At 41.8% G+C, this 72089-nt stretch overlaps 2 protein-coding genes across 3 annotated transcripts; both read left to right on the plus strand.

The window, feature by feature from the left end:
- Positions 1-1894: 1894 nt before the first annotated feature.
- Positions 1895-50480, plus strand: LOC310991175 (dual specificity testis-specific protein kinase 1). Of its 2 annotated transcripts, none has more exons than XM_083978789.1 (9): positions 1895-2138; positions 28695-28888; positions 29337-29458; positions 34775-34823; positions 35226-35375; positions 40699-40872; positions 43574-43657; positions 44815-44901; positions 48535-50480. In XM_083978789.1, the coding sequence occupies exons 2-9, from the start codon at positions 28709-28711 to the stop codon at positions 48640-48642; spliced, it is 954 nt and encodes a 317-aa protein (XP_083834915.1). In that variant the 5' UTR covers positions 1895-2138; positions 28695-28708; the 3' UTR covers positions 48643-50480. The 2 variants fall into 2 exon arrangements, with proteins under 2 accessions (XP_083834915.1, XP_083834914.1); XM_083978788.1 differs by lacking the exon at positions 1895-2138 and adding an exon at positions 3913-3980.
- A 10610-nt stretch (positions 50481-61090) lies between these two features.
- Positions 61091-62491, plus strand: LOC310991067 (nuclear factor 7, brain-like; the record flags this gene model as incomplete). The annotated part of the gene is made up of 1 exon (XM_083978637.1): positions 61091-62491. One exon carries the CDS (start codon positions 61091-61093, stop codon positions 62489-62491), a length of 1401 nt encoding a protein of 466 aa, XP_083834763.1.
- Positions 62492-72089: the final 9598 nt, after the last annotated feature.

Genomic DNA, 72089 nt, shown 5'->3' on the forward strand with positions numbered 1-72089 from the left:
AGTGTCCATTTGTCTTTTATTTGTGTGCCTTCTGTTCCAGTCTATTCATTTCCCACACTGACTGAGTGGGAGTTTTTTTTTTCTGTGCCAGAGCTCCACATTGTTGAAAACACTCCCACCTCTGTGCTGTGCTTCATCTAGATACTTCTGATCAGCACAAACAGCTATCAGAAGAGACTGTACTTCATTTCAAATGCTCATTATACACTAATGTTTGCACTATTACAAAGACAGAATGCTGTTATTGTGAGTTCACTCCTTAAGTGGAAGCCTAGATGGCTTCTGAGGGGGGCTCAGAAAAAGCCATATGAATAAATGAATACAGAAACATCCGTCTGCTTTTACATATAAATTCAATTTGTGACTCCAGTCATGTTTTTATCATAATTTTGAAATATAGATGATTTAACTAATACATATTGAAAATTGCATGTCATTTTTTGTTATTTATAGATTATTCATTATGTTATCATTTGGTCTTTTAATAATTATTTTTCTATTGCATCTCAAATATATGGAAGAGGATTAGGGCCACTTAAAAAAAGTAAGAAAAAAAAAGCGACTACTGACTTTTTTTTCTCAGAGTACTGAGTTTAAAGTCAAGTTCTCAGAAAAAAGTCAGAATTCTGACTTTAACATTTTGGCAAATTCACCTATTGCCATAATCCCAATAGTCATAGGTCCATTACCTTTAATGCAGTAGCTACATGTTGTTATGAGATCCGTGGAGCTGAGACACGAGCTGCTCAGGAGGTGAACGGTACAGGTCCCCTGTCCCTCATCAAACTCATCAAATACACAATCCAACAACTCCAAAACACTCTTGTGGACAAGTTGTGACCTGCACATTCACCACGCTATGAAATAGTATGTAACATTATGACAAATGGAGCAAATACTCAGAACTACTTTCTTGAGAAAACGGGAGTAGCTGCACTAAATGTGCACTTTTGAAATCGCTCCGCCCAGCAGCCATGTCTGAAATGTAGTTCCTGCTGCCTTTGCCTCAAAAACAACTCTGTCTCGTAATGTTACATTATTATTTCATAGCGTGGTGAATGTTCAGGTCACAACTTGTCCATGAGAGTGTTTTGGAGTTGTTGGATTGTGTATTTGATGACTTTTGAGGGACAGGCGAGTCGACCTGTACCATTCACCTCCATTGTATTCACTGAGCAGCTTGCATCTCTGCCCTGCTGATCTCAAAACAACCTGCACTGATAATTAAAGATAATGAACCTATGACCATAGGGATGTGGTTCCCAACCTTGTTTGGCTTGTTTTGACATCACAGATTACTGGCGACCCCCAATCAAGATGCGCCAGCTCAGATATTTTTATATGCTGCATTTTGTTTGAAATTGATTTATATTAGAAAATGTATAGAATACAGTTGTTTAAGAGTGTGTGTGGTGTTTTTAATCATAATTTTTAAAAGAAAAGTAAGTAATTAAAAAAATATATTTTTAACAGTATTTTGTTTTTATTTATTTTTTTATCAATAGACATTTCAGGCGACCCCATGTGTGGTCCTGACCCCAAGGTTGAAAAACACTGGATTATGGCAATAAATTGAAAACGTTGAAAAATCCCTATATAGTCAGAATTATGAGGAAAAAGTCGGATTTCTGAGTTTAAAGTCAGAAGTCAATGTTTTATTTACATTTCTACGACACTTGTGATCCTCCATACACCTTGAACGCGAGGCACCAGCTTTGACCAGCTGCTGCTGCCGCCGCCGCCGCCGCCGCTCAGCCCCCCGCGGCCCCCTTCTCCTCCTCGTGGGTGGAGTTTAACTCACCGACGAGCTCGTGAAGCTGGTTTCTAAGACAACCCATAAAACATGCATTTGCATTTGCGAGGCTTGTTTCAATCACCACCACTGCCGCGCCACCACCGCTGCCACCACATCCACAGACACACACAGACACACAGAGACACACAGACACAGCGAGCTGCAGGAAACTCAACGCAGCGCCGTTTGCAGCGAGACGCGACGAGAGTGTTGAAACGCACACACAGGACTTCCTTCCACACAACAACAACAAACTGGAGCGGATCTATGATGAGTGACACTTCATCAAGAATCTCAAAGTGAGCTGTCTGTTTGCCCACAGCGACGCTGGGACTGAACCTATGTAAGTAGACTGTTGTTGGTCTTTGTGATCCTCTGTGTGTGTCAGTTTAAAGCTGAAGGTAAATGTCTTTAAATCATCAATATGCTTCAATAATCACTACTTACTTAATTAATTAGTGATCTAGATAGCTAACAGAGTCATACATATTACAGAAGGCAGGGTGAGTTTATTGTGAGTCATTGCAGTGGTTCTCAACCCAACCCACACTTGAAGGGGTCTCAGTCCTGATGGGTTCTGATCTGGTTCCGTTCTGAGATCTCAGGTCTAGTGGATTCCTCATCAGATCATTCAGTGTCACAGTCTGTGGATCATAAGAAAGTGAGGAGGTAGGCTACAGTCTGAGGAAAATAAGAATAACTTTATCTACAGTGAAAATGTATAAATAAGAGCTGAGTAAAACCAGGAGGTGTGGTCTTCAACGCAATCAGTGGCCAGGGTGTGTGTGTGTGTGTGTGAGAGTGATGTATGAAGTAGAAAACAAGTTGACAATATGAACACAAGCAGAGAGGGGAAAACACTGGGTCCATGAGCTTCCAGCTAAAGATGATGTAGAGCAGGACTTTGTCCTCAGGGTACCAAAAGAATGAACTACCTAGAAACTAAAGCGTAAAGCGAGCATTTAGGTAATATTCTCTGTTTTTTTTTTTTACCTTTCTCTGATGCTCAGGCAGCAGCAAAGGAACAAAGAGACTGATGCCGTACACAGATATAGAATAATTCACACTGGCAGACTGGTCTGAAGTTCCAAAGTCAATGAAACAAAAGCAAAACATAACACTTGTGGGTTATTTGATCATGATATCAGAGGGAGGGCTCGCCTACTGTTACAGTTTACCTTCAGATAAGGTTAAGTGCCATTAAAAAATGGGAGGGATTTAATTGGCTTTAATGTGTTATCAGAATAAATATTTAATCTTACATTATATCTACATACGTTCCACTGGCATCTGCAGTGACGGTGGAGCTGCTCACTCTGAGCTTCACTCACCTGTTGGTGATGTCCAGGAGGCTGCTGGTCTACAATCTATGGAGGAAACCAAGCAACAGGGGAAATGAAAGAAGACAGCATGACAAAAAATAAATTAGAGAACCACACCATCAGCTCAGCAGAATGTCAGCTCAGGTTAAGTCACTGTTATTTTTATAGTTCCAAATAAAAACAGAAATGATCACTTTTCATATAGAGCAGGTTCCAAATTCCCTTTAAACAGGTAGAAGGCTTGAAAAGCGTGAGTGAGGGTGATTATAATAGGACATAGTTACAATAATAATAGGCAGCTACTGACTTCTAAATATTGTAAATATAAAGTGATGTCCTTTGTGTCACAAAACACGTTTAGTTTCACTACTTCTCTTGTTAAAATGAAACGATTCTAAATGTACTGTCCACTAACAGATCTGATCTGTGGCTCTACTGAGTGTTTAGTTGTGGAGGGATTCAGAACCGGAGTCAGATTTGAACCGAAAGCTCTCAAGCCCCAGAATAAGAGACAGAGGATTTGGAAAATGTGTTCACTTTGCTTCTTAAACCTGTCGTGAGGGTTTTATGTTGGGAACCACTGTGTTAAAGAGCTAACTAATTCAATACAGTAGAGCAGGTGAAAGCTATCTCACAACCCAGTGTCTTTTCCAAAGCATTAACTCTGTCCACATTAACACTGTCTAAATGTCTGCCATGCTAGTTTGCAGTGTTGCTTGCTCCACAGTGGGTGTGTTGTTCTGTGTCTGTGTGTTTATCTGCTGTCGCATGTATGTGGTTCCTCCTCAGTGTCTGCACAGAGACCTGTTGCGTTTGTCCCATCACCCACAGGATGCACATGAATAGCTTATTAAACCAATGGAGTAAGTACTGAGAGATTCACATACTTTTTTTTTCATCTCTTCCTCATAGTGTTTACAGTAGGCTACTTTGTAAATGCAGATGTTTCCTACGACGGAGTATTAGGGCCACATTGACAAATAAAAAAATCACAAACTTGGTAAATTAACGACTTTATTCTCGTAGTGTTATGACTTTTCTCGTAGGAAATGTACGACTTTATTCTCGTAAATTTACGACTTCATTCTTGTAATGTTATGACTTTTTTCTCGTAGGAAATGTACGACTTTATTCTCGTAAATTTACGACTTTATTCTCGTAGTGTTATGACTTTTCTCGTAGGAAATGTACGACTTTATTCTCGTAAATTTACGACTTTTTTCTCGTAGGAAATGTACAACTTTATTCTCATAAATTTACGACTTCATTCTTGTAATGTTATGACTTTTTTCTCGTAGGAAATGTACGACTTTATTCTCGTAAATTTACGACTTTATTCTCGTAGTGTTATGACTTTTCTCGTAGGAAATGTACGACTTTATTCTCGTAAATTTACGACTTTTTTCTCGTAGGAAATGTACAACTTTATTCTCGTAAATTTACGACTTTATTCTCGTAATGTTATGACTTTTTTCCCGTAGGAAATGTACGACTTTATTCTCATAAATGTACGACTTTATTCTTTATTCTTGTAAATGTATGACTTTATTCTGTGTTTTCTTTTTTTTTCTCAATGTAGCCCTAATACTCCGTCGTAATTTCCTGACAGCAGAAGTGATTTGAATGATTTGTCTGTTTGTGGACTGACACATAACTCCACTGAGAAACCACAGCTTGTTTTGTCAGTTGACCTGATGTATACATGTGTGCAGTGCTGCGCTGCTTTCCCGTCCATGTCTTAATATCCTTCACAACAATAACGTGTCCGATCTCCTCACAATGCTGCGTTTCAGTTCCTCTGTAGACTTGACTTTCTTCAGATTCAAACGCTCACACTTTCTCTTCACCTCTCTGTCTCTGTTTCTTCTCGTCCCCTCCCGGCTCGTTATAGGCTGCCAGGTAACAGGCAGCAGCAGATTACTGGCAGAATACAGTCAGCCATATGCCGAGCGTGACAGGAAATGTGCGAGGGCGACATGCAACAGGGGCCCTGGGGTTGGGTGTCAGGGTTAGCTCCACTAACTAACTGAAACTGGCACTTTAGAGGTGTCACAGTAGAAACTGAATCTGACAAACGAGCTGAATACTATTTATTTTCTTTCATTCCCCAAGTTATTGTCTCATCAATATATTTTTACACTTTGGATGATTCACTTTTTTAAGGCAAAAACTTTTTTTTCTCGTGCACTTATCAATTTTGAGATTTTGGGACATTTTCATTTGTCTTCTTTCATACTAGAGGAAAGAAATGGTAGAAAATCCACATTGAGGTTTTTATTTTACTTCATTTTGTCTTCTATCGTCAGTAGATTTCTCCTAAATTCACCAAAAGTTAACAGCTACTGTGACATACTGTGCTGTGCCTGTTGTCTGACCCATGTCATGTCAGGTATCATTGTAAAGCTCTCTCTCTCCTGAACAATGATGTAGGCTCCAAAAATTGCAATTTCTCACGTATCAACAACAACTCATAAAAGTACGATTGACAATTTATGGAATTTTACAGTACAAGTCTTTAAAGGCCGTTTTCTCAAATGAGTTTTTCAGCAGCACTTACAGACACCAAACCTTCCAGTTACTATATTCCTATATATTCTGAAGGTTTCTACAGAGGGGTTTGTTGATATATCATTCAAAGCCTGATTTATACAACATTTTATCCCTAAAAACTTGATTTTTCGATTTTTTAGGGCTGGTGACAGTATTTTCTCATTTACAGAGTGATAAAAAGAGATATCCACAATCCCCTTGGTAAAAACCTCTGACCTTATTATGTCAACAAAATAAAACAAGAGTTTTGAAAGTAGCTTTATCCATTGTTCAGATTTCTGTTCTGGAAATGTATGCAAATTATCACATATTTAATTTAATTCGTTTACATATTTAAACATTTGGCAAAAAATAATTGTCTTAATGTAAGTAATTTCAGTTTAATGGTGATTACTGTTAGTTAAAATGTTTACCCTATTTACCTGTAGTGTCTAACCTAAGTGTATTCATATGATACTATTTCATAATCATCTAATGAACACTTTGGGCTCCAAAATGTGAAATAGAGGCAATAGATGAGAGCAGTTCTCTCTCTCTCTGAACTGCAGGGATTGTTCCTTCTCACTGTGTAATACAGCCAGGGATCATATTCTGCTGATGGCAGTCCAACACAAACACCCACATATGACATTGATCTCAAGAAGCACATGTAAACGGAGGACTGTCTTTTGGTGACCTCTGCCTTATGTGTCTATGATGTAAAATACTAAGTAATGTAAATAACCTGAAAATGCTCTTGCATTGTAACAAGCTCTGGCTCAAGGTCTAATTTACCAACTCTTTATTTACCGTCAGTGTTACTGTACACAGCACATGCCTGGGAGGCTTGGTTACTTAGCTACAGGGCTCTGTGGCTGTGTAGGCTGCAGCAGGCCTCTGAAAACAGTTTTTAGCGAGCCATCTGTGTCGTCTATCTCTGCCCCTCATCGAGGACTGGGGAATATTGGATCCTTTAAAAAGAAAAAAAAACGACAGAAGTTTGGAAGTCATTTTAATTTTAGCTTCTATAATTTTGGTCTCTACCTTTAAGTCTGTGCATTCCTCTTCAGGTTGGTAATGTTACTTCAGGCAGAACAACATGGGTGTGAAGGTCTGAGCTCACAGAGTTCTGACAGGTTTACAGCACGGTCAGGTTTCATGAGCAGAGCTTTATAGAAGAATCACACAGTGTGACTGGAACCAATCCAGTGTCAGAATACAACACAACACTTAACACACAGTTACAGCACATGACTTTACATGGATTAGCTGCACAGGTGTATTTAACAGCTGTCATCCCATTAACTATTTTGTTTTTCATTTATCTAAGAAAACAATGCCACGTGCAATCAAATAACCAACAGACAATCCGCCCCCCTCTCACACACACCTGAGGCTGCGCTCTGGCTATCAACAGGCTCAGGTTACTCTGGCTTTTCTTCTCCAGCTGAAACCTTGTTCAGGCCAATGTACTGTAATAAGCAACAACAGCAGAGCCAAGAATTTTATGTTTAATGTGTAATGTTTACAACTATCCAATCAATCTGAATTTACAGGGAACATAAGACAATAAGAAAAATTAGTAGACTTTTCCTTTGAAAATCTACATCACCTTACAAACTATGCAATTGAATCCATTTTGGAAGGTTACCTTTATTTTGAAATCAGTCCTTACACGCTCTTACAAAACAATGCTGGGGATAGCTCCACTGTACCTATTTTTTTAAGTGCAGCATATACACAATCATCGATCTAATAGATCTAATATATATTATATGTCTTGTTGCTACATGGTGCACTTTTGCCCAAGACGAATTTCCCCTTTTGGGGACAATAAAGTTTATCTAATCTAATCTAATAGATCTAATAGATCTAATAGATCCATAACGAAGTGGAGGCTTGACCACAGTGGTTAAATGTTACTAAGGTGGGAGATTTTGAAATCTTGTTTAGTCAAAAAAAAAACATTATTCTAAAAAACAGGAAAAATATTACTCTGAAAAACAGGAAAGTAAATTACTCAACAACAAAAAAAGACTCTGAAAAAACGCTTTTTTTTATTATGAACTGAAGCAGTGCTCCATGAAGCACAAACACCTCTTATTGAGTGTTGACTTGTCCATACTTTGAGTTTTAAACTGAGTCTGGGTTAAGTTAAATATCCTCATTTTACCTATGTAGAAGGGAGTTAGGAGAAAGGGAGATGTGGAGATGCAATAGAGATATATTACAGTGTTTGCACATTGAGTTTGACCTCCAGCGCTGTGTCTGCAGCCCACTCGTCCATCCCTACAAGCGACATGTTGTTTTCAAGCAGGAATTTTCTAAGCCGAAAGAAATTTAGAGCCAATTCTCTGCCAATGTTTCCACAGTGTTTGGACGGTGCAGTCAGTGGCATTCTGTTGTGGGTTTAGATTTGCACTGTTTGTTTGGATGCCATGCATTGACTCTCCAGTTCCCAGATGGCCATGCACGCATTTGGAAACAAAGAAATCGCAATGATTTACGTTGCCTGTTTTAAAAAAAATGGGCACATGGCACCATCGCCAAGGCTGCTGATGGGTTTAAGACCGTCAGTGTTTCCAAACGTGTGCAAAAAAAGCTGCTGCTGAGGTCATTTTTGGATACTTTTTCAAATGTTTCTGCCTGTGGGCTGGAAACAGCCAGAGTCAAAAGCATATTATTTTTGGGTTTTTCTGTACAAACATCCATCCATGCAATATCTCAGCAACACCTCAATAAAATGTTGCTCAAGGCTTCACGTGGCAATATGACAAGATTTCACACAAATGGATCATATTCTGTATGACTCTGGGCAAACAGAGATGAGACTGTGTTTATAGTGATCCAAATGAGCAGCAAAAAGGAAGAACATGTAACATAACCCCCTCCTTTTCCTCACCACCAACCTACGACTACCCTTTTTTAAATTCCCGAGACAATAGAACCCCACTCCCGGGAATCCTGGGAAATCACGAAAAAAAGAGGAGGATGCATTATACTGCTTTTAGGTTTACTACATGCTTATATATATTAATAAATTAAACTGAATTTACATTTCTTCACATAAAATGTTTTATTTCTTCATAGGAGGAAGAAAACAAGTGTGTCACACACTTTCCTGCACATTAATCAAACCGCGACACTTGGAAACAAAGTAACTGTAACAAAAGAGCCGTGGACCTCGGCTCATCAGAGCATCTTGACAGCCATCACATTAACAGTCTAACATTACTCCAAACTCACTTTTATAAAGTAGCAGACAGTACAAACAATTTTAGACCACTGCTTTAATAACAAAAACAAATTGGCCTTGCATTTTTTTTTTTTTTAATTTTAACAAATTATTGTGCTTTATGGTTCAATCCTAAATACTCACAGATTCCAAAATTTACTTTTGGAGTGGATATTAAGTTCTTCAATTGTTTGTTTTGCACAGACGTGAACAAGAAAATTACATTCCTCATGGTTTATTGATGTATTAGGTTGGTATTATGGTCTAGGTTAGTAGAATTGGAAAATACCCCCACCAAAAAAAAAAAATCCTGGGAAGCTTTTTTCCTACCTTAAAGCCCCAATATGTAACTTATTTGGCTTTTTATTAGCAAAAATCAAATATGTCTTTCATGAATACGTATTTCACTGAAGTCGAATCACACCCGCATACAAATGAAAGCTTTCTCGTACCTTAGAATGAGTTTTTACAAGTCGTTACAAATACATAAGTGGGCGACGCACCGAACCGAGGCGGCCATGTTGCATCGCCATTTTTTACGTAGGTAACCACGGAAACTCAGCGGAGCTGTCGGCCCGGGGAGAAAGTTTTCCAGGTAGCGCCTGTTAAAACTGTCACCACAGTGTAGTGTGAGGAAGGACGGAGGCACTGATGTTGCATTCAGGTGCAGTCAGGCAGACGGCCGTCGGCAAACCAACCGGATGTCATTTTACTCTACGAGAGAAAGATGGTAAAACGTGGGTCAGGTAAACAATATGACATCACCATGACAACATATTCACGCCTGTATTGTTTTACCACTTTTTTACATAGACACTTGTTTATCCTGTTACATGCAGCGTCTGTTGTCTGTCTGACGTCTGCCTGATTTCACGTGAATGCAACATCAAGAATACGTTCTGATATGCAACCGCTAGATGGGGGGAATTCCTACATATTATACCTTTAAATTGACTGACCATTTCCTGGGATTCATGAAAAACTAGGTCTTGTGAAGCAACAGGACCGACTACCATCTTTAAATGCTGGTCCCGCTCCATAGCACAGCACTTGAACAGATCACTTAAGTCAGCGTGTTGGTAACTGTTTCATCCTCTTCCCTGGTACTTGGAGCTGGAGCTGCAGCAGTAACCACATGACCACTTCCCTATGGTATTAGGTGGTGTACCACAGGGCGGAGGACATTGCAGTTACGACCGTAATAACAGCTTTGTGTTGTATCAGAGTGTTTCCATCTTCATGATGGTTATCACGTAAACAGTTACTATCTCTTCTCCAAATGTTCTCAGATGTTCCAGTGTAAAGAGGCAAAGAAAAGGAGTGCAACTGTTAGTGTTCGCTCACGTGGCTAAAAAAACAAATCGGAGTAACCTGAGCTTCAACAAGGTAAATGAAGACGCAGTGTGTGAGGTCAGCAGCGTGGAGGAAATGTATTATGTATCATTTTCGGAGTGACAAGGGATTGTTCTGAGGAAAGAGTTCCAAGCAAACAAACTTGTACGAGCTGGTTAAGTAGGTTGTCACTGAGCCAAATCTGACAAATGCCAACATGCATTAAAAATATGTAATAGCATAAATTTGCACTGATATACCCTTTTCAAGAAGCACTGGCAATGAGTTCAGGAAACACATAGGCGTCAGATATTTTAATAGCTGCTTTTTTCCCTGTCCGGAAGTTTTTCCTGAGTGGATGTGAGGGTTAAGGGCAGAGGATGTTGTTATGATGCCATGTAAAGCCCTTTGAGACAAACTGTTTAGTATAAATGGGCGATACAAATAAAATTGCCTTCCCTTTTAGTCCACTTCCAGGATATTTGTCTGGTTTTAAACTAATATTATTCTCAAATAAAAGCCGTGTCTCAAATAGACGCCTGCCCCCTTATACTGGCCGATCTAGCTGCATGTTTGAGTGAATAAAAGTCTCAATCAGAAGCCCAGGAAACCTCTCAAAGCCCTCTAGATCGCCCGTTTGAGCAGTTACTTAATTTGTGCACACAATAGTTGGGCAGCGCTGCTTAAATCACTCCGTCCTTTCCCCTTTTAGTCACTTTTTTTAGTTAACTTTAGTCAACACATTGTCAGTTCACTCAGATTCTCCACAATTCAGCATACAGAAACAAACTCCCTGTGAAGTCCCAATAGCATTCCATCGGTACAGATTAAACTTTGTCTAAATAAATGCGTGCTCCGGCTCTTTCCTTGGGTCGGTTGGTAGAAGTGGCCCCGTGGGGCCCACAAAAAAACCCAGTGGTCTAATCTTTGTATGACTGATTTATTCTGAAGACCCTGGCTAATACTCAAAGTAATGCTGCATTAGCATCAAAACAAAGTAGGCAAAATAAAAAATGATAAAACAGATGTAGTCTAAGAAATAAAACTGGAAAAGTCAGGGGGTAGGGGCCCACTTTAGTATTCTTTAAGGGGGGCCAGAATTCCTAGTAATGGCCCTGGTGGCACCAAAGGCTAGAGCACAAGTGTTGTTAAATTGAATTAATTATTAGTTTAATTTATTTCAAACCAGACCACAATGGACACAATTCAACAAGAACAAGAACAACCAGACAAAACAACCAATAAACACTAACATATCAATACAGCAACAGTTAGAAAAGAACAATATCTGGCTTGAAAAAGGGATGGATTAAGCATAGCTTTTAAATGTCCATCCCCGTTGAATGAAATCTTTATCCGTAACATGTAAAATAGAATAAGTAAACAACAAAAAGAACAATGAAAGCAAGTAGCTGCACTTTGCAGACTTTTGTTCACATGTCCGAAAAGGACTTTGGATGTAATATTCTTACAACCAATTTGATAGTGTTTTCCCATCTTTGCAAAAGATTTATGTGAAAGCAATTAAAAGCCTCTCCCATATAGACGCTGTCTCAAATAGAAGCTGGTTCAGTTTGGCAGTTGAAGCGGATAAAAGCCTGGGCGTTTGAGAATTTAGGATATTTGAATAATGGGTTGGAATGACTTTCCTGTGGCTGCCTGTTACAGCAGGCCCTATAGTGGTTCTCTGGTTAATGCAGCAGCTAGCTTCCTTACTGACAGCATACACTTCATCCACATACAGTACACTAAGTCAGTCATGGCGAGCGCTGATTGCATTACATGTGCTGCTGGGTCATGCTTCCTTCATCATCTGAGGGGAAGTTTTGCTTCCTGACCTTTAAATCACAGAACATTAACCTGTCTGGAGTAGTGAGGAAGCACAGGGGTGATCGTACCATTACCATCATTAGGCTGCCATTCATTGGATACTGTTGAGTAGACCAGGTCAATGTTGCATTAGTTAGAAGTGGATCCAGAGTCATTGATCTGCAGTGGTGTTTCCCATGCATCCCTGCACATATAGCAGTACACAGCTTCAGGCGCATACCGCCGTGCGTGAGGAGGACTGCTATTTTTAAAGCTGTCGCCCGAATTAGTAACGCAGTAAGATCTCTGGATGACATCAGCACCCAGGTCTAATATACCAAATGGCTTGACCTGTTTTATGTTGCGTGTCACTGATATGTCGCCCGTTGAAGCTGTTGCCACGTGCACCTCCCAGTTGTTAACGCACTTCCTGAAGACACGCTGACTGAAGCAGCTCTAGGGGTTTTTAACCGGGGTCCTACTGGAGCGTCTAGCTGGCACAATGTCTTCTACACAACATGTGGATTTAAAGGGACATTGTGTACCTTCTCCTGTTATCTATTCGTCTGTGAAAAGTCACCGCGGTAACGCAGTGAGGAGGAATGGAGCATTACACTGATGCTGCATTCACCTGCAGTCGGGCAGACGGCCGTCGGTAACAAACCAGATGTCATTTTAGTCACAGAAGTGGAGAGAAAGCCGGTAAAACGTGGGTCAGGTAAACAATACGACATCGCCATGACAACATATTGTCACGTGTATTGTTTTACATGCAGCGGCTGTCGTCCGTCTGCCGAATTTCACGTGAATGCAGCATGAAAAATACGATTGAGTTGCTTGTGATATACAACCGCAACGCTAGATGGCAGTAATTCTTACGGCCGTCGGTAACAAACCAGATGTCGTTTTAGTCACAGAAGTCGAGAGAAAGCCGGTAAAACGTGGGTCAGGTAAACAATACCACATCGCCATGACAACATATTGTCACATGTATTGTTTTGCCTCGTGCTGACGGACCACTTGTTTACATAGAGGCTTGTTTATGCCGTTACGTGCAGCGGCTGTGTGAGTTGCTTGTGATATACAACCGCAACGCTAGATAGGAGTAATTCCTACACAATGTACATTTAAACACATCAATAATCTATTTATGATGAATTGATTGACTATACACATACAGTACATGTTGATGGTCAGTCTCACAGTTTTATGATCATGAAGTCCATCATCAACAATAAGAAATAAATAGAGCTCATTTACAAAAGTAAGTTGCTGTTGTGTTCTAAGCAAACAAACACAGGGTTTTGTCTTCCTCTAAACTAACTCACAATGACCAATACTTGAATGCATCAATTATCTGTTCTAAAGAGTTGTAGTTGTTGTTGTTCTACCAGCCTCTGTCACTCACAGCTCTATTGACACAAAATAGACTCTTAAGAGGACTTTCACACCTACCTTTAAACCTTTAACAGGAAGTTCCGGTGGTTAGCCCACACACAAAGAAAAAATAGTAAAGATGGCAGCACATGGGGAGAAGAGGAGACAAAGTGTCTGATACAAATATGGACCGAGGACAGTATAAAAAGTCTGACTAAAGCTGCAGTCGTCTTCTACTTTCGTGCCAAGGACGTTCATCCGAATCTGAACTACATGAAAATATGGAACATGCTCAAACGTCACTGTCACTTTAATTGGCACGCCCTCAATTATGAAGAACGTTAATCCTTAATAAAATCTAAACACAAACTTCAACCTCCCTTACAGTCATCACAATTAGTCAAACAGACCAAATCTGCATGTTCACAAGTTTATTCTTGCTGTAAAGTTGGACACATTACAATGGGAGTCTATGGGGACTGACTCACTCCTAGGTTAGTGCCACTGGTTTCACAGGGATCCGATAAAATTAACTCAAGTGAATCAGTTTACAACAACTTTGAGTTGCTTTGAATAGCAAAGCATCACATTCAGTTGTGTGAGAGGAACCACTCCTCCACTGTCTTTTTTTCTTCTTCATTACACTGACTTGGAGTAGCACCTTGAATTTCATCATGTTGATGCATTGTGTGTAGATGGAAAGGCTTATTGTAATAGACACTTCATCCTTCATATTGATGCTTTAATGAAAGTAGGCTATAAATTCCAAGACTTTCATTTGTGCTGATGAGCATGAGGACCCACACAAACCTCACAGCTCATTATTGTCTTGCCCTAACCAAAGTAAACTGCATTCTCTTCCTAAGGAATTCATCTGACCGGCTACATAGTTGATCTGTCTAATCTTATAACTTGTGTGATTATAAATGATTAAAAGCTTGAGTTTTGTTTTGTTATAGGACGCGGCTGTGGTGATTTTGAAAGTAGCAATGATCATTGGCCTGTTCATTGCTGTTCTTTGCCTTTCCCTTGTCGGGCAGAAATATAAATGTGTAAATTTGTAATAGTTCCTGTTCTGCAGCAGAGGCATAACTTATCATTGTTGCATCCATTACCAACTGTGGCTGATGGCGGCGGTGGGCAGCCACAGCTAAGTGTGTTATGTAGCCCTTATTGATCTTACGTTAGCCCATCCAGCCTGAAACACTGATCCGTGCCCGCCGTCCCTACCTTTAAAAACCCGCAGACGAAAGCAGAGCACCGACGTGAGCGTCACCTCGCTTAGCGAAATCCATGAAGCAATTAACAGCTACTGTGGCTTGGCACAGGCCGGATTTAGGGCTCAGCTTTAATGCATGCGGCTGCAGCCAAAAATGTCAGGCCTGGAGGGCTGTTAATGGTAGATTATTGCTCCGCTGTGGAGCAATAGACAATGTTGACCACAATACTTTATGCCTGAAGTCACTGCGCCTCAGAGGATGCTGAGTTTTTACACAAAATCTTAATCCTACATTAAATTGGCATTAGTTAAAGGTCCAGTGTGTAAAAAGTGGCATGGTTTATTGTTCAAATCTGACAATAAAGCCTATAATTATTATTTTATATACATATCGCAAGGGTCTTGCTTTAGACGGCCAGCCAGAGAGCATGTTTCGTGAGTTTCAAAGAAGAAGGTGGAGGGAAAGAAGAAACAGCAGAGAGTTAGGCTGTGTCCAAAATCACTCACTCATTCCCCACTCCCTACTCACTATATAGTGAATTCAATATAGTGGACTATAGTGGACTCACTGGTCAAATGAAAAACACTTTTGGACACTACTCCACCGCTCAGTTAATTACGTATTACGTCGCGTAATTAAACCGTCCCGACCACGATCGTAACGGCCGGCCGGTGTAGGTACCAAAATGAAAAGAGGAGTAGGTAAAGCAATATAAGCATCAATATATATTTAAGCATCAAAGATGTTCAATCAAACCCACATAGTTTGAAACAACATTCAAAACACACACAGCCATTGTCACAACTAGCATATAAAGTCTGCTTGCTTAATGCTAATGTATAATGTAAAACCCCATAGACGGGCTAATATAAATTAGCATCGCTATTGCCATTTTGCGGTAATAAAGCTGCTAAAAGCTGTTTTAATTCTAGCTTTAGCGCTGTTAACACGTCACCATTTAATTCAGAGTCTGTGGTCAGGTTATAACGCTTGTTAGGAAATTTGTTCCAATGTTTGTTTTGGGAGTCTGTGGAAGCCGCGATTGGACAATTCTGGCTTTTTTTTACATTTATTTGGTAGCCTACCTACACCGGTCACTCTGGGCCGGTTACGGCGATCCGTGACCACAATGCATGTTGGGATATCTTGCTCCTGTTAGTGACCATCCGATGTTCACTACATTTCGCGGTGAATTGTGGGATAGATTCAGTGCACTATATAGGCCTAGTGAACATTAATAATCACTAAACATTTGGACACCACTACAAAAGGGCGTGGTCACTATATAGTGCACTATATAGTGAGTAGGGGGTGATTTCGGACACAGCCTTAGTAGTTAGTCGGTAGAGACGCCATTCAAGTTTTTTGTCCTCGGAGGCCACCGTTACTTTGCCGACCAGAGGTTTGAGTGCGAGTGAGTGAGCACTGCAAAATAGAATCTGAACGCTGGATGTTACAATTTTACACACTGGACCTTTAATTTCCAGTCTTTCCATACATAATGCAACACAACAATACAAAGTGTCTATATCTGTGTGTGTGTTTGCATGTCCTTGTGATAGTGTGAACTGGAGTGAGTCACCACCTTGACATCACCTGAAGGGAACTTTTAGAACAGCTCAGAAGTCCTTGGTTTTAAGTGCATAAACACACACACATACACACACTTACACCCTCTGCTTTGAGCTAATATCACATGTCTCTACGATCTTTTTAAAATTCCTCAGAGAATCCTCGTGTCTAGAAACGCAGCTGTGGGGGAAAATCTCGCTTTGGTGCGAAGTGATTTTTCTTCAGTGAAAAAGTTCATGGGCTGACATTCCTTATCAGCCGAGTGGACGTCAGCGCTGCGATGACCGGCCCTGATACTCCTGTTGACGCTCCGCTTGGTCAGACGGAGGTCAGACTCACAGTGGGTTGTGATAAGCGGCCTTCACTCCGAGACATGCGGTACTTCCTGCGTGTCGCCTGTAGAACTTTGTATACCCTATGTGTGAACACATGGAGGTTGAGCTGGTGAAGGTTTCTCGGCAGAGCTGACAACACAGCAGCCAAGAACAGCAGTCAAAGTGGGAAATGCGGTGTTGAGGACAGAAATGGAGGGTGAGAAAGACGAGACACAAACTGCTCCGTGTCAGCAGCAAGAGTGAAAAGGGAAGTCAACAATTCTGTCAGTGCAGTGACATTACTCTGCCTGATCTTTATGACATCTGAAATGCAGACAGAAGACTAATTGTGACTTATTTTTGATGTTTTTAAGGGGAACTAATGCAAAATTTGTACCTTAATTGAACAACTTCAGAGTAATTGTGGTTAAATGACTAGTTCCAGGGAGAATGGAGGCTCTCTGCCTTCCATCTAGCGTCTCTTGGGCTGAAAACCAACCTTGAAAGATCAGAGCCTCCGACCCGGTGTCCCAGCTCTTTTCTCGCCAGAAACATACAGTGCGTTTACATGCACAGCTAAGTTAAGCTATGCTCATACAGTAGCTCGACTTGAGCGTCGCGTCGGAGTTCTGTCCTTTTCAGTTTACATGCAACCTCCTTAACATAGGTGGTGATATCGTAGTTTCAGTGGATTAATACTGACCCCTTTCAGGTTGACTTTTTGGTCACCTATAGTAAAAAACAGGATATAAATAACGGAGAGCTCTCATCTACAGTTTGGGCGGAAAGTGTCGGGCCATGGGCTTCCTTTTTACTGTTTGACGCATCACTGTTTTTTTTGTTGTTGTTGTTTTTGGCCGGGTTCGGGGCCGGCTTCTATGCTACACTTTGTGCCATCTCTACTGTTGTGAAGCATGCGCACATGCATTGTCCACTTTCAGTCAGATTAAGGCGAATACATGCAGAAAACTGGTTTCCAATTGCATTATCTGGGTGTTTCAGTCAGATCTGAAGTCTGGTATTAGTCAGACTAACGTGTTTACATGCACTTCAGTTGTCCAGTTACTGTATAGTCGGATTAAGGCCGTAATTCGTTTTTTTTCAACTACGTATTGATAGGCTGCTTTAAGGCACTACGACACAAACACACCCTGTAATCTGTAGTCCAACATTTTGGCAAATTCGTGTATTGCCATAATCCCTATAGTCTTATAGGTTCATTATCTGTAATTGTCGGTACAAGCTGTTTTTAGATCGGCTTTGGAGGTGAATGATACTTTCGCCTTTCTCTCATCAAACTCATCAAATACACAATCCGACAACTCCAAAATGCTCTGGTGGACAAGTTGTGACCTGCACATTCACCACGCTATGAGATAATAATGCAACATTAAGAGACAGAGTTGTTTTTGAGGCAAATGCAGCCGGAACTACATTCCAGACACGGTTGCTGGGCGGAGTGATTTCAAAAATGCAAGTAGTTCAGAGTATTTGCTTAATGTGTCGTAATGTTACGTAATTATACATGAAGGTGTTACGTTAGCTGAGCAGCTTGTGTCTCTGCCCCGCCGATCAAAAAATAGCTTGCACCAACAATTAAAGGAAATGAACTATAGGGATAATTGCAATAGGCAAATTTGCCAAAATGTTGAACTATCCCTTTAACTTTATACTCACCTCGGCAGACATTGCTCAATGGATTGCCTTCTGGACGGCTTGACTGAAAACAAATGCACGTGGCTGGGTGTGGGGGGTGGGGGTTACAACTGGACCTGTAGGGGGACCTCTGTGGAGAAAAAGGCGACCAGAACAGAGAAAAAGTGACCACACCTGAAGTAGTTCCCCTTTAAGTCCCTGATATGTTATTTCCCAGTATTGTGCATGGTCATAAAATACAGGAAACATGATGTTTCTTCATGCTCTCAAAGTGTAAAAAGTTTGTGAGCCTGCTGTTTGTGCAGCGCAGACAGAAAGGAAGGAGCAGTGAAGACCTCTGACAGCAGAGAGTAGACGGCAGGGAGACAGGCTGAGTGACAGCCAGATGATAGGGCTGCACTGTAAGCGTTTCTCTCCCCGACAGCGTTGGAGCTGAAAGTGCAGCGATTGTTTAGTCCGGAGCCGAATGAACAAAAGCGGCCTGAATAGCCGGGGTTGATTCCCCCCCGGTTTGATTGACGAAACCCTGCCAATTGTGTTTGCGTGTCAGCGTGTGCTTTCCACCAGTGTCATTGTAAAGGCGAGAGAGGCTGTTGTCATGGAAAAAACAAACTCTGACCTTCAGTGTTGTCACACCGCTCCTCTGTGGCTGGAATTAGGTCAGGACTACCCCCCCTGTGAGGGACAGAGAGCGTGCTTTGCTGTGGTTACTGGAGTTTTTCACGACACTGCCCTTTAAGTCACAACTGCAGACAATGAAATAAATGCTATTTGAACAGAATCTCTGTGTAACCCTGGAACAGAGTTTTGGAAATGCCCTCGGTCTGGATGATGAAGTACTAGTGTGACTAACCTTGTTGTTGTCTCTTTACACTCTCTCTACAGATGTCATTGCTGTTTCTTGTCAGTAGTTTTATCTGAGACAAATCAGTTTCACAGTCCAGGCACTCTGCTTCCTGTTTACACCAGTTCACACACAGTCAGTGTATGTGAATGGTCACGTATGTAAGTGCTTTCAGGTGTGTTAATCTGGACTGAGGTTGTGTCTGGTAACGAGCTACGATGGTCGTTGAGATGGAAACGATTTTAGTTTTGAGAAGGTGCTCAGATTAGCAGCGAAGGGAACGTCCAGCTTGGTTCTGGAGCTGTGTTGCTTGAAATTATTTTTCAAAAGTCCTACTTAAAGCAGAAGTAAGCGATCCGGTCGTTTTGGCTAACTTCTTGTCAGCCGATGGAGTTAGCAGTCCCCGCGCTCGTCCCTACGTCACCACATTCACGCGCATACCTTGGCTGCACACACAGAGAGGACCGCCCCTTTATGCCGTTCTCTCTCCTCATTGGATAAAGGTTGTAGGATACAAGGAAAGTTTTCTCCTCGGCTTACAGCAGAGCAGAGTGACTGACAGACCTGTGTTTCGGACCAAATACTCTATATAAGTGATTGCTGTCGGAAGATATACTGTCACTATTTAAGACTTATATTAACACAAATATTCCGCTTACTTCTGCTTTAAGTACTAATTGTTGTTTTTAAAATCACAACATAGTCACAAAAGTTTGTGGTTATCCAGATCACAGTGCATGGGTTTTCTGACATGTAGGCTAACAAACAGGGCATCATAGATACTGGCACAGCAAAATGGTAAATGGTCCGTATTTATATAGCGCTTTACTATACCTGTAACGATAGCCAAAGCGCTTTACAGTACATCACATTCACCCATTCACACACACATTCATACACTGATGGTGGAAGCTGCCATGCAAGGCGCTAACCACGACTCATCATCCGGCCGCAGATTAGCATCAGGTTAACTTCCGCAGATTAGCATCAGGTTAACTTCCGCAGATTAGCATCAGGTTAATTTCCAGACATTAAATAATTTCTCAATTTTGCCAGGTTTAAAAAAAGATGTACTCTTTAGCAGACATAATGTACCTGATTTCCTCTAAATGTAATAGTTTCCCCAGCTCCCTTAGCCACATTTCAAATGTCGGAGCCTTTTCACATTTCCAAGATTGTAAAATTAGTTTGAGGGAAATAGCCCTATAGCATTATGTCTACTTTTCATCAATCACCACCTCAAACAGCACAGTTAGATGGCCGGTTAAAAGCCTTTGTGAAAAACTTAGACAAGGAGACCCTGAATGATTGTAGCTTATGACACAATAACAGTAGATCTGATACAGAGTTATAGTTCCAGCTGAAAAAATCATTTAGTTAAAAAACAAAAACTAAATAAAAACTTCAATGAACAATGCAAAACTAACTAAGACTAAACTGGTAGTTAAATGTATGGTAATAAGGACTGATAGGAACATTTGTGGGATATAACTAAAAGAGACTAAGACTAAAAGAAAAGAAAACTAGTCCATTTATAAAAACTAAACTAAAAAAGCTTAATCATGTGTTGAACTAACTAAAGCTAAACTGAAAAACAACCTGTTTCGTAGCTTATGCTGGTAATTAGAATGCACCTACATTAAGTCCTTTGAACACAAACAGCTTACTTGACGACTGTATGTGTTTTCTCTTACCGTCCCTCTTGTTCAATGCTCCTGCCTCTATTTTCAGCCTCACATTATTCACTGTCTTTGTTTCACTCTGTAAAGTGGAGGCACTTTCCCTCATCTATGCAGCTAATAAGTGGGAGAGTGAAATTAGACCTTTTGTGAGCATCTCTTTCATCCAGCGTTTGCTTAATGCATAAATTGGCCTTTTGGTTGTTATTGTCCTTTTGTGTTGATCAGTTTAACATCAGTGTGCAGTGAAATTATTACAGGCGCTGTTGGGCTGAGACTGTACCTGTATAGATTAAAGTAATATAATACAGATATGAACCGGAGTGTGTTGGAAGTTAGTGCCTGTAAGGTTAGGAGCTGCAGGAGCTTAAACTGAGCGAATGAAAGTCAATCACATTAATACGTCATGTTCTAGTTCAGTTAGCCCCTCATCGGATTAAATTTGAAATATTTTTCTCACAGTGTTGCACCTCATTGTCTCATCAATTTAAAAGGTCAGTACTTTAAAATTACATAAAAATGCACAAGTGGTTGTTTGCCTCCTCCAGTCAGACTAATTTCAGATACATCCCTGTTTATCCACAATAAATAGTTGCAAGAAAAAGTATGTGAACCCTCTGTGGCCCAATCAGAGCCCAGACCTGAATCCAATAGGGATGCTATGGAATGACCTCCAGAGAGCCATTCACACCAGACATCCTATAATAACATAGCTGAGCTGAAGCAGTTCTGTCAGGACAAATTGTCCAGAATTCATCCTGAGTGTTGTGCAGTTCTGGGGCCGTATTCCTAAAGATTCTTAGTGCAAGGAGTTGCTCCTAGTGGCCAAATTCTAAGAAAATTCTTAGAATCATGATGTTTTCTTAGAATTTCTCCTAAAAGTTAAGAGTAGATCCTAGTAAAGATAAAAGCTATTCCTAAAGAATCCTAGCTCTTAAGAGAGCTCCTAAGGTGGGATCTGTTAAGAGTAGGGAAGAGGACTTTTAAGTGGCTTAGGAGTTCCCTAAGCAGAGGACAAAATGGTGGACAGAAGAGGCAAGAGAGATATTCTCCAAACACTGGATGACAGTGAATTAATGAAACGCTACAGATTGTTCCTGTTCCTCTGTCCAGTTGGATTTCCTTGTTCTTTTCTTCTCCATTGCTGTTCACTGGTTTGTGGTAGATTTCAAAGCCAACCAACACTGCTTCTTATAGGCCGGTCAGCAATCACAGACACTGATTAAAGCTGAGCCATTTTACCCTTGTTAATACCAAATTGAGTTGGAAAGTTGAAAGTGCAAAAATTACCAGCATGGTAATTAATATAAGCAAATAAATCTAAGTTTCACTATGTGAATACTGTGCAAGTTTTCACACATTTTGTAGGATAATTTTAAAGTATAGCTTACTATTCATTTAACAGATATTTTCTTTTATGTGAAATAATTTTTACAATTACACAGTCTTCATAAGATTGGATTTTATGGTTAAATTTATCGATTTGAGGGTCCATCCTTTGCCCATTATCACCAAAAGTATATTTTTTTATCTAGCTTTTTTTTTTTGTATATTTTTTGGGCATTTTGGCCTTTAATTGACAGAACAGTTGAGAAAGAGACAGGAAATGGGAGGCAGAAAGACATGCAGGATAGGACTGCTCCACAAGGGATTCGAACCGGGGCCACCTGCAGTGAGGACTATAGCCTCAACACATGGGGCGGGTGCTCTTTATCTAACTTTTAGGATCAACCAATCACAGCGTTTGAAATGATGACTCATACCTAGCAACGGGGGTCAACCACGCCTCCTCACTAAGATAGGAGTCTCTGTCCATTCCTTGCTCAGAGTTCTCTGAGAGTGTTGTGGAATCATTCCTAAGCTAAGACTCCTTGCTAGGAAATTTTAGGTTAAGTTAGGAGCTCTCTGAGAGGATTCTTAGAATCTTTAGGAATACGGGCCTGCAGCTACAGGAAACGTTTGGTTGAGGTTATTAAATCCAAGGGTTCACTTACTTTTTCCACCTGCACTGTGAATGTTTAATAGATATTCAATAAAGACATGACATATTATAATTGTTTGTGTGGTATTAGGTTAAGTACATTGTGTTTGTTTATACTTGTGACTTAGATGTAGATCAGGGGCCGTATTCACAAAGAATCTTAAGGTTAAAAGTAGCTCCTAAGGGCCGAATTTAGGAGCAACTCCTAAAAAAAGTGGGCGTGTCAGTCTTAAATTTAGGACTCCTAGTTTTTTAAAATAAGAGTAATTCACAAAGTATTTTATGCCTAAAAGTAGCTCCTAAGTCTGGGAGAGCTTAAAAGTCCTCGTGAGGACTCCTAACTCAGTAAGACCTATTCACAAAGAATCGGAAATGGCTGCAGCCAGGCAAATGTATGGAGGACTGTGAATTGCTGCAGAGGGGGGAGCTGGAGCACCTGCCCCTTTGCCCTTTGATGCCCAACGTGCCTTTTTGTCGGTGTTTTTTTTTTTTTTTTTTTTTTGGGGGGGGGGGGGTCATCTACAACATTTTCGAAATAAAACGGGAGTAGTGACGGTGACGGACTGTCCAATATAGGCGTCACAACGGTCGGACCGAGGTAACTGCGACCGCTGCGATGCAGTCATGCTGATGTGAGCCAAAAATATTTTTAAAAGGTTGGTGGGTGCGCTAGACACATATGTCTGTTAGTAGTAATAGCTCACGTGATAAGGCAGCTCCTCCAGTATCCTAAACGTATTGTCAGTCTGGGTTCAAATCCTGCTATAGGCCACAAATGTGGGTAATGCATTTTCTTTTCTCATCATTATTATGATCACTATATAATATTAGGGCTGTCAACGAATGTGAAAATTCATATTAAAATGTGGGAAGAAAAAAAACCAGCGGCTGCTTTGCGAGTGGACGCACTGACCCTCATTGCATTTGCACAGCGTCAGGAGAAAGTGAGACGCGACAAAAACTGTAGCAGAAAGATGCAGATGGCAGAGAGAAAGACAGAAAGTTCAGAGCCCAACTTGGCAGCAGAGAGATTGTTTTGGACTCGAAGCAATCTAAAAAACCCCGTCGCACCTGACGGCAGAAAAAAAAAAAAAAAAGTGGAGCGGAGGGGCGGCGGCGGCGCGTAGGAGGAGGAGGAGGAGGAGGGGGGGCGCCGCCGGCACTCAACAACTAATCACCGCGTTGAGCGCCTCGAATTCGTGCACGAGAATTGACGTAATCCATAGCAACGGGGCGTCACCAGGGGCGTCACTCTTAGTTTGCTCTTAGTGATTTATCCTTAGTAAGAGTAGGTCTCAGCGGCTTTGTGAATAGCTTTTAAGAAAAAACTCCTACGTAAAAACTTTTAGTGAGAGTTAGGAGCACTCCTAGCGGTAAGATAAAAGGCTAAAAGTAGCCCCTAAGGGCCAAATTTAGGAGCAACTCCTAAAAAAAGTGGGCGTGTCAGTCTTAAATTTAGGACTCCTAGTTTTTTAAAATAAGAGTAATTCACAAAGTATTTTAGGCTTAAAAGTAGCTCCTAAGTCTGGGAGAGCTTAAAAGTCCTCAGTAAGACCTATTCACAAAGAATCGGAAATGGCTGCAGCCAGGCAAATGCATGGAGGACTGCGAATTGCTGCAGAGGGGGGAGCTGGAGCACCTGCCCCTTTGCCCTTTGATGCCCAACGTGCCTTTTTGTCGGTGTTTTTTTTTTTTTTTTTTTGGGGGGGGGGGGGGGGGTCATCTACAACATTTTCGCAATAAAACGGGAGTAGTGACGGTGACGGACTGTCCAATATAGGCGTCACAACGGTCGGACCGAGGTAACTGCGACCGCTGCGATGCAGTCATGCTGATGTGAGCCAAAAATATTTTTAAAAAGTTGGTGGGTGAGCTAGACACATATGTCTGTTAGTAGTAATAGCTCACGTGATAAGGCAGCTCCTCCAGTATCCTAAACGTATTGTCAGTCTGGGTTCAAATCCTGCTATAGGCCACAAATGTGGGTAATGCATTTTCTTTTCTCATCATTATTATGATCACTATATAATATTAGGGCTGTCAACGAATGTGAAAATTAATATTAAAATGTGGGAAGAAAAAAAACCAGCGGCTGCTTTGCGAGTGGACGCACTGACCCTCATTGCATTTGCACAGCGTCAGGAGAAAGTGAGACGCGACAAAAACTGTAGCAGAAAGATGCAGATGGCAGAGAGAAAGACAGAAAGTTCAGAGCCCAACTTGGCAGCAGAGAGATTGTTTTGGACTCGAAGCAATCTAAAAAACCCCGTCGCACCTGACGGCAGAAAAAAAAAAAAAAAAGTGGAGCGGAGGGGCGGCGGCGGCGCGTAGGAGGAGGAGGAGGAGGAGGGAGGAGGGGGGGCGCCGCCGGCACTCAACAACCAATCACCGTGTTGAGCGCCTCGAATTCGTGCACGAGAATTGACGTAATCCATAGCAACGGGGCGTCACCAGGGGCGTCACTCTTAGTTTGCTCTTAGTGATTTATCCTTAGTAAGAGTAGGTCTCAGCGGCTTTGTGAATAGCTTTTAAGAAAAAACTCCTACGTAAAAACTTTTAGTGAGAGTTAGGAGCACTCCTAGCGGTAAGATAAAAGGCTAAAAGTAGCCCCTAAGGGCCAAATTTAGGAGCAACTCCTAAAAAAAGTGGGCGTGTCAGTCTTAAATTTAGGACTCCTAGTTTTTTAAAATAAGAGTAATTCACAAAGTATTTTAGGCTTAAAATTAGCTCCTAAGTCTGGGAGAGCTTAAAAGTCCTCAGTAAGACCTATTCACAAAGAATCGGAAATGGCTGCAGCCAGGCAAATGCATGGAGGACTGCGAATTGCTGCAGAGGGGGGTGCTGGAGCACCTGCCCCTTTGCTCATTGATGCCCAAAGTGCCTTTTTGTTGGTGTTTTTTTTTTTTTTGTTATCTACAACATTTTCGCTATAAAATGGGAGTAGTGACGGTGACGGACTGTCCAATATAGGCGTCACAACGGTCGGACCGAGGTAACTGCGACCGCTGCGATGCAGTCATGCTGATGTGAGCCAAAAACATTTTTAAAAAGTTGGTGGGTGCGCTAGACACTTACATCTAATAGTAGGCCTAGTAATAGCTCGTGTGATAGGGCAACTCCTCCAGTAAACTAAACTTGTTGTCAGTCTGGGTTTGAATCCTGCTATAGGCCACAAATGTGGGTAATGCATTTTCTTTTCTCATCATTATTATGATCACCATATAATATTAGGGCTGTCAACGAATGTTAAAATTAATATTCAAATGTGGGAAGAAAAAAAAACCAGCGGTTGCTTTGCGAGTGTGCGCACTGACCCTCATAGGAGTTGCAGTTGCACAGCGTCACTCACTGCTGAAAGTGAAAGTGAGACGCGACAAAAACTGTAGCAGAAAGATGCAGATGGCAGAGAGAAAGACAGAAAGTTCAGAGCCCAACTTGGCAGCAGAGAGAGTGGTTTGGACTTGAAGCAATCTAAAAAGCCCCGTCGGACATGACGGAAAAAAAAAACAAAAAAAACAAAAAACCGTGGAGCGGAGCGAGCCGACGGCACTCAACAACTAATCACCATGTTGAGCGCCTCGAATTCGTGCACGAGAATTGACGTAATCCATAGCAACGGGGCGTCACCAGGGGCGTCACTCTTAGTTTGCTCTTAGTGATTTATCCTTAGTAAGAGGTCTCAGCGGCTTTGTGAATAGCTTTTAAGAAAAAACTCCTACGTAAAAACTTTTAGCGCGAGTTAGGAGCACTCCTAGTGGTAAGATAAAATGCTTTGTGAATACGGCCCCTGATCACATTAAATGGCCATGTAATGCAGAAGAAGAAAATACAAAGGGTTCACATACTGTACTTTTTCTTGCTACTGTAGATTAAACATTTGTGTAGCCAATCTGTGCGGTCACTCTGACCTTGACGTTGGGCCACCAAACTTAAATCAGTGTGTCCTTCAGTCCAAGTGAACATTGGTTCTTGAGATGTCATGTTGACAAGGCCAAAACAGTAGTGTGTGTGTGTGTGAGGTCACCATGACATTTGACCTTTGCTTACCAAAATATAACCACTTCATTATTTAGTCTAAGTGGACATTTGTAGAGGGTCTGACAAGCCATCACTGAGATACTGGATTCAGAAGGCTGAGATGAATCAGTTCACCCTAGAGACCATGTGGAAGTTTGTGTCTGTCACCAGTGTACAGGCATGACAACCAGGTTTAAACTAAATGAATCTGAGCACAGGGTGATACTAGAATATAAGAGGTTCGTGTCTTATACATGGCTGTGATCTGCAGGGGCTCTGGAAGCACCAAGAGGGAGAGACAGGAGGTCAAAAGGTCCAGCTCTGTCCTGGACTGCCCTCTGGACTCCATCTGTGGGTGTGGGTGAAAAGAGGACACTGAAGAGCCTTTATTGTGCAAACCCTCAGTGTTGCGACATAAACAGCATGTTAACAAGACAAGATATACAGTAAGATGATAAGGCATTAATGGCATTGTCAAAACAATATTGCCAATATATTGCAGTTGCATTGCACACTACATTGCACTTTTTAAAATCTATTGCACAGTCCCATTGTATTGCAGGCGTCTCACATATTACAGAGTCTATTCAGTTATTTCAATTATTGCTCAGCTCCTCGATGGCAGGGGGGAGAAACTGTTTAGAAGCCTAGAAGTGAAGAGCATCAAGCATCTGTACGGCCTTCCAGAGGGCAACAGGGTAAAGAGTTGATCTCCAGGGCCCAGTTGTTTAAAAGGTTTAATATGGATCAAAATTATCTGGATGTTGAAATCCCTTTTTTTGCTATCCAGGATCACATAATCCGTCTTACTTTTATCCCAGTTGTTCAAAGCAAAGTTAGATTGGATCAGTCAGATCCAATCCGGATAATGATTGCTATGGGACTGTGTATCAGACTGAAGGCTGATTGGTCTTTAAACGGGTATGCAGCAGCATGGGCTCACTCAAAGTGTAATTATTTCAAAACGGGTTGTATGTATTGTTTTCTGTGCTCTTTGTTGTTTCTTCAGTGTCTTTTAAGATACGATTAAAAAAAAAAAAAAAAGCAAATATACAGTACATTAGTGAAATTGTGAATATTTCCCCATGTGTTTCAAATTCAAACTTCAAATTTCACCACGCTATGAGATAATAATGGAATGTTACGAGACAGAGTTGTTTTCTAGGCAAATAGACTGCTAGCCGAAAAATGACAGGAATGCGCATCAGCGGTTTTGCATAAATTTACCTCAAAAACAACTCTGTCTGGTAACGTTCTGTTATTATCTCATAGCGTGGTTGTCAACGAGAGTGTTTTGGAGTTGTTGGATTGTGTATTTGATGAGTTTGATGAGGGAAACCAAGAAATCCCATTAGCCTCCGTAGCATAGCTCTGAGCAGCTCGCGGCTCTGCTCCGCTGTTCTAAAAACAGCTTGCACTGACAATTAAAGGTAACAAACCTACTGCAAAGACTATATGGATTATGGCAATGGGCCAATTTGCCAAAATGTTGAACTATCCCTTTAATGTAAATTTGTCCACTAAAGGGATGAATAAAGTTGTATCCCTCTGTTTCAATACATATTTTCAGTCTCCCTGCTGCAACACTAATACAGGTTTAATATCTATCCACCTTTTTCCGAACGTCAAAAACATAAGCCGGTTTTGCTTTTCCGGTGGAATTTTATGTTTATGTTTCCATGGTTTCGGTAGTCGCTGTAGATTTTTTTTCTTTTTTTTAAAAATGAAAATCTGTAAAACGCATGGATCATCACACCAGCTTCTAACAATGGATATCACACAAATTGACATCTGCGTTAAAAGCCAGCGTTAGATCCATGCGTTTACCATAACTGTGACAACGACTGAAAACCATGGAAACGTAAACGTACAATTCCAACGGAAATGCAAAACCGGCTTCCAGTTTTGACCATATGACGTTCGGAAACTTGTGGATACGTTGATATACTGTAGAATACTTTATCTTTCCCTTCGAGTTAATAACATTATGTTCATGATGTGTCCCTTCCCAGTGGACATCTCCAGGATGTGTGATGTGGACGTGTCCTCGGAGCCTGCCAGCCCAACCCTGTACGGCGAGTCTTCAGACAAGTACTACCATGTGGACCGCTGGCAGAAGCTGCGCACCGCCGTCCGCAAGCTGGAGTTCTGGGAAAACTTCACCGCCGAGCTGATCGGAAGCGGCTTTTTCTCCAAAGTCTATAAGGTATCCCCACCGTCCTCTCTGCTCTTTGCCCCGTCGCCAGCCCACACGTGACTGCTGTCAAAGCTTCCTTTGTTCCGGCCGCTAATTGGGACATTCTTGCCATTCTGTGATTGGCCCACCAGCTTTGGAAAACCATGGGGGCGCGATACTCATCCCCAGCTGAGACCTTACATAACTCCTAATGTGAAGCCAGTGGTGCAGGAAGAGCTGATTTTCACACATTTAGGCTTTGTGTGTGATGAAATGAGCTAGAAAGAGGCCACGGGATGGATGTGTAACCGGGGAAATCAAGAGTGTGGATGTGTGTGAATGGAGTGAGATTGAGTTACTCTCTGAATCCATGACCATGATGTCAATACTTATGTCAAAACTTATTAACTGAATAAATCAATGATAGAATAGAACCCTCAGAATTGAACCGCTCTCACTACCTTTGCTTGTTCTCCAGGTGATGCACAGCACCAGTCGGAAGGTGATGGTGGTGAAGATCTACAAAAACGACGTGGACCAGGACAGCATCGTACGAGAGATCAGCCTGCTGCAAAAACTCTCCCACCCCAACATCGTCAGGTAACACTAAGGATGCTCCATACCACTTTTTTTTGACCAAATACGAGTACTCACTCTTGATTACTCACCGATACCAAGTACAGATACCACTAGTACTTTTGATATATACAGTATATTTATACATACAGTATATACATACAAAATTCCAATTAACACAATGACATAATTTTGAACAAAGACTTTTTATTCTTTGTGAACAAAAGCAGCACAGTCAATCTGCAATAGAGTTTTAGTATTTGCAGTTAGAATTTCTTAAAGTAGTGGCAGCAGGACCAACCCCCATAAGGCCGGTATCAGCCTGATCCCGATACCTGGTATCGGTGCTCGCCCATCCCTAGTTAACACTCTGCTCATGCCCCGCCCCTTTCTGAACACCTTGTGGTTCGTCTAATGGGTTCAATGCTCTGAGCAGATCTTTTTTTTTTTTTTATATATATATATTTTTTGGGGCTTTTTTGCGAGAGGCTAGGCGAGAGAGAGACAGGAAATGGGAGGCAGAGAGGGGGATGACACGCAGGATAGGGCCGCTCAGCGCGGGATTCGAACCGGGGCTGTCTGCTGTGAGGACTATAGCCTCAACACATGCTCTACCAACTGAGCTAAACACCGCCCCTCTGAGCAGATCTTTAAAAAGACCTAGCACACATCACACTCCTCCTCAACTAGTTCAACTCATCAATCTGCAGTGTGGTCGCAGTATTAATGGCTCCCACACAGAGCAGTATAATGGACATGGCATTATAAAGTAGCCAGTAGCCAGGGTTTTCCATTTGATTTTTTTTATAATGTGGAAATGAGTAGAAACCAAAGGCTGAGTTTGTAAAATACACTGGGTTTATCTACATGGTTATGTGGATGAAAGCAATGAAAGCAGAACCCTAAAACCCAGACAGAAAGAGAAAAACACTGAAAGGTTCTGTAAGTAACAGTAAGTAATTGGACATAATGTTTGTACTTAATTGTTAATAGATAAAAAAAAAAAAAAAACATCTGCTTTACATCATAAAATGTTCAAAAGTTTAAGATAGAAAAAGAGCAAAAGAATAAAAGGGGTAAGAATTATTGTAGTTCAGGCATTTTACTTGACTCCTTTGAGCTTGATTTGCTACAGTATATGAGGAAGGTAGCCTACTGGGGTGTGTGGCCATGCAAGTCTGAAAAGGTGAGAGCCAGTATTTTAATATTGAGATAATTTGATTGGGAGAAAGTGGAAGGAAGAAGTTCTAACAGCAGAGTCACAAAATAACTGGAGTTTATAGTTTTGCACATATTGAAGAAAAAAAAAGAGAAGAAGAGAAAAAAAAACTAAACTAAAACCTTTTACAGGAACTGATTCCAAAAACCCCAACAGCTTCCCAGTAGTATTTCAGGGACTGTATTTAGTTTGGTGTCTGTTACATGACTGAGGCTCAGAGCTCGGCAGCTCCGGTCAGCACAAATCAAATGAGACCTTGGTGCTATTTACCACAGGCCCTGCCTTTACAGCACTTACATAAGGGACATAATGTTTGCCTAAGCAATCTTAGCCATATAGCAAGGTCGTAGCATTGAGTGTGTCAGAGTGTAGCTTTTTGTGTCTGCTGAGGTCACACTGTTAGAACCTGGTACGCACCACACAAAAGCAAACACACTGTGTAAATGGTGTTTGTTGAAGCCTTTGTTCCCAGTGAGGTTTTTTTATTTCATCTTAAAGGGACAGTATGGGACTTTATTGGCTTTTTATTGACAAAAATCAAATATCGCTTTCATAAATACGTATTTCACTGAAGTGGAATCGCGCCCGCATACAAACGAGCGCTTTCTCGTACCTTAGAATGAGATGTTACAAGTCGTTACAAACATACAGGGGGGGGGTTCACCGAACCTTCTCTGCCATGTTGAATCGCCATGTTTTACGTTCAGTGTCACCGTGGCTGTAAGTAACCTCAAACTCGGGCCGCCGGAGCTTCTCGGCTCGGGGAGAAAGTTTTCCAGACAGCGCCTGTTAAAACTGTCACCACCGTGTAGCTAGTGTGAGGAAGGACGGAGGCACTGGTGTTGCCTTCAGGTGCAGTCAGACACCTGAATGACGCCGTGAGTGACGCCGTCGGCAAACCAACTGGATGTTATTTTACTCGACGAGAGAAAGCCGGTAAAACGTGGGTCAGGTAAACAATACGACATCACCATGACAACATATTGTCACGCCTGTATTGTTTTGCCTCGTGCTGGCGGACCGTTTGTTTACATAGAGGCTTGTTTATCCTGATACATGCAGCGTGTGTTGTTTTTCTGACTTCTGCCCGAGTTTACGTAAACGCAACAGCAAGAATACGTGCCGACATGCAACCGCACCGCTAGATGGGGGTAAATCTCACATACTGTCCCTTTAAGATATTGCATATTGAAACTACAATTAATTTACAAATGCCTATACGTTTTGATGTGTGTAATTTATCCTAATCCTATACTACAGTGTGTGTTGAGTCATGGTGACCGTATAGTGGTTTACCTCAGTGAATCTTCAAGCAGCCTGAACACATAGGGCCGGATTTACTAAGATCCCAGATAGCGGGCGCTATATTGTTTGCGCCCGCTATAATATTGCGAGTTTGGTTAGTGTACGCAAAACAGGTGATCTACTAAGAGTAACCCGCTAAATGACAACACGTGCAAACCGCAATATGTAAATGAGGGTTTTGCGCGTGGTAATCGTTTCCGCCATGGAGAGAGTGGACAGAGAGCTGGACGGACGAAGGGACAGAATGACATTTGATCCGATGCATAATGACAGCATGTGTGTTCATCTCTCTCGCGCTCTGTTTAGATAAATAAACACAAATCGCTACAGGGCCCAACTCGTCATATAGTGACGAACAGGCAGCCGCTGCAGCGACAATCACGCACCTATACTATGTGTGTGTGCCGCCCATGATCCAGTGGATTAATAGAGAGCTCAGGTGGGACACACGGATCTAAACGCTCTGACCACTGACCAGAGGGATCAAAGACGGGTGAAGGCAGCGGTGACGTGTCTCAGTCCGGGACCGGGACTGAGAGACGGAGCTGAGCAGCCAGGTACTGGAGAGGAGAGGAGAGGAGAGGAGCGCACTGCTGGACAGACGTGCCCCGTGCGTAACGGCGCGTAAATGACTTTTAACACGGCTGAAAAACTGTTACAGAATTACCCAGACGTGAGGAAATGCAGAGATGTAAGATCATGGCGCTCTGACAGGTATCAAACCAATAAACGCATACGTTGTATCAGTTAGTACATGGTTTTCAGACGTGGTGAATAAAGACGCAAAAACAGCCACCGCGATCTCTTCCTGGTTTGGTAAATCACATTGCCCTCGCTAAATAAATTGATTTGCATCTACTCCTCCCAGTATTCTGCACGTTCTGGCTGAAACGCCCATATTTACATATTCATCAAGGCAAACATGCTAAATGGATCGCACGTGCTATTCTGCCCGTGTGAGAGACGCAATCCTCGGTGCGTCCGGTTAGTAGATCAGGTTCCACATGTGTTTGCGCGTGCAATCACGTTTGCACACGTTTTAATACACGCAAACCTTTAGTAAATCCGGCCCATAGCCTAAAACTTCTACAAGTCTCTAATTGCATATTACCAGCAGGACAGTGTGTTTTATCCAGTTTGAGTGAGTGTGTGTTATGATGGTAAAACACACTGTGTTTCTGTAGTGGGATGGACCACAGTGTTTTTGCGGAGAGCATGATGTCAAGGAGCGAGCAGTAAGGCTCAGGAACACAGGGTGTTCGAAGCTAAGGAAGTGTTCAAAATGAACAAGATTTCCTTTTTTTTTTTTTTTTTTTTTTTACAAAATACAAAAAAAGAAACCAGGTAGTGCACAGAGGCAAATGGGGGGTTGGAAAAAAAGTATTTATTCAATTTTGCAAGTTAAACAGAATATGAACAGAGATTTCAAAATAACTGTCCATACATGCAGCAAAGCTAGAGTTCTTAATTGATTCAAAATAATTGAATCTCAAAGAAAAGGCAGCCTCCCCTCTGGCACCTCCAAGTTGGCCTTCTCCACTTCCTGTCCTGCCACAGTAAGAGGTCATCTTGAATGGCATCACTTCCTGTTTGGAACTGGGGAGAGCTGGCCAGAATCATGCAAAAGGAAGAAAACAAAGGGAGCTTTAATTCAACAAAGAAATGTAAAGAACGATAAAAAATATATGTGTGTATGTGAAAAGAAGTGGTGGCCACCACATCACAACTGGGAACATTCACAAAACTTATCAGGTGTGTAGTTGGGGTCAGGCTAACTTTGACCGATGAGTTCTGATTTACCATGTGATAATGAAGTAGACTATGGAGTTCTCATTGGTCAGAATGTCAGCATGTTGTTTGTATGAACCAATCACAACACAGTCTCTAGTTTACTTATTGTCAACAAACTCCATATAAAAATACCAGAACCAAGAGAGAAAGCCTTCATGTCTAACTTTGTATTAGCATCTAGAGTCTGATGTAGCGTTTTCCTCTGTGCCACAGAGCTCCATTGTTAAAACAGTGAGCTGCACTGTTGCACTGGCTGACATGTTCTTTCATCACCATCAACACTCACTCTGTAGTTGATTTCCACTCAATCCCACATTCACCATCCTGTTGCCAGAGATTCTCACAAGAGCATTCAACATGGATTAATTCACCACTGGAAATATTCTTCAACAAAATACACTATTTCCTCACAGTTTGAGCAATGTTCCATAGAACAGTTGGTCTTTGTTGTTTTAAATAAATAACTGAGACTATGTAAGAAATTAAAAAGGATGTTTGGTAACACTTTATTTGACGCCTATCTCTATAACACATTATAACACATTATAACAATACTTATAATGGGTTATATCACTGTATAACTATAGTTATAAACACTCTTAATTATCATAAGTCAATAATCATAACACATTATAGAGCATTATAACTCTATTATAATACTTGACCTTATAAGCCATTATAAAATGTTCAATGATGTGTTATGCTTATTGTTATAAAGTCTTATGATCATTTCTGAGTGTTTATAATGATAGTTATACACGTCTATAAGCCAATTATAACACATTATAACTATATTTGTAATGCATTATCGATGTGGACATTGTCAGCGAGTTACTAACAACTATAATGTATTACAATACCTGACCTTATAAGTCATGATAAAATACTTTATAGTGTGTTATGATTATTGTTATAAAGCAATTCAAATAAGAACAAAAAAATTTAGAATTCATTAAAATATAAACAATTTTTGGGGAAACCCAACTGCAATAATCATATGACACATGTATCTTCTCTTTCTCTAGATATCTGGGCATCTGTGTTAAAGAAGACAAACTCTATCCCATCTTAGAGGTGAGTTCTTTTCTTGTTTTGCTCAAGTCTTTGTTACAGTGTTCACAAGTTCACAGGCTGGCTTCGTTCCACCACAGATTACATTGATGTGAGCTGATACTGAAAATGAAACACTGAGCCGGTTGAGTCAGGTGTTAATTATGTAACTGGGCCCAGGTTCAGTAGTATTTGCTCTTAGATTTCAGATCTTATCCTGAATGTAATAAGTAATAAACACAAATGATCACACCTCACACCTGAATCAGCTTTGTGTTACTGTAATATACAGGACTTTCTATAGTGAGCTACCTTTATTGTACAGTATATACTTTACACATAACAAACCCCTTACTCCAACTCTGCTGTTCAAATTGGAATGAGGCTTTTATTTTGACGGAGTGGATGACCCTGTGTTTCCTTCAGTATGTGAACGGTGGCTGTCTGGAGGAGCTTCTGGCCAGGAAAGATGTTCCTCTGTGCTGGAGAGAAAAGGTGGACCTGGCCTGTGACATCAGCAGAGGGATGATCTACCTGCACTACAAGAACATTTACCACAGAGACCTCAACTCCAAGGTAACAGCAGCCTCCTGTGTCAGTCCACTGGGCTCATTAAAGTTGCATCTCTCTCTTCTCATCACTCACTACAAGAGCTACACTCCCCCAGTGTGCTGCCACAGAGGAGACACTGCAGTTCATACGGCCCCCACAGGGACACACTGAGAACTTGAAAACGTTCCGGTACCTTGAAGTGTCCCGTCAGAGCCTGGGCACTCGGGATTTGAAACGTTTGTAACTTGAAAGGAGGCAACTCCTAAACAACATCAGACACTGTAGAACAGGATGGGGTGGAGGTGGTGGGTCATATCTCACTTTGTGGGTGGTGGATTCTATTTGTATTTACAGAACTAGTAGATATGTGGAAATCTGCTCTAGCCCACTGCATGTAGCAGAGCAGCGGTAGGTGAACTAGTTTCATTTCATTTCATTTATTGTTTATTTGACAAGGACAGTGCACATTAATGAACAATTTGTGATGCGCACATCACGTCATGTAAATATGCCGGATTTAGCTCAAAGCTCATTTCCATCCGTAGTCCTCACATTTAAAGATGGACAGACATACCATACAAAAAGATAACAGTAGGAAGCTACCTGCATAAGTATGAAAAAACATAGTATTAGCAGCAGTTACAACAATAAGAAAACAGATAGCAACCTGCATACATATAAGAGAGGACAGAGTACTAGCAGCATTAGTAAAAGATAAGAAATAAGAAAACAGATAACAATGCCATGCAGCGATGCCATGCAGCGCTGCATGGCATTGTTATCTGCATAAATATAAGAAAAAACAGAATATTAGCAGTAGATTCACAATAAAATTACAACAAGATAAGATAAGATAAGATAAGATACGGAAGAAATAAGGGCTACAGTAGTACTGCATTAAAGTGCTAGTCAATATTTCATTCATGGGTGCAGATTTGGTGAGACAGTAACCATTCTTTAAGCTGTTTTTTGAATGCATTAAAAGTAGGACTGTCTCTAATCGGGGTTGGGAGACTATTCCAACATGTTGCTTACCTGTCTCTGATCTACACCAGGAAAAACAGCTAAACAGACTGAGCTCACACTCTGATAGCACAGCTGATCAACCATGTGGTGAAAGAGAGAGCGAGCAGATCTCTGGCCTGAGTTCCTCCCAAGACAGATTTGTTCCCCACAATAGTAATTTGTGGTTGGTTTGTAGTCTCTTTAACTACCAAATTCTTTGGCGTTGTCCCATAGGAAAAACAGATGAGTGCCAGGGACAAAATAAGGAAAAGGCAAAGCATGGGTGTGATGGTTAACATCAGTATGTTTACAGTAGCCTATGTTGATCGTCTCAAATTGTTCTGCTTCTTACAGTAGATGGACTCTCAGAGTCTAATTTGTATTGATCTGAAGAAGTTGATTGGTGCCTTTAAAGGTCCCACATTTTACTTTGTGTTGTATATTTTGTAGTTTTGATAATCATAAGAATTTGAACCAAAATCCATGTTGGTGTAATTCTCTCTGGAACTACAGCAACTTTTCCATTAGAAGAGTGACAGCTCTGAGTCTGTCTCCTGATTGGCCGAATGTTGCCTAGGTTATCTGATAAAATAAAGCAGATTTCAGTGGCTGCATTTTGTGACAGGAAATCCTGACGGCTGGTTTTAAGACTCAGTTTCTGAATACAGGCTGTGTGCATTTCTCTGTGGACTGAGGCTTTGATACTTAAACAGTTTTAATATAAAACCTAGAGTCCTAACTCCACATGGACACAATGATCTGCCTTTATACTACATAGTACAGCCTTGTTGGAGTTTTCTATTGTATTGATATATTTTTTTAAGTTCAATTAAACAACTAACCTTTTTCAGAACATATCAGATACTGAATTACTGTTGCACGACAAATAACACTAAATCATCATCTTGCGCAACTCCTCAGTCACAGGAACGAGCAGTCTTTACTTCAGTGCTCTATGAGAGAAGATAAAGATTGGTGGGATAGTTCACCCAAAATTCAAATTTCACTCATTATCTACTCACCCTCATGTCAACTAAGAGCTGTGAGAATTTTCAGAGTCCTCCGTGCCTTCTCTGAGTTACGGGGGGTCCGCGTAGCAGTATTTGTCCATATAATGGTTGTCAATGGATACCAACTTTCTTCGTCCAAAAAGACACACTAAAAAACATCCAAATACCTCCATACTGCTCGTCTGTAATGTCCCTCTGGTATTGAAGCCTCGGAAGAGCAGTGAACTGAGACACTGGGAGCTTCCGCTACAAACAAGCTTAAAATATAGACTTATTTAATTTTTTTCAGAACAATTTCTCATGTCGGGGCTTCAATACAAGAGGGACATTACAGACGAGCAGTATGGGGGTATTTGGATGTTTTTTGGTGTGTCTTTTTGGACGAAGAAAGTTGGTATCCATTGACAACCATTATATGGACAAATACTGCTGCATGGACCCCCCCGTAACTCAGAGAAGGAACGGAGGACTCTGAAAATTCTCACAGCTCTTAGTCGACATGAGGGTGAGTAGATAATGAGTGAAATTTGAATTTTGGGTGAACTATCCCTTTAAAGACAAACACCAAACCAAGTTCCCATGAATTAAAAAGCAAAAAAAAACGTCACACATTCACACATTTCCTTGGAGCCTGTCTTTCTTTGGTATTGTGCGGTGTGACGCAGTGGTGCCTATTATAGCTGCAGTAATGATAATACAAATCCCAGCCAGAGAAGTTGCACTTTAAATTTGTTGAATGGAAGTTTACTTGGATTAAATCGCTCGCTGTGCCCAGCAGCTCAACATGTGAAAGCTTCTGACGTCAATGTTCCGGGACATCCAAAAGGCAAACGACATTCCAGAGCCCCCCCGACCCCCACCCCACCCCCCTCCAAACTGATGCAGTCATTGTGAATACGCCTCGGTAACCGATTAGCTTGAGTTGAAGCTATGGAAAATTGAGGGCCCCTTTTTAATTAGTGCTTACAAGCTGCCTCCTTTTCTTCCCTCTTTAAATCTACAAGAGCGTTCCATTTTTGTTTTCCCCCCAAACTGTTACTTTACTTGGCAGAGAGGTGAGGGGCCTGGGCTAAATTTAGGGGTGAAGTCTGGGACCAAAGTTTTTCCCAGGAGAGCTTCATAATAACAGGCTACTGCATGGAAAAGGCTTCTGGAGAAATTGGAGCCAGATGCTAAGAGGCTTCGACACACACACGCACACACACACAAGAACACAAACAAACACATGCACAGTCACAGTGCAGTCATAGACACACACCCACACACGAACAGAAACGCATAAGATTTATTGAGAAACACAAAAATTGAAGCTCAGTGCTCTTTCTATAGATTTAGACACATGCATCTGTGTCACAGATATACACCACACAGTAATCCCTCACACACACACACACACACTTCAGGCCACCCACTCTTGTTATGCAACTGCAGCTCCCCCGCTGTCTGCCTGTCATCACACCTCCAGCTCTCATCATCTAAACTCACTGAACCATGTTTGTCCTTTTTTTCCCTAGAAATGATGAACTTCTTCATTAAAAATCAAGATTCAAGAGAGTTTATTTGTCACATACAATAATACAAGATCACTGCAGTGAAATGATGCGTGCGTATACTCCAGTGACTGTGCAGTTCGACGACAACAAACAACATTAATATGACTGAAAAGAAAATTAAAAAGCCAAGAAATGCTGAGACACGCTGATATACTCTAAAACTAACTACACACACTTAACAACAGACAACAATGAACATTCAACAATTCAATTCAAAAGGCATAGTGCCAAAGTGACCGTACTGTGCAAAGTGATGATAAAAAAAGTTGAAAATCAGACATCATTCCTGGGAGACTCAGTTGAAAACAACAATAGACACTGAAATATTGGAGGAAATTCTACTTTTACCTTCGAAAATATCCACATGTAACAGATTCAGATAAATGCAACATAATATCTTACAAAAATGTCTATATATCTCCGTATATGTATAGTAAATATACAGCAGGGGCCTCTCCAGACTGCTCAAAATACAGTATAAGACTATTTTAGGGACAAGATTTCACTGCCTCTGGGAATGTGAAAAAGATTCAACGGGTTTGGCAAACTGTATGTGATGAGGTTAGTGTGATAATTAAAGGGACAATGAGGAGTTTTGGAAAAGCGAAGCGTTTTCACACTACATTTATGAGCCTCCGCGCGCACCGTAGAATTATTCGACCGGCGCAAGACGGACTCATGTTTTCATTCATCAATAATTAAAGTCAGAGGTTCAAAGAAGTTCAGTTACCGTCGTAGTCCCGACCATAAACGGCAATACGGCGGCGTTATTCTCATGAGCGTCCGCAAAACCGAAAGTAAGGAAACGCTGGTCGGCTCACCCAGCATTTCCGCCATTACTTAAAATAACAAAATAACGATAAAGACAAAATGATATATTTATCGAAAATGGAGCCATTAACAAGTGTGGGTAGCGTAGATTCATCCACATTAACGTGAGACTTTTTTATAACCAAATAGAAACTCCTCGTTGTCCCTTTAAGCAGCAATTACAGCCTAATCCAATATCATGTCTACTGGGATGTATCCCTGAATCACTAAGATCACAGAAGAACACTGTGCATTTGTTGCTTAAGTTGGACCAAAAGGCTGTTATGACCAAATGGGAGATGAACCTCCTTCAATACATCTGTGGAAGTCTTTGATATCAGACTTTATTTCTCTGGAAAGACTAAGATTTGGTATTAATGGTCAGAAGGACCTTTTCACTGCCAAGTTTGGGAACTCAGAGGGCAACTGCCTGAAATATTCGACCTATAAGGACTTTTGAGATCATTGCTGTGGATGTATTCTGGATTTGCTACATATCTCATATAATCTGTGTATACACGGTGCTGGACTGTTATGAATTTACATTTTTAGATTTGAAAATGTTCAATAAAAAGAATATTCCAAAAAAAAAAGAAAAAAAAATCACAGATGAGTGAGTCAGGCTACCTGTAGCACAGTGTGTAAGCTGTGCACTGACTCCTCTTCACATGTGGTGCATGGGGGTGAATTATTTAGTGTGCTGGAAAGGTGCTGACAGCAGATCCCATTGAGGCCGGTGATAAGTGGAAAGAGCAAAGAGACTGTTTGTCTGGCAGCTGCATGTTCGCTTTGTTCCAGGGAACACACTCAACACACACTCGATGGAAGCACATTCACACATCAAGACTTGGTCGCTCTTTCTCTTTCCTCCTGCCGCTCTAGATGTCGACCTGACGCTGCCATCTGCTGACGGGATGTCACACTGCAGCTTCGTTAACCAACACCTCCTGTTGTTTGTTGCTCCTGCAGAACTGTCTGATCCGGGTGACGGCTCGGGGCCGGGAGGCGCTGGTGACAGACTTTGGCCTGGCCAGAGAGGTGGTGGAGCTGCCGGTTAAAGATCCAGGCAGGAAGCTCTCGCTGGTGGGCTCGGCCTTTTGGATGGCCCCTGAGATGCTCCGTGGGGAACCCTACGACCGCAAGGTAGTGGAGGAACCTCACACACTCCTGGTTTACTGGAGATTTATTTTTTCATTCTTTCTTAGTGACCTTGCATAATATTTATTTTTATTTTGTATTATTAATAACAATTGTATTCTGTTTATGTGCATTAAACCTTATACAGAAAATTAACTAGCAACTAATTGTCTGGTTTCAGCTTCTCACATGACCAATGGGAATATGAGATAAATGAGAATATTTACTTTAGGGTTTAGAGTTGTTAACTTTTTTATGATTTATTTTTCTTTAAGACTGGGCTATCTCAAAGACAAAACACCCAGACACAAACTAAGCAATGTTGTAGATGTGGTCCAGTGCAGTGAAGAATGCTCAGACCTCTACATAGGTGAGACCAGAGACTTAAGTGGGCCCCTGACTTTTCCACTTTTTTTCTTAGACTACATATGTATTATCATTTTTTATTTAGCCTACTTTGTTTTGATGCTATTGCAGCATTACTATGAGTATTAGTCAGGGTCTTATGCAGAATAACTCAGTCATACAAAGATTAGACTACTGGGGTTTTTTGTGGGCCCTACTGGGCGCTGGGCCCCTAGAATTATCATCACCTTTCTCCCCTATACAACGGCCCTGGGTGAGACTAAACAGTCCCTCGACGTGACGCATGGCAAAACATAGAAAAGCCAGCTCAGCAGGACTCAGCGGTTCACCCACATCTAAAGGAAAAAAGACACTTGTTCAAAGATACCAGTGTCAATGTGGTTTGAGAGAGAAGTGGATCTATGTCCACTTGGAGCAACTTTCTTGAACAGAGGTGGTTGTTTAAAGGGATAGTTCAACATTTTAGCAAATTGGCCTATTGCCATAATCCCTATAGTTTTAGGAGTAGATTCATTACCTTTAATTGTTGGTGCAAGCTGTTTTTAGATCGGCGGGTCAGAGACGTGAGCTGCTCAGCTAATGCAACGGAGGCACACGGTACATTTGCTTTCCCCTCATCTAACTAAATACACAAGCCAACAACTCCAAAACACTCTGGTGGACAAGTTGTGACCTGCACATTCGCCACGCTATGAGATAATATCGTATAATCATGTAACATTACAACACATAAAACAAATACTCAGAACTACTTGAGCTTTTGAAATCACTCCACTGAGCTGCCGTGTCTGGAATGTAGTTCCGGCTTTGCATTTGCCTCCAAAACAACTCCGTCTTATAACGTTCCGTTATTATCTCATAGCGTGGTGAATGTGCAGGTCACAACTTTTGCATTTTGGAGTTGTTGGATTGTGTATTTGATGAGGGAAATGCGCCGTGCAGAGCTCACGTCTCTGCCCCGCTGATCTAAAAACAGCTTGCACCGACAATAAAACTGGACCCTCTGTTGAGTCACACCTTGGCTGCACGTGATCTTCACGACTCACATGATGGCTACTCAACCCAGTTACTTTCAACTTCAAGTACACACAATGACAACTAGAGCAAAGCTCATAAAATAATGCATGATGGAATGTGTGTGTTTTTCGAGGTTTGTATGTGATGTATCTTTCTTTCTTTTCTTTCACCTTTATTTATTCAGGGAAGGTCAATTGAGAGTGAGCTCTCTTTTCCAATGACGCCCTGATTACAAAAACAACATAAATATACACAGTACAAATCAAATCATAGTCCACAATTACATACAGACTGCAGAACACTTAATATTAAGTTCTTAAAGCTATCTAGAGAAATAAGATGATCAAGTTTCAGACAGTTCTGTAAGTTATTCCACTTCTGAGGGGCATAGAATTACAATTCTGACCAATTCTGTCCTGATACTAGGAATGTTTCAAATCTGTGTTCTATCTTTTTGTGCGTGGGTGAAAAGGAAAGTATAGTGGACATTAATGATGTAATATACAGTAAATGTATTGTAAATATCATAACTCTAAACATTTTATATTGCTATTATATTATTGTAATTGAACAACTGGAAGTCATAAAGTGGTGTACTTGATGTTTGATAGAGTGAGTTACAGTACACTAACTTTCAGTCCTACTCACACATTAAAAGCTGTATCAAATCCTAAATGAAATACTATCACTATAGATTTATGTACCCATTACCTCAGTTCATCTGCTGATTGGTCAGAAAGCAGTCTCCTGCAGCCTGTCTGTCAGAGCAGGTCTCAGTGAGTCAGGCTGATGGAGGCTGCCTGTACCACACAGGCAGCTGTGGACTCACTGTCTTCACATGTGGTGGTGGTGGGGGTGAATTATTTAGTGTGCTGGAAAGGTGCTGACAGCAGATCCCATTGAGCCTATCGATGGTGAAGTGGAGCGAGTAAAGAGAGACTGTTTGTCTGGCAGCTGCATGTTCACTTTGTTTTAGGAAACACGTGCACATGATGTCTTGTTTTTCTAGCCCATAGTCTAAAACCAGAGAGTGACAGAAGAAAGCTGCACATTTATTTATCTAATATTTAGCCTTTATTTACCCAGGCAAGCAATTAAGAACAAACTCTCATTTACAAGTGCAGACTGAACCAATACATTACAAAAAAACAGTAAAAACTGTGGGATGTGACAAGTAGGCCTATTCAACAGGTGCAAGAGTCAACTGTAATTTGTTGCAGATTTTGTTTTAAAGACAGTGAGTGATGATGTGGACCAAGGTCATGTCTAAACTACTAACTGGTGTGTCCGTCTTAATGACTGTGTCCTGTCTACCTTGTCCCAGGTGGATGTTTTCTCCTTTGGCATCGTCCTCTGTGAAATCCTGGCCAGGATTCCTGCCGACCCAGAGATACTACCCAGAACACAGGTAGATCTATCTATCTATCTATCTATCTATCTATCTATCTATCTATCTATCTATCTATCTATCTATCTATCTATCTATCTATCTATCTATCTATCTATCTATCTATCTATCTATCTATCTATCTATCTATCTATCTATCTATCTACAGTATCTATAACAGATTTGAAACATTATCATTATGTAGAAACACTGTTTAATTTATGGACCGGTAACAAATGAAAGGAAAAAAAACAAACATGATGCATCTTTGTGAGGTGTTGGGTCACGGCTTCTTGGCATTCATTCTCTAGACTCTGGAGGAATAAACACCATTCTTCACAAAAACAAATTGGCACACACAGTTCTTCCAGGTTTTTGACTGGCAGCTTGTTGAAGCATCTTGTCTTCTGTCTCTTCATGTAATCCCGGGCTGAGGACTCTGTGGGGGGGCTACACCATCTGTTGCTTCTTCTTGTGAATTCAAATAGTTATTTTTGACACACTCGCTACACTATTTGGGTCATTGTCATGCTGCAGAATAAATGTGGGACCAATCAGAGGCTTCTCTGATGGTGCTGCATAATGGGGAAGAATCTAAACATCTGAAGTGCCTAAAACTTTTGCACAGATGAGCCATTGCTCAAGTCAAACAAGTCACAGTCTCTTTTTTCCTATTCTGTTTTTTTTTCTGTTATGAGCTTCCATATGTCTGCTTCATTTATTTTCTTTTACATATTTTTTGTATTTATCCTTCATTTCCCTTCTTTCTTCCAACTAACTTCAGCTGAGTGAAAAAGTAATATAGTAGAAAGCAAAACAGGATAAGCATTCAGCTACCACTGGTAAAGATGCTTAACAAGACATATGTGAATATTAATATTAGCACTTTGTAATTTTTAAACATGCACCACACAACACTTGTGAGTCAGAGCTCACCATATGTGTCATGAATGAGTCACACAAATGAATATTTCTCTTTGAAACAGTGTGAAAAGCAGCATATGTTTAGGAAATATGTTTTTTTTTTTTTTTTTTTACCATTTTATCATAGCTGATACAAGAACACCATTGTTCATTGTTGCATGTACACTGTTATACAAGACACAGTTCCTATATTGTAAGTGCTGTATGGTGTGGTGTAATGTACCCTAGTGACTGTTGATGTGGATGTGTTTCAGGACTATGGGCTGGATGTGAAATCATTCAGGGAGCTGGTGAGCGACTGTCCTCAGCGTCTCCTGGAGTTAGCAGCCAGCTGCTGTATGGTAGGTAGACACGGAGGACACATGGAGAAACACTGACACTAAAACAAGCTCATGTCTCGTTAAAGGGACATTGTGTAACTTCTCCTGTTATCTATTCACGAAAATCGATTATTTTGTTCAAAAGTATGTTTTTCATTAATCAGTAATCCCCCCCATCAACAAACTGAAGTGTTCCGGTAAGCTCTGAATTTGCCGTTCATATCATTCATATACGTATATGTTCAGTGGCAGCGTGACGAAACCACGTTAACTCAGCGGAGACACCGGAGCTGTCGGCTCAGGTGGAGGTGGTGTCTGCGAAAAGTCACCGCGGTAACGCAGTGAGGAGGAATGGAGCGTTACACTGATGCTGCATTCACCTGCAGTCTGGCAGACGGCCGTCGGTAACAAACCAGATGTCATTTTAGTCACAGAACTGGAGAGAAAGCCGGTAAAACGTGGGTCAGGTAAACAATACAAGAAAGGCAAGAAAAGGAGACCGCACACATCAGCTCCCTTATGTGCAGATTTATTAGCACATCAATAGTACCGTTTCAAGCTCATAGCTCTTCATCAGACTGGTCTCCTTTTCTTGCCTTTCCTGTCTACAATTTTGAGGCCAGCACCTTTTGAACTGGATGTGCGCGACCGTGTCTACTCTTTGTTCTCAGGTAAACAATACCACATCGCCATGACAACATATTGTCATGTGTATTGTTTAGCCTCGTGCTGGTGGACCACTTGTTATAGACGCTTGTGTATCCTGTTACATGCAGCGTCTGTTGTCTGTCTGACATCTGCCCGATTTCACGTGAATGCAACATCAAGAATACGTTTTGATATGCAACCGCACCGCTAGATGGGGGGAATTCCTACATATTATACATTTAAAGGAATTAATGATTATATGTAATATAATTAAAGTCATATAATCATTAATTCCTTTAAATGTATAATATGTAGGAATTCCCCCCAATTAAAGTCCTCCTCCTTGAACCGCCACCTTACCGTGGTAGAGGGGTTTGAGCACCCGAATGATCCTAGGAGCTATGTTGTCCGGGGCTTAATGCCCCTGGTAGGGTCTCCCAAGGCAAACAGGTCCTAGGTGACGAGTCAGACTAAGAGCGGTTCCAAGCCCCTATGAAAAAGAAAACATCAAGGAAGTGTACGTCGCCCGGACTGGCGTTACCGGGGCCCCACCCTGGAGCCAGGCCTGGGGTCGGGGCTCGCAGGCGAGCGTCTGGTGGCCGGGTCTTGGCCCACGGGACCCGGCCGGGCGCAGCCCGAAGGAGCGACGTGGGCCCGCCTTTCCGTAGGCTCACCACCCGCGGGAGGGTTCAGAAGGGGCCGGTGCCGTGTGATTTGGGTGGCAGCCGTGGGCGGGGGCCCCGGCGACCCAATCCCCGGACAACGACTCTGGCTTTAGGGACATGGAATGTCACCTCGCTGGGGGGGAAAGAGCCTGAGCTCGTGCGGGAGGCTGAGAGGTATCGGCTAGAGATAGTCGGGCTCACCTCCACGCACAGCCTGGGCTCTGGAACCCAACTCCTTGAGAGAGGTTGGACTCTCTTCCACTCTGGAGTTGCCCATGGTGAGAGGCGGCGAGCTGGTGTGGGCTTGCTCATAGCTCCCCAGCTCAGCCGCCATGTGTTGGAGTTCTCCCCACTTAACGAGAGGGTCGCTTCCCTGCGCCTTCGGGTCGGGGATAGGTCTCTCACTGTCGTTTCGGCCTACGGGCCGAACGGCAGTGCAGAGTACCCGGCCTTCCTGGAGGCCCTGGGAGGGGTGCTGGAAAGTGCCCCAACTGGGGACTCCATCGTTCTGTTGGGGGACTTCAACGCCGTCGAGGAAACAGAGTCTGAGGACTCAGAGGTTGATTCATTCATCACCCAAGCTGAAGTCACTGAGGTAGTCCGGAAGCTCCTCAGTGGTAAGTCACCGGGGGTGGATGAAATCCGCCCTGAGTACCTCAAGTCTCTGGATGTTGCGGGGCTGTCGTGGCTGACACGCCTCTGCAGCATCGCGTGGCAGTCGGGGACAGTGCCTCTGGACTGGCAGACCGGGGTGGTGGTCCCTCTCTTCAAAAAGGGGGACCGGAGGGTGTGTCCCAACTACCGGGGGATCACACTCCTCAGCCTCCCGGGGAAAGTCTATTCCAGGGTGCTGGAGAGGAGAATTCGGCCGATAGTCGTCCTGGCCGTGGAACGCTGGACCAGCTCTACACACTCCGCAGGGTGCTCGAGGGCGCATGGGAGTTTGCCCAACCAGTCCACATGTGTTTTGTGGACTTGGAGAAGGCTTTCGACCGTGTCCCACGTGGCATCCTGTGGGAGGTGCTCCGAGATTATGGGGTCGGAGGCCCTCTGCTGAGGGCTGTACGGTCCCTGTATGACCGGAGCAGGAGCTTGGTTCGCATTGCCGGCAGTAAGTCAGACCTGTTCCCGGTGCGTGTTGGACTCCGGCAGGGCTGCCCTTTGTCACCGGTTCTGTTCATTATTTTTATGGACAGAATTTCTAGGTGCAGCCAAGGGCCGGAGGGGGTACGGTTCGGGAGCCACTTGATTTCATCCCTGCTTTTTGCAGATGATGTGGTCTTGTTGGCTCCCTCGAGCCAGGACCTTCAGCATGCACTGGGGCAGTTTGCAGCCGAGTGTGAAGCAGCTGGGATGAGAATCAGCACCTCTAAGTCCGAGGCCATGGTTCTCGACCGGAAAAAGGTGGCTTGCACCCTCCAGGCCGGGGGAGAGTTCCTGCCTCAGGTGGAGGAGTTTAAGTATCTTGGGGTCTTGTTCACGAGTGATGGGAGAATGGAGCGCGAGATCGACAGGCGGATCGGTGCGGCGGCCGCAGTAATGCGGTCTTTGTATCGGTCCGTCGTGGTGAAGAAGGAGCTGAGCCGAAAGGCAAAGCTCTCAATTTACCGGTCGATCTACGTTCCCACCCTCACCTATGGTCATGAACTCTGGGTCATGACCGAAAGAACGGGGTCCCGGATACAAGCGGCCGAAATGAGTTTCCTCCGCAGGGTGGCGGGGCGCTCCCTTAGAGATAGGGTGAGGAGCTCTGTCACCCGGGAGGAGCTCGGAGTAGAGCCGCTGCTCCTCCACATCGAGAGGAGTCAGCTGAGGTGGCTCGGGCACCTGTATAGGATGCCCCCTGGACGCCTCCCTCGTGAGGTGTTCCGGGCATGTCCCACCGGGAGGAGGCCCCGAGGAAGACCCAGGACACGCTGGAGTGACTACGTCACTCGGCTGGCCTGGGAACGCCTTGGGGTCCCCCCGGAAGAGCTGGAGGAAGTGTCCGGGGAGAGGGAAGTCTGGGCATCCCTGCTCTGACTGCTGCCCCCGCGACCCGATTCCGGATAAGCGGCGGACAATGGATGGATGGATGGATGGATGGATGGATGGATAATTAAAGTCTGCTGACTGTCATAGGGAGTGTAGTACAATAGTATCTATATGGTCTTTATCATGTAGCAAATCAGATCATGTGACTCTTTCATGGCTCCTACTGAGCGTGGGCCCCTGCTTGCAGTCCCACTCCGGGTCTCCTGTGGTGAACCTGTGATCTGTACATGATGCACCACTAAGGCAAAGTGACAGAAGAAGACGTGTGTTCACAGAGCTGCTCTCTCTCTTCTCTCCAACCCCAAAGGTGGAGTCGTTCAGACGGCCGGCGTTCACGGAGCTGCTGGACGAGCTGGGAGAAGTCGCCGAGACCCTGGAGCTGCCGCCGCCCAAATCTGACCTGACCACCAGCTGAGCTGTCGGGGGAAACCCACCTTCCTTTAACTCAGCAACACGGACCAGAGAGGGTCTGGGGATTCTTCATCACCGACTGGACATGGAAACAGGACTGAATATAAGCAAAGCCACAACCTGAGCAGGTGTTCAGCCTCACACCTTCCCACTTGCTCGACAACCCGATGGAACCCTGATTTTCACTGCGGTGGTGCAGATATTACAGTATTAGATGTGTTTTCAGTGAAGCAGTGGGACATTTCCTGACTTCTCGTGGACATTACGCTTTGACACATTCATGTACATAGAAAAATAGCAGTTAGACTGTTTCCCCCGACTTTCCCCCGTCTTCCTCCCGTCCTCATTGAGTGGTTTGTGTTGTAACCTGACGACACAGATCATCAGGTCTGTTGATGTGTTCTCTGCCTCTTCTGTCTGCTTGCCCATCCCTCTTTCATCCTGTAGGCCTGGTATCCTCTGCTCTCTGCTGGGACTTTAACAAAGAAACCATCAGATTTTACTTAATATTAAATGAGACAAGAGACTGCTTCAGAAAACAGAGCGGCCATGGACAAACACAGCAAATTCAGGACTAGGAAGATTATGGACTGAGTGGTTCCCAACTTTTTTTGGCTCGTGACCTCATTGGCGACCCCGTGATCACGGCTGTCAATCAAGATGGGCCAGCTCAGATGTTTTTATATGCTACATTTAATTTGAACCCAATTTATATTCAAGAAAGTCAATCATAATTTTAAAAAGAATAATAATTAGTTTAAAAAAAATTTGTATCACTATTTTTTTTTTTATCAATTACTAGACATTTCAGGCGACCCCATTTGAATTCCATGTGACCCCACGTGGGGTCCCGACCCCAAGGTTGAAAAACACTGGAATAGGCACAAAATTTGAATATGGCAAAAGTCAAACCCAATCAAGTCATATTTAATGTTAACATATCACAGTAAACACATTGGAGCTGAAAGCCTCCCACAGCTTCACGGGAACAAAGAAAAAATCATTTGTTAGGCCGTTACACTTTCTATTTTTAGCATTTGCAACAGCTTCTGTTTTTGCTCCATCATGGCAACATGTGGTGGTAGAGGAGCCGACTGCAGCAGGAGCTACCACAGAGCGGTGTGGCAGGTGTCTGGATGTCAGTGGACAGGTTCTTTTCTCAGCACAGCAGCATCACAGTTGTGCAGGATGATGCAGTCACGAAACGTTGCAGGTGCGCCGTCCGTCCCATAAGACTTGAGCAGTTAGAAAACTTCAGTCATCACCGCTGAGTTCGTACCAACAGTAAAAATCACATAACGCGTCAGTTTTCAATAACCAAATGCACAGTTTAATGTCTTAATGTCTTTTTTCCTTTGGTGTAATTGTTTGTTGTTGTTTATGTGGGTATACTTTGAGCTGAACATGTGTGTAAATATTGAAGCTTTTATTTTTGGCTTTCTACTTTTATTCTTATGAATTCTGCTTCCTGTTTGGGGGATTGGAAGTGTCTGAGTTTCCTTTAAGTTTACTAGTTTTGACAACTTTCTGGTTTGTATTGTTGGTGATTTTTTTTTTTTTTTTTTTCAGGCAGCTACAAACAAAATGAACTCAGAAAAGCCACTTTTTTTTTTACTGCTCTATTAACTTTCCTCTGCCTTTTTTAAATGGAACCATGTTAGCTAGTTCTCTTACATCAGAGATGCAGGTTTAGGTTTAAGATGTATGAAACCATGACAGTCTTTTGTGTACAGAAACAATATAGAGTTGGGTTATAGTTCATGAAGGATGAGAATGTCTGAAGAAGAGAAACATTAATTTTATTTCCATTTAGACATTTACACAGACAGCCTTCTCTAAGTAAAGCTTACTGTTTCAGTCTTTATATCACATCCTTGAGAACTAATGTAACTATTTTCATTTATTCTTCTTGAATAAAATCTGGAAAAGAAAGTTTCAGTCCCTGTTCATAACTTTATATTATATATTCTCTAACACAAATAATAAAACTGTTCATAAATGTGTTATGCGCTGGGATAATTTTTTTTTTTTTGTAATAATAATAAGACGATGGGGCCATAACAGAGATTAGACCCCAGGGGCCCTTCATGGCCCCTGCACCACTCGCATAAGAGACCATCTGACAGGAACTTCAGTGCAACACAGTCTGTTGATTGTTGTGTTATTCTAGTACAGTGTGTAGCTGTAGGTTCAGTTCATGTAGACAGCTCACTGACTGAAGGATGAGGGGCTCTACACAGATGATATAGTAAATATTACAGTGTTATTAAGGTCGCTGAGTCACTTCACCACTTCCATGGCTGTATGCTTCCTGCAGGTCAAGTCAGTTTAATGGTAGTAGTGTTTTTTTATTCACACACACAAAAATCATAAATTAATTTGATAGGTCATATTGTGGCCAATTTTAGGTGAATTGGTCTCTTGAGGAAGCTAACTGAAGCTTATAGTAGAAGCCATTTGACATACATGAGACATACATTTGACACACAGTGTATAGCCTAGTACACATTTACATGCACTTGACACTTACATTCATTTAACATACTACATATAACACAACATACACTTGACATACAGTTTGTGATCCCAGGTCCCAGGATGTGCATTTATGAGTTTAGCAATTGTTCCTTTAGATGGCGTTTAAACAAGGAGATAGATTGTGATGTTTTGAGGCTGTCACTCAGCTCATTCCAGATGTGGTCCCCGACACACCACACTCATACTGGTTCCTACTAGTTTACGTTTTTTGCCTACAATGAGGTGTTTATGTCTGGTATTGTGGGTGTGTTGGGGAACGAAGACTGGCATGAGTTGTTTTAGTCTGAGGTTCGCAAGCGTTATGGAAGTAATTTAATTATTTGAGTTGAAGGATGATACTGGGCAAAAAGATGACGAGTAGCCTAGGTGAATTTGCTTTTGTCCAAGAGATGGCACGGATGATCTTTATTTGTAGGATTTCAAGTTTCTTGTGATGGCTGGGATAGGTGTTGCACCAGATGACATTACAATATGTAACCCTGTTAAAAAAAAGTCTGAAGCCATAGTATAAATAGTTTACATAATAAGTAGTGATTGTTGATCATTTAAAAAAAAGGGGTTCATTCAAAAAGGGGATTAAATAAATTAAAAAAGTTATAAAACTGTTAAAGTCATTTTAAATATGTATCATCCTATGGAGTGAACAGGTTACTGGAGTGTCAGGTGCTGTCAGGTGTTTCTGCACGGACGGTAGAGAGGGTGGGACAGTGTGAACAAGGAACGAGCCAGAGCGTGAGCATCAGCATGGTAGAGAGGCTAAAGTGAGCTTTAAGTGTGTTAGACCGTGTGTGTATCCTGTTCTGTGCGATTGTTAACACAGCAGTCGAGTGAAAGAAGACGTGGTGCATGTTACGAAACAAGAGGGACTTCTGCACGAAGCTCCGTGATTGTTTATGTCTGAGCTAATGCTAACGCTACTCGCGATTGCTAATGCTAATGTTTAGCTGAAGTGAATTATAGCCTCAGTCTGTAGCTATACTACAAGTGAACGGACAATTTCTAGATACAGTTTAACCCCACGGTTGGACGAGTGACACTCGGGGACAGCTGCTTTCGGACTGAAAGTACAACAGAGCCCTGACGGAGGAGCAACCAGGGCTGAGCGGTGCTTCTGCTGGTGGCATGAGGAGAGAAGGACAAGATCATCCGTCGTGGCGGCGAGGAGCTGCGGGAGTCGAACCTGTGCCTGGACCTGCACTTCCAGTGGTTGGTTAAAGACACAAAGGAATAAGGTACATTACACTTTATTTTGCTCACCAGAGAGCGAAGGGATATTGTAATTTTGGGCCACAACGATCCCGAGCCAGTACATTTAATTAGCCGGCTTTAGGAACAGTATTTCCTCAGGTGTGTGTATGTGTGTGGGCCCACAAATATATTGGTTGTGTGGAAAAGTAACCTTTGAATGATATTTTGAGTTTCCATAGACCGAGTCGGCAAGCAAGGAAACGTCACTTCCGGTCAGGGCCGTGGGGGATAACAAACCGTTTTCCCCATACACACTCATGCAAAAAGGCGGTATTTTAAACCTTTGTCAAACGCTTGTCCGCTGTCATTTCTTGGTTTGAATCACTTGTATATGCTGTCAAAGGGCTATATATTAAAAAACTTATCATGATCGGGTCGATTGTTGTCCGTATATTTATATTACGACAACAATCGACCCGATCATGATGAGTGCATTACAGCCAATAATAAACCATCTTAACTTCTGTTTGCTCCTCTTTTCTTTTTCAAAGTAATGATCTAACAAACATCTGTTGCTTTCATGTGTGCTTACTGGAGCACTTAGTAGTGTGTGAAGAGCTGCTGACCATGGTAATTGAGTCTTTGAAGCAAAGCTTTTTAGCATAATCAGTGTGGAAACATAAAGGAAGTATTTCTAATTAATGGACCAAAGCAAGACTTCCCTTTGAGCTGTATGAAACAGCTTTCTCTCAAGACTGTCACACACACACACACACACACACACACACACACACACACACACACACACACACACACACACACACACACACACACACACACACACACTGGCCTCTCTGTCTTACATAACAGTGGCACACAAACCCATCAAAAGATCATGAAAGATTCAGTGGCTCCTTTCAGGGTTTTCAGGTCTGCCCCCCTCCATCCCCCCAACAACATTGGAATATGAAGAATAGACTTGATGAGGATGAATTATGCACATGCTGATCTGCTTTTGTGGGTGTGTGTCTCTGGTCTGATGAGGGCGATGATGGGCTGTATATGGCTGCCTGTCTGCAGCAGGTCAGACAGGGCAAGAAGATTATCACAGTTAATGTGTCTTTGCTCTGATGAAGCAACAGATCATGAGCTTTGAAATGAAACCTGACTCCTCCGATATTATTTGGTCTCAAGAAATATGAGGAATGTGTCAGTAGCAGCCAATAATCCACTACATTGCAAACTCAGTAAAAGTAAAAGTTCCAGTGATCAGGCTTTAACATCGGATCCATTTCTTGAACAGAGGCATGAATCCTGCTGTACTATGGGATGTGAAGATGGGTATAAAAATGTTCTGAGTTCCTTCAAGCCTGTGCGGCTCTGAATCTGTGACCTGTGAAGAAACGGCACAGGAACAGTGAGGGGGTGAGATGATTTTCCAGTCTGTTGAATGTCTTCAGACAGCGGTGAGTCAGTGGAGGCTGTTGAGCAAAAATGTTCAGACTTAGAAAGAAAGACATTTTAGGAAATGGTGTTTTCTTCTTCTTCTTGTTCTTTTTTTAAATAAAAAGGTAAAAGAATGTTTTACAAAATCTTTTCAACTCACCAAGTCACATAAACTTTTTTAACTCAACAAACTCGATTTTAGGAAATCTAATTCTCTGTTTGTATTAATAACACGGCTGTTGAAATTGTGACCAAGTTCCTTTTGGCATCTACGTCACTGACTGACTTCCTGGGCCTGAACATCAGTCCAAAGGGCAGAACAGAGATTATTCTCTCTGAGGTGTCTTAAGAAAAACGACATGTCCACAAGATCTCTGATCAATTTCTACAGATCAGCAATTGAAAACATTCTAATAGGGAAATTGAATCATAGGCAACTGGACTTCTATTTGTCTGGGAAGACGTTTTGCCTCTTATCCAAGGGGCTTTATCAGTTCGTACACAACAAGTCTCACTAGTCCGCACTAGTTGGACCACGTTTTCCCAGACAAATACTAGTCCAGTTGCTTACGATTCAATTTGCCCAGAAAAGAACGATGACCTGGATGAATGAGAATATCTATAGACATTCTAATAGGGAGCAACATTACAGCACAGGACCACAAACTTATAAAACGGAAGGTAAAAAAACAAAACAAACCATCCTGCACATCCATCCTGTGTGGGTGTGACTTTTATTTTAGGATTTTTTATTATAATGTTTTCTCTTACAATTCAAATTACTTCTTTTATTGACTATTTATTTATTTCTGAGGGTTGAGAAGGTGTCGGGCAAAAGGCATTTCACTGCACTGACCGACACTGCATTTTTACTGTAATGTAAATGATCTGAATTGAATCGAAGGACCCAGTGCTTGGATGTCTGGATATTAGACAGCTCAGCTCTCAGCTGGAGACATCTTGTCATGTCCTGTGTCTGTGTCTCCTGAAGAGCAACTGTTGATCTATGAAACTGCTCCATTGGTGTTGCTTCGTGTTTTAATCCCCAGTTGTGTGTGTTATGGAGAGGAGGACAACTTTGTGGATCAGGAGGCTACAAGGAAGGAAAAAAATCCCAATTGTATCTGTTATCAAGCAGCCTCTTTAAACCTGCCCCTCTCTGACTGAGGTGTCACAATGCTGGTCTCAACACGTCACCTGAGAAGACTGAGAAACTGTGCCACAAGCTCAGTGTAACTGATCATGGGTTAGGTTTGAGCTAAACAGAAAGTGCAGCCTCAATCTCATTACTCCCCCAGCTGCTTTTATATCAAGATGTATTTTTGTTATAAATATAACAGTTACAAAAACAGAAGCAAACTGAGCAAAAACAACAGTTCTGTACTGCGCTGTAGACAGACACCACCCTAACTGTCCACAGGGTGGCAGCGTTTCCTCAACCATGACTCCACTACTTGAACTGCTGTGGGCAGAAATGGAGAGAAATGTCAAGTGTCTTCATTTTGAAAGCACAGACAGTAAATGACTGGTCTGTCATCATCCTCTCTGGTCGACAGGGACTTGGCTCCATCCATTCTGTTAATACTGTCTCTCATACTAATCGCCTCTATAAGGAGGAAGCTCTCATCACTGATGACCTTGTTTCTTTCATAACCTTTTCATGTTCAGCATTTGCACTCAACAGCCTGACTGGCAAACAGCCTCTATCTGCCTCATGGTCCTTATCTGACCCAACGCTGAGGACAGCATCCCCTTTCTGAGGGATACCTGCAATATTCTATGTTGTCCAACAGGTCCAACAGAGTTTTTGTCTAAGAGTTAAACTAAAAGAAAAAAGACAGGGTTGAAAGTGAACTAGCTACACTGTAAAACAAGAAAAACATTTGTGCACCTTCAGAGTGGACAGGTGCATGGGAGAATGGTCAGGTAATAGATTTATTGGAGACAGTGTTTCGTTCCTCAGACCTTCATCAGTCACCTTACAGTGTAAAAGGAGAGAACTTCTCAAATAGGTTGGGTGATCCACATGGACCAATCAGATCACACAAGATGGTGTAATTCATCGAGTCCAGTGACATACAAAATTCTGTCATTCACACAAATAGACCATAAAGTAGTAAATAGAGCCCACAGATGTAGATTAAAAATTAACAAGTAATAATAAAGCTAAATTGCCATAACATGATTTGTTTATTCAAATCTGAAACATATCTCAATTGGAGCTAGAGAAAAGGGGACATAGCCATACATACATAGCCAAGACATAATTCATCATTCAAGTCCTTAGGTACCTAAGTCTGTAAGGTAAGAATCCATCAAAGCTTCATGTCAACAGTTTTACTCATCCTATCACCACACTGAGCACAGCCGAGTGACTGTAAATTACATTTTAAAGATAATCCAAAAATCTTTGTCTTACCAACCTCCTTCCAGTGACCCGTTTTCAGGTTATTAATGCATAAAAGTATCAAATAACTTGTTTATTGCATCAAGGCCTTTTGCCTTTGTTAGGAACCTCTGTTTAAACCAAAACTTTTCCCCACAAAATTCTAAAATGCTCTGGTTAAAATATGACATTTGTGTTGTTGTTAGGGTCGGGTATAACGATAAGAACAATAATGAGAGAAAAGAAAAATCATAAGTGCAAAACCAACCTTTTCATGGATAAAGAAGCCTAACAATGTAACCAAGAGGAGAAAAACTAATTGGATGGAATACAAAATGTTTTAGTGTATTTTACAGCTCATTTAAAACACAGACAACAACCGACCCTAACAGATGGTACTGTAGCAGAAAGCTGACACAAGACGAATCCAACAAACCGTGTTCAAAATCCTGAATCCTTTAAAATTTTAAGTGAGAAATTCAGTAAGGTTTTGCTTTTACTTGAGATTTCAGTTTGCTCACTTACTGTCAGGACCCTTTAGGTTTGTTTAGTGTTTAGTGTTAGGTTCTGTCCTGTCTGGTCTCTTGTTGATTTTCTGTTTCATTTGGGTGAGTTGTCTATGTCATTCTCCTCTTCCTGTTGAGTTTCCTGTCTGTGATTACCTTCATGTCTCTCACCTGTGTGTCATTGTCTCCCCACCCTTTGTGTTCTTAAAGTCCCCTCCAACGACCCTTTTTGGTTATTTTAAAACATTCTCTGTTGTCTTTAAATTGTGATTATGAAGTTTTTAGCCAAAATCACAAAACCTGTGCCATTTCCCAGGGCTCTCCTTCTGCAGAGCACCAGCAGCTCATTAGCAATGCGCCTCTGACAGGTGGGCGGAGACTGTGCTGCTCTGCACCCGCCCAGAAAAATGCCACAGGAACATGTGAAAAGCACGAAAAACACTCTCCTACCCCTCTGTGTTTCACTGAGCGTTTCCAGCCTTTCTAAGGCCCTGTTTACACGACTTGCAGATGAAAATGGCAAAATATTTCATCGGATGTGCCTTTCGTTTAGACGGCGATGGCGTTTTGGGGGCTTGAAAGCGCAAAAAAGTGAAACCACCCTCCAGAGTGGAAATCTTAAAAACGCTCCGCCATTGTGTTCCCATGTTAAGGGTGAACACGCAAATTGCTATGACCTGTGGAGGGCACGGAGGGCAGCATTATGATGACAATTATTTATCATCCTGATCCAGGAAAAGGTTGGTTTTGCACATGATTTCAGTTTTAAAGGGATAGTTCACCCAAAATTCAAATTGCACTCATTATCTACTCACCCTCATGTCAAGGGCTGGGAGAGGTTTCAGAGTTATCCATGGCTTCTCTGAGTTACAGGGGGTCTTTGGGGGCAATTAGAATTTTGGGTCAACTATCCCTTTAACTTTCATTATTGTTCTCATCGTTATAACCACCACAAATGTCTTAATTGTAACCAGAGCATTTTAGAATTTTGTGTGGGGGGGGGGGGGGGGGGGGGGGGAGTTTTATTTTGTTTAAACAGAGTTTCCTGATAAAGTCAAAAAGCCTTGATGCTATAAACAAAATTATGTGGTACTTTTATGCATTAAAAACCTAAAAACAGGTCAGTGGCAACCAGAACACAGGAGGAATGTTAAGTGTGTCTCTTCACTCTCCACTGCTCAGATTTAAGCCTCTTGACGTCTGACCAAGGTAAAATCAGTCAAAAGAATATCTCGTCTCAGTCTGATTTGGATGTATGAAGTGGATAAAGTGTGCAAAGCAAATGTGTGTGTGTGCGTGCGTGTGTGTGTGTATGCAGGTAAGGATGTGTATACACTGCCTCCTAGACATGGATTTAAATATGATGAGCCCACACCTGGTGAGATAATGAGTTTCTGGACTTGTGGCTGAGACTATAAAGATTAATATTCCTCCTGTGTCACAGGGCTCATAAAACAAAGCTATAAAAAAACAGTTATTCAACTGTGTGAAGACGATGAGGGTCTCAGTGTGAATGTTTGAGAGCATAAGTATGTCTGTGAGGATATGTGTGTTTGAGTGACCTGAGAGAATGTGTGGCCGTTGTGTTAAAGTCAGGGTGGGGTAAGGAGCTATGCATTATGTCAATGTTGAGTCCTCACAAATACAGCATAACAAGGATTTGTGTATGTGTTAATGTGTGTCATGCAAGTGTGGTATTGGAGGTAGAGTGCCATATAAAAGCCACTGTTGAGGTTTTTTATGAGTCTGGGTGGTGTGGGATGTTATCAGCGCAGTAATCACTGCACGCCTGAAAGAATGTCTTCCACTTTAATGTTGTCTCCAGGATGGAGACGAGGACAGGAGGGAGGAGGGGAGGAGAAGATGAGATGATTTCAGTCCAGGAGGGAGGGAGGTATGTTTTGCATCAACTTTCATCTTCCACCTCAAAAACCCCACACTCCCTACCATCCAGAAAGCTGACACACTTACAGAGCTACTACTTACAAAGTTAATGTACCTGCTCTTGAATCACATAACATAAGATATAGGCTATATGCATTTTTGATTAGAATCTCTTTGAACTTTTCCTAATTGACTAATGGGGTTTACTGAAGGTAAATTGCCATAATCCCTATAGTTTTAGGAGTAGGTTCGTTACCTTTAATTGTCGGTGCAAGCTATTTTTAGAGCGGCGGAGCAGAGCCGTGAGCTGCTCAGAGCTACGCTACGGAGGCTCATGGGATTTCTTGGTTTCCCTTATCAAACTCATCAAATACACAATCCAACAACTCCACAACGCTCTGGTGGACAAGTTGTGACCTGCACATTCACCACGCTATGAGATAATAACAGAACGTTACCAGACAGAGTTGTTTTAGAGGTAAATTAATGAACCGCTGGTGTGCATTCCCATTGGGGGCAGTTTTTCAGCAAGCAGTCTCTTCTTTTGCCTCAAAAAGAAAGATCCGAGTTCCGACTTGTCTCGGACGGCGCATATGTTCACCTATGTACGCTGTGACTGTTTTGTCTGAGAATACAATGAGAGTAAACAAAGATAATAAAAAATCATGTTGGGGGTCTCAACCATCGCTGCTTAGCATGCATGTTAGCCTCCTGTCACTTGTGACACTATGTTGACCAATAGGAAACCTATTTATTTTCTAAATACTGTAGGTTCAGTTTATTCAGGTTAGTCAATCAATCATGATTGATACTTCAGTCGATTAAGGTTAGTCAATCAATCCTGATTAATTAATCAGTTGTGGCGAGGGGTGGTGATGATCGGAGGGAAAGTAATAAACAAAAGGGCCAAGAGCACCACCTGGGGCCTTTCACCTGGATCAGGTCAGGACCGGAACCGCTGGAAACAGGAGATAATTAACAACAAGGGATAAGGTATGTATGTAATAAACTTGTTTATTAACAGGAGATGATTAAGCAAACACATGAACATTCATCATCCTGGGCTATAGGTTACTTGGGCTAAAATAATTAAAGTCAGTACACACAAAACTACAGGAAAGTGGGCTGAGGCCACTACTGGGGAGACAGAATCCTGCAAAGTGCCCGGCAACGGCAACCTGATAAAGATTGTAGCATCAAAGGTTTCAGTAAGAATGGAGCATCGCAATTAGATGATAAATCCTTTGCTTTGATCTCTGTAATCTGTCAGATTATCAAAGCATGTGTTTGTGTGTTGTTGTTTTTTAATAGAATCTGGAAATGACTTCATTAGTGATGTCATTAAATACCTGACAGAGAGCAGAGAGCTTGTCATGATATTATGGGCAGAGAGACAAATGCATCAGAGAAGTCTGCAGACAGAGTGCAGTCAGATAATTGAACAAATACAGATTAATATGACCTGACATACATCTTATTGCAGGTGTAAAACAGGTACATAACTCAAAGGTAAATTGAACATCAGACCCTTCCACCTAATGTAATAGAAAACATGAAGATCATTAACACAAGTTATAAACCTGAAATAAAGATAACAGAGGAAAGTTTTGACCATCAATAATAGTGCTTCATATATGCAGGTCTACTTTCGTTGTGCTCTGTTGCGATTTGTGTCTGATCTGAATTGACTCATTGACTTGTTCCAACATTATTACTGTTCTTATGTACAGTATTTGCAAACTCAACATGAATCATTTCTATCAATAAAAGTTCAATTGTGAAATAATAATGTTGATTAGTATTTTAAATTAGGTTAAATAAATACTAATGTATTTTTCATTTTGACTGGGTTAAATAGATATTTTGCTAATGTTACTAATGCTCAGTAATATAAGTAACCTGCAACATAACATTCCGATATTTCTCAAAGAAAACTTTATTACACTATGTTGAAAAGGCCAAATATGTTGAATGTGAATGTGACCATATGTGACCTATTAAAGATTGCAGTATCAAAGGTTAACATGCCTCTGACTGTTTATACCCATTTTCATTGTTTCTTTTAGCAACAACACAGGAGACACTGATCGTGCAGTGAGACTGAACCAAAACAGTGCACAGAATAAATGTTCATCTTTTTCAGATTCATGTGGCCTCTTAGTGATAAACTGATATTTGCCTGAATCATTTGCACATTATTTTGTTGTTGCATAATTAAAACTGAAGTAAGAACTGAAAATTCGTGTTATTTGCAATAAGATTAGAAATGAAACTCAACCAGCCCCTCCCATAACACATGACTCAGAGACACATGTTTGTTGTTGTTATGCCTCAGTGGAAGCAGCAGGTGAAAAGAGAGATGCCTGTGTCTTCAGACCAGATCATCAACTTCCACTAGAGAGGAATGACTGCACACCAGTTGGGAATACAGAGAATGTAACTGAATTTAGAGCTGAAATAAGGACTTTAGGAAGAGGCTTGGACGTGAAGGACACAGGCAGAACATGGCTTCCAGATCAGAAGAGGAACTCTCTTGTCGTCTCTGCAGTGACACTTTCAAAGATCCAGTCCTCCTGTCATGTAACCACAGCTTCTGTAAAGACTGTCTGCACAGCTACTGGGCAGGAGGAGAAACTCCTGAGTGTCCAGCCTGTAGGAGAAGGTCTTCTATAGCTTTACCTTTTGACTTTGCACAGGAGAGTCCTGCAGCAGCAGCCGAGCATCTGTGCCATCTGCACTTTGAGAAGCTCAGCTTCTTCTGTCTGGATGATGAACAGCTGCTGTGCAGCACCTGCAGAGATTCAAAAACACACAGCAGCCACAGGATCCAACCTGTCGATGAAGCTGTGCAGGACCATGAGAGAAGACTTCAGGAGCTCTTAAAGCCCCTGAGAAAGAAACGGACTCTCATTCATCAAATTAAAGGCAACTGTGATCAAACAGCGGAACACATTAAAGCCCAGGCACAAAACACAGCTCAGAGGATCAAAGAGGAGTTCAAGAAGCTTCATGAGTTTCTGTACAAGGAAGAGGAGGCCAGGATGGCTGCACTGAGAGAGGAGGAGGAGAAGAAGACGGAGAAGATGAAGCAGAAGATTGAGGCTCTGAGCAGAGACATAACAGCTCTGTCAGAACCAATCAGAGCAACAGAGAAGCAGCTGAGAGCTAAAGACGTCTCACTGCTGCACAACTACAAGGCTGCAGAGGACAGAGTCCAGCAGCAGCATCTGCCTGATGATCCACAGCTGGACTCAGGAGCCCTGATAGATGAGGCCAAGCATCTGGGCAACCTGAGGTTCAACATCTGGAACAAGATGAAGGAGATGGTCTCCTACAGTCCTGTGGTTCTGGATCCAAACAGTGCTCATCCAGACCTGATCCTGTCTGAAGATCTGACCTGCGTGAGACAAGGAAAGGTGAGGCAGCCGCTTCCCGAGAACCCAGAGAGGATCGACCCCTTCTTCTCCATTGTGGGCTCTGTGGGCTTCACCTCAGGGTCTCACAGCTGGGACTTGGAGGTCGGAGACAACAGCGCCTTCTCCTTGGGGGTGTTGGGAGGGTCCAGCCCCAGGAAAATAAACCCATGGTCTGAGCTGTGGAGGATCATGTTCTGTGAGGGTGAATTCAGATCCCTGTCACCTTCAGACACGGGGTCTGATGTACCAGTGAAGGAGAGGCCCAGGAGGATCAGAGTCCACCTGGACCGGGACGGTGGACGGCTGTCGTTTTCTGATCCTGACACCAACACGCACATACACACCTTCTCACACACCTTCACTGACAGGATGTTTCCGTATATTGGCACCTGGAGTGGTGACCCAGTTAAGATTGTCTCGTCAAAGGTGTCAGTAACAGTGGAGCAGCAACAAGTTGTTTCGGATGAGAGCAGGTTCATGAACCAATGATTTGTTTCCACCCACATTCATTGATTCTTTTGGAAACAAAGCGTGGATACAAAACACACTGAGGAGAGAATGGAAAACAAGAAGAATGAGGAAATCACATTTTAAGTATATACTAACACACTGTGTTATTTGTCCTGATTTGAATTCATTTGTTTATCTCTCATCTGTCAATTAGTCTTCTAAAATTCACATGACTATATGTATACTATATATACAGTACATTTGTGTTGATAATATCTTTTTAGGTACTGTAATAACTTCACCATTCACTTAAAATGGTGTATATCTGCTGTATTTAGTACTTTAGTATTTAGCACAAAGTGGTGGCGAGATAGGGATAGTTTTATTGTCACAGTATTTGCATGTTTTATATTACTGTTATCATGCCACAATTGCACAGTAAAGACTTATTTTACATTTTAATTATTTTTCAGAGATTTATATCAGTCAAGAGAAAAAAATACTGTCTATACAGTAATTTCTAATCTCAAAAGAGATTAAACAGGGATACATCATATAAAGGAAATGTAGAAAGTTCAAACTAACTTTTGCATTTTACGAATGAATTGTAATTGTGTGATATCATAAACACATTTGATGATTAAATGTATTATGAAAATAAATCTATGTATTCTTATGTTTGTTGCTGTACTATAGGCTACAACTACTATACTTTTTAAATATATATCCAACCTCTGTCGCTCCCTAGACATGGCTTTCCCTGCCTAATAAAACACATTATTGTATTTGTCCAAAATTATGAAGCTTTTGTCATACGTTTGTTGTAAACAATTAAAGATGAGTGAACCAATGTAAATAGGTCCAGGTTCAGGTTACTTTATTTGTACCCATTGGTAGAGTTTTCATTCACACATATTTCACCATTCAAAGATAAGTAACCAAAAACCACGATAACACTGCTCCATAGTTCGAGGCTGAACCAATAAACACAATTTCCTTAAACAAAATGACAAGAATAAAATGGGTTTGAAACAAGGATACAAAAAAATAGAGCAGATTTCAGGAATAACTCAGGAAGTACTGAGCAGTGTGTCTTGTTTTATTTAGTAGACCTAACCCTACATATTATTTTTTTTATTATACAATTTTTTATAACAAATATATATTATATATATTATAACTATTTTTTTTACCTCTCCGGGAACCATCACCTTATCGTGGTGGAGAGGTTTGCGTGTCCCTGTGAACCTGAGGCCTATGTGGTCTGGAGCAACGTGCTCCTGCAGGGTCTCCCATGGCAACTGGTTGTCAGGTGAGGGGCCAGGCTAAGAATGGTTCAAGAAGACCCCAGGAGAAAAGCAATAGAGGTCCCCCTGCCTGGAGGAGGTCCAGGTCTGGACAGGGGGCTCATGGTGCCTGGTCAGGTCCAGCCTGAAGAGACTACATGGAGACCCCCCCCACCCACCCATCCTGCATGTGGACCCACCACCCACAGGAAGAACCACTGGGCTGGGGTCCCACTGCCAGATGGGGGGCAGTGAAGCCAAGGGGCCTCGGTAACCTGGACCTGGGTGGCAGAGGCTCTGGGACCGTGAATGTCTCCTCTCTGTCCACGTCACCCACTCACCCACAGCCTGAACCTTCTGTGCAGCACCCATTATAATCTCAACATTTCTCCAAAAAATAATCCTGATCATTGAACAGTGATGAAATAAAATGTGGAAAAGCATCAATAGACCAGACTTGTGTGTACATTTTAAAGTTTAAATGGACTCTCTAGGTGAAACTTTGCTGGAGCAATGTCTAATGCTACTGTATCTGCCTCGTTTATCGTCGTGGCAACCTCTGAGCCTCAGGCCAGAAACACAGCTGAGACCAATTGATTAATCAGGGACTCCTCTGATATCACTGCAGTTAATCTACTCCTGACCCCGATCTCCCATACATTTATATGAAGACTCTGTGTCAGTCTACAGAACACAAACCACTACATATAAATGCTGCTTTGCATTATCACAATGAACAAGCTCCTGTAACCTTTGACTGAGACCAGAGTCTCCAGAGAAGGACCTGTCCCATGTCAGATGAAGCCATTGTCCTTTTTTGCTGAATTGAACCTAAAGGTCAAAGGTCAACGTAAACATTGACATGCTGCACATTTCTTTCCATACAATGCCAGTGGAACTACAAGAAACAGAACTAGACTGCATTTTTCAGGAAGATCAGGGAGACAATGGATACACATGATATTGATCACATGATGCACATGATTCACATGCATGTTATCCCCTTATTCGTCAAAGAAAAAATGTCAATATCCACAATGTGGCACAGTAAGAATGAAATGAACATTATGTGCAATGACAACATAAAGTGAAAGAAGTAAGTAAATAATAAAAAATGAACAAATCAAATTATGCAATAATCAGTGATACAGAGAGACAAAAGGCTCTCACTGCTCATGGATCATGCCAAGTCAAGCTCCAATAGTCAACCTGGTTTACTGTTTTAAATGTGTTATTGTTACTGTTTATATTTAAAGGGGAACTATGCAAGTCCGCTCACTTTTCCGCTGTTCTGGTTACGCTGCTCTCAGCCATGTGCATTTGTTTACAACAAAGCCGCCGAAAAATCAATAAATTGAAATGTTACATAACATAAACAATGTTACGGTGCGTGTGTTTATGTAGTCTTAACCGTCATAAAAAAAAGATTAGGGGTTACGGAGCGAGTTTGTGTCGCAGGTTGCAGAGATGAGAGCTGGGACACCGGGGCGGCAACCAAGTAACTTACACTGGCAAAAATGTAGCAGAGCCACGGGAAAATCCTGCTTAGTTCCTCTATGCACTTCCCTGATGAACTACAGTATGAGCAGAATGTGAGAGCAGCAGTGACACTCACTCTCTCAAGTCTGTTCACTTGTTCCAGGAGGATCGACCAAGTTGTACTCTCAGCCTTTTCCTCATACCGACTTCTGTGGAATTAGTTTTTCTGCTTTGGCAGCTTGGCTTGTTCTGTATTGTGACATACAGAAGGTGAATATGGAGTTTGTGGAGGGAAGCAGAGGAATCCACAGACCCATCAGGGTATGTTAGCTTGTTTGTCTGTTTCTACTGGAGTTCGACTTTTCAGGTGTATTTCATCAAGTTAAAGCTCATGACTAACATTATACTGTTTGGTGTCCAGGTGTTGTTTGACACTGATCTATGTTTAGTTGTTTATTTGAGTAGTGTTTGGGTCATAAAACACAATGTAGCCCAGCTTCTGCTGTTTAATTTGATGTAAAATATGACTATATTCTTTCATAATTAGTGCAGTAGAGGCTGTTCTGTATGTCTGCCCTGTCTGACTTTTTACAAGTCATGGAAAGAAACAGGCAGGAAACAAACAATCAAAGCATGACATGTTTCTGAGTTGCATCACAGCATGAAGCCCAAGAGAGCAAAACCTTTAGTTCAACTTCAACTCTGTTTTCCACTTTGCTGCAAGGTGTGTTTTTATTAGAATGAAAGGCAAGGCAAGGCAATGTTATTTGTATAGCCCATTTTTACAAATGGTTTGTCTCATAGGGCTTCACATAGCATCCTAACAACATCCTCTGACCTTAGACCCTCATGTGAGGAAAAATCCCAGGAAAAGCCTTTTAGCAAAAGAAAAATTGAGAAACCTCAGGGTGAGCAACAGAGGAGGGATCCCTCACCCAGGACGGACAGACGTGCAATAGATGTTGTACAGACAAGAAAACAGTTCAACACAGAATGTGGGAAACATGGAGATTATTAGAATGAAGGCAGCTGGTGGGAAGGAGGCAGGGAGAACAGGCCATCTTAATGGGAGTGCTGGATAGCATAATGGTTCAAGGAGAGAAAGAGATGACTGTGACTGTGTTTGGTCAATATTTATTACAATAACATATCAATCCATTGAGTTGTGGTGGCAGATGGTTCCAGATATCATCATACAATCATCACATAATCATCATACAAGTTGCCTTGGCCACTCTTTATGAATCATGTTAGTTGAACCTTCATTTTCAATTTGGGAAATGAGACACTATTGGATTTTATATTTTCATATTTAATCTGCTACCTCCAATAGATCAGATCTGTATCAGATCAGATATAGTGTAACACTGTTTACATTAATGATCTGCAGGAATTACAGGTATTGTACCAGAATCTCATTCCTGCAAAGAAATTACATTTAACTAGTAGGTTGTGTTTTTAAATAACACATCTTTAACACAAGTAATCTCAGGCAAACTTAAGAGTTACAAATTCTACAAATTCATTGGCTGAACTTACATATCAGCAGACACATGGAGCCTTTGATCAATGCACAGTCTGGAAATGTCAGAGCCCAGGCATGGAAAAAACAGGCCAGAGGGATGCAGCGGGATCTGGCATGGCGTCAGAACAGTTCCCTGCAGATTCACAACATATGGCCTGAATAGTTCAGACAGATGAGGTATCTGTGAAATAGTGCATGAAGGTGTGCTGTGGGAGATGGCGTTATACAGATCAATATTTGGAGAAAAGAAAGTGGGTTATGTCAGTAATTGAGAAAGAACGTGTGGTCACAGGCTGTTGTGTATTCTATTCCCCGACTATTTAACAGAGAGCAGTTGAGGGTGTGCATATTTTTTTTAGGTCAAAGTCAAGAGCCAGTCTGTGTGTGTGTTTGTGTGTGTAAAATGGGCCAGGAGAAGATATTGGTTCACAAAGGGAATTGGTGATCTGATATCAGAGCATGAAGTACAAATTGATCTTGGAGGATGGATGTTTGAAGAGACTGGGGCATTTCACAGGCCATGCAGCAGCATGTGCATTTTTGTGTATCCACTGGACTGGCAACCAGTCTACCCCGGGGGGAAACTCCCCCATGGTTAGTTCATAGCCTGCAGAAATGCACCTAAAATATGGTACTAGGGTCTGTATGAAACTCACTCAAATCACACCAATTTTGGCAACTAATAAAATATAAATAATAATAATAAATCAATCAAAATCTCCATCCAATTTATTTTCTGTTCATTTATAGCTAAGCCAACATTCCTGACTCTACTTCTGCTGCATTGAGACTTATTTATGAAGCTCTGGGGACATCACACTTTTGCTGGAATGTCAGCTGTGGGATGAATATTGTATAAAGATATCATATTTGTTCTGACATCTTTGCAATTACCATACTTTTTACCCTAAAACACGTTCAACTGCAGAGCACATCTCCCCTGAAATTGTCAGATTATGCCAGCTTTACTAAATTGTTTACAGTTCCAACCACTACTGTTAAAATGTGATCACATCATGCATCAGGACAAACATTTGGTGGTGCACTGCAGAACAAGGGTAGCAGTGGGATGACACAGTAAAGAGGAACTACGCAAGATTTTATTTAGATGTGAGTTTTTACCACAGTAAAAGTATGCACTCCGAAACTGTAGGGGAGTAGCTCTGTAGAGAGAGAAAAAAAAAGCAACCGGCTTACTTTGCTATAGTTAAACCTTGAATGTCAGAATGTCTTCAGAGAGACCAGAGAGACCCAGTCAGATCCAGACTAAGGAGTCTGCTGAGGCCAGAACCAGAGACCAGCAGAAAGATCAGCTAGCATAGTTAGCATCTTTCATTTGCTTTAGCTTCTAGCACAGCATCCAAGTTCAGGGCTTGAACTTGGGGAAGTTGCTCTCATAGTGCCTGCTTGGGCTCTCCCGGGGTCATCCCCATGTTCCCCGCTTTGTATGTGACCGGGGAGTCCTACGTTCCCCGCTTTTCCCCGAAAGGACCCGGGGAACATGCAAGTTTTGGTCCCATACCTGGAAGTGGAGTTGTGACTTTGCAGATTTTTGCCTATTTCTGAGTGAGAAGTTGAGTTGTGACTTTGGGTGAGAAGTGGAATTGTCCCATTGGTTGGGTTTAGGCAATGAGGAAAGGAGTTGGTTAAGTTTAGTAAAAAGACCAGGTAGATGCTAGACAGGCCAGATAGACAGAGAGTCCAGATAAGGAGAGAGAGTCCATCGACCGACAACAGTGGGAAACCCTTCATCTACTGTATTACGACCGGGGAACATAGGACCCGAGGAACATAAGTACGCTCCCATTCTCACTGAGTGTTGTAGCACTGCCAACAAGAACATCAGGTTAATTGGTGTTTCTAAAATGCTCATAGGTGAGCGTGACTTGCATCTTATGTTAGCCCTGTGACAGGCTGAGAGTCAATCAACAAGAGCGTGCGCAAACTATTAAAGTGAAGTTTTAAGGAGCTGACCAGCATGCAGGTGGAGAGTTATTGGTGTTGAGCCTTTCATCATTATATTGATGGCTTCGGTGTCCCTGATACCTGAAGTATTCATTGTCTCTCTGCAGATGACTCACCTATAAAATGCTGAGAGTGCTGGAAAGCAGAATGCGTGAGGGCATCCTGTCAAAGGACTGTTGGAAGGAGATATCTATAAAGCATAGAGCAATGTAAAGGTGAGAAGGGAAGCCAGGGAGAGAGAGAGAGAGAGTCTGGCCATTCCTGGAGGTTGGACAATTACAGATGGCACCCCTCACCTTCCTGTTCCCATCCTGCCAAGTTTCAAGTCCATCAGTTCAAGTAGATCAGCTGTTCTCAAGAAAACTGAAGGACAGGCAGAAAGACAGAAAGAGATTTCAACATTTATTAGTAGGATTGGAGTGCACACAGTGACAGAGGATTTAGTGGCGTGCCAATAGTGGATGACTGGAGATAGATCAGGGCTGGCAGAGGAGCAGTGGACTATCATTGGGCTCTGGTGACAGAATCGTTTGTTATCCACTGACCACTAGCCAAAGCTGGCTCAATGCCGGCATGAGGATTCCAGCAAAGGAAAAATTTGGAGCACACAGTGATCAAGTGAAGCCAAGTAGGATTTGAAAGTAGATGCAACCAGAAGAAGATGATGGTGAGATCTAAAAACAGGGTCGGTCATCGAGTGGAGGACAACTGCTGGAACACAATGATAGTGAGTGATGTGCGGCCATCAGAGTCTTTAATTAGTTCTGGAAAAGACTCATGCAATGCAACTGCTTGTCAAGTGGACAATGTGGTCAATGTACAAAACTTGAAAAGACAAGAGGACTTCAACTGGATTCACTCATTGCCTTTTTCTTTTGCTTTACTTTGGAAGATTGATCCAGTGTTCATTCATTCAGCCAGTTGAAAAACCTTTAAGCACAAATACAAACCACTTTAAGAGCATGTAAAGCAAGACAAGTACATGCAGTCAAATATAAACAGGTTTTAAATTGTTGAGTTTTAAATGACCATAAATGGACCATGTAAGAAGGTAGCAAATATCCACACATTTAAATAGTAAATGCATTTTGAGAGTTTGATGTTGATGATTTTACCCAATAACTTAATATTTTAAAAAAAAAAAGATAAATCTTTGCATTGCATCACACATTAATTGTATTTTACTCACATGACTCACATGACAAACCTCCTGCTATGACTATAGGGATTTACCAAAATGTTGAACTATTCCTTTAACCATTGAAATAGAAAGAGTGTATGAAGAGTGTATGAAAACAAATTTCTGGGTGTTACAATTGACGACAAACTGTGTTGGAAGCCACATATAAACAATGTGATAACCAAAATGTCAAAAATCATTGCAATATTTTATAAAACAAGAAATTATCTCAACCAAAAGTCATTATACACACTCTACTGTTCGTTGTTACTCCCATATATGACCTATTGTGCCGAGATATGGGGTAATGCGTACAAAACTAACACTCAACCTATCTTCAAATTACAGAAGAAAGCTATAAGAATTATAAATCATTTAAATATTATAGAGTCAACAAACGCTTATTTTGTACAGTCAAAGACTCTTAAATTTTACGACTTAGTTAATTTCAAAATGGCTCTAATTATGTTTAAAGTGCATAACCATATGTTTTGTTGCAGTACTCAGAGGCTGTTTGAAACTCGAGAGAGTCGTTATGAATTGAGAGGATTAGGTGTCTATAAAAGACCAAAAATACGAACTAATATAAAACAGCGTTGTGTTTCCGTCAGAGGTGTCAATTTGTGGAACAGTTATGATGAGGAATTAAGAATGTGTAGCTCGATTTCTATTTTCAAGAAAATGTTTAAATCCAAGGTACTTAAAGAATATATAGATTTGTTATGAGCGCCAAATGCTTGTTTGATTTAAACTCTAATGTAAAAGTTGCCTTGTTGAAATAGTTTCTGGATTGATTGTTGTTTTTTTGTTTTTGTTTTTTTCTCTCTCTTTACCTCTTTTTTTGTTTTGGTAAAAAGGGTAGGCATAATAAGCCTAGGCTTCAGCCTACACCTTTTCGATCAGCACCCCTCATCACATGTACAGTAAGCACTTGTGTACATTTAGTAAATTTTACCTGTGGAGAAGGGGGGGGGGGGGGGGGGGAATGCTGATGCTGATCGAATAAACTGAATAAAACTGAAACTGAAACTGAACCATTTCTGTTTACAGCTTTTAATCAGGTCATTAAAGTGACTAAAGCCTGGTTTATGCTTCTGCGTCGTGGCGACGGCATAGCCACGGCGACGCGAACGAAAAGGACGAAAAGGACTGTGATTGGTCCGCTCAGAACGTCAGTGTGGTAAATTCATCCGTTCAGCCTCGACTGGTCGGACAGACCAACTCCACAAACGTCTTCTTCGTAGCCTGCGCTTCATCATTTGCAATAAAAGCGTTTGTTTTTCAGTTGCCATTGTTTACTGCGACCTGAAGCAACGCGTTCCCTCGACGCAGAACTTCGAATGCTCAACGCCGTCGAAGCGACGCGGAAGCATAAACTAGGCTTAAGAATGATGTGCTTCAAACAAACCCCAGTTACATACAAGAAAATGTATGAAAGCTCAATGGCTGCTTCTTCATTGTCTGAAATAAGCTTACCTCTGCACATAAAAGTCTTGGGCTGTGTTAAAACAGAAACAAGCTTTTTCTGGGGGGAGGGGGGATGGGGATCTGCGTGCATACGGTGACGCAAAAGTTTGTTGAATTCAATGTTGTATGCATGCCAGGCAGCTAGGTGGCAGTGTGAAACACACCACAAGGTCCACGCACCTGTGTACTGGCGCATGGCTGTGGTGTAAATGCATATGCGATGTGAGCAGATCGGAGCAGACTTTTGCGTTTTTATACCCTTTAGACGGGAACACGACGGTGATGGTTTTTAAGATTTCCACTCTGGAGGGTGGTTTCACTTTTTTGCGTTTTTAACCCTTAGATGCATAAGTGGGGTCAAAAATGACCCCATGGCTTGTTATTCTTCAAAATCTTTGAAATTAAAAGTAATTATAATTTCATATTCCAGGTATTCCTCATAAAATATGTTTGTGACATGAGGCCATTTGTATTTAAAAAAAATATTTCATTAATTTTAAGAAATTGCAGTTTTTGTATCACTACCCCACTCTTCCATTAGCGGGGTCAAAAATGACCCCAAGCATTTCCTATGGAATTTCCAAGGAATCTTTGATTCTTATCAACACTGACTGTCAGTATACTGGTACTGTCCCACTTACACATCTGATGTCAGTAGTCTCACCACCCAGGAGGTCATTTTTACACAGCAACATACAGTACATGTAAGTATTATCTTCATTTATGAACTTATTT

Source organism: Trachurus trachurus (assembly GCF_905171665.1).
Source record: "Trachurus trachurus genome assembly, chromosome: 9".
NCBI classification, from domain to species: Eukaryota; Metazoa; Chordata; class Actinopteri; order Carangiformes; family Carangidae; genus Trachurus; species Trachurus trachurus.

Coding starts and splice junctions, on each gene's coding strand:
- LOC310991175 (XM_083978788.1), top strand. CDS start 3,950: ATGCACATGAATAGCTTATTAAACCAATGGA. Junction 28,889..29,336: donor TTTTCTCCAAAGTCTATAAG/GTATCCCCACCG, acceptor CTTGTTCTCCAG/GTGATGCACAGCACCAGTCG. Junction 44,902..48,534: donor TAGCAGCCAGCTGCTGTATG/GTAGGTAGACAC, acceptor CCAACCCCAAAG/GTGGAGTCGTTCAGACGGCC.